Source organism: Somniosus microcephalus, chromosome 25, assembly GCF_052327205.1.
Source record: "Somniosus microcephalus isolate GS21.2 chromosome 25, FLI_Smic_1.0, whole genome shotgun sequence".
NCBI classification, from domain to species: Eukaryota; Metazoa; Chordata; class Chondrichthyes; order Squaliformes; family Somniosidae; genus Somniosus; species Somniosus microcephalus.
The window spans coordinates 41,336,404-41,397,351 of NC_141011.1; the positions used below are offsets into that span (position 1 = coordinate 41,336,404).

General features: G+C 43.9%; 1 protein-coding gene across 1 annotated transcript; it reads left to right on the plus strand.

Annotated features, from left to right (window-relative positions):
• Nucleotides 1–18,251: 18,251 nt before the first annotated feature.
• Nucleotides 18,252–60,619, plus strand: wrap73 (WD repeat containing, antisense to TP73). The gene is made up of 12 exons (XM_085967273.1): nt 18,252–18,427; nt 21,354–21,506; nt 27,941–28,057; nt 45,191–45,263; nt 47,885–47,988; nt 48,808–48,894; nt 49,700–49,834; nt 52,984–53,061; nt 55,088–55,193; nt 56,583–56,708; nt 58,390–58,581; nt 58,742–60,619. The coding sequence occupies exons 1-12, from the start codon at nt 18,359–18,361 to the stop codon at nt 58,849–58,851; spliced, it is 1,350 nt and encodes a 449-aa protein (XP_085823399.1). The 5' UTR covers nt 18,252–18,358; the 3' UTR covers nt 58,852–60,619.
• Nucleotides 60,620–60,948: the final 329 nt, after the last annotated feature.

Sequence of the window (60,948 nt, forward strand, 5' to 3'; positions counted from 1 at the left end):
GGGGTGTAGTAGTTTCTGGTGGTGTAGTAGGTTCTTCTGGCAAGGCTGATTCGGCTTGAAGGCCAGTGTCGGGTTCATCGGGCTCCAGTATCACCGGATCGGAGGTAGATATGGGTATCTCTACTTCATCGTTAGATGTATAGAGTGGTGGTGTAGGTTGTCCCTTTTCGGATGACTTGATGATTTGGTCAGCATGGCGCCTTATTATGCTGTCTCCGATGTCCACGGTATACATCAGTGGTCCTAATCGTGTGCAGATAGTTCCAGGCTGCCATTTCTCGGTACGGTAGTCCCGGGCCAAAACCGGTTGGCCTATCTGGAAGGCCCTAGTTGGCCTTTCATTCATGCCCTGAAACTGCCGGTTCTCCACGTCCCTTCGGATGTTGGGCTTGACCAAATCCAGCCGGCATCTTAGGTTTCTATTGTAGAACATCATGGCGGGAGTTTGGTTAGTAACCATATGCGTTGCATTCCTATATGCAAATAAGAAGTTATCCACCTTGTGCTGAAGTTTTATGTCTTCATTACCCATGGCCTTGATGGCCTTCTTGAAGGTCTGGACAAACCTTTCAGCCAATCCATTGGTGGCGGGATGGTATGGGGCGGACGTGTAGTGCTTTACCCCATTGTTTTTTTAAGAACTTTCTGAATTCTTCGGACACAAATTGCGGTCCATTATCAGAACATATCTGCTCCGGCAGCCCATTCCTGGCAAATATGGTCCTTAATGCTGTGATGGTTTTTTCCGTGGTGGTGGAGGACATCTTTATTACCTCCGGCCACTTGGAGTGTGCATCAACTGCGATTAAGAACATTGAGTCCATAAATGGACCAGCAAAGTCGATGTGCACCCTTTGCCAGGGAGATGAGGGCCACTCCCATGGATGTAGAGGGGCCTGTGGCGGAGCATTTTGGACCTTCTGGCATCCTAGGCAGCTCTTGGTCATGTCTTCGATGTCTCCATCGATACCTGGCCACCATACAAACGCCCTAGCTAGGTTCTTCATTTTCACTCCACCCAGATGCCCCTCGTGAAGCTCCTTTAGCACTTTATCCTGGAGTTTGGGTGGAATCACCACTCTGGATCCACACATCAAGGTTCCTCGGCACACTGACAGCTGTTCTCTTCTTTGCGAGAATGCTGGCAACAGTGGTTCGTCATGTGCTGGCCATCCCTTCACTGTTAAATCGCAGACCCGTGAGAGAGTAGGGTCATTTCTTGTCTCCCTTTCAATGGCAGAATTTGTCACCGGTAGACATTCCACTATGGTAGAGTGGAATATCTCTACTGGGTCTACTGTAGGTGCCTCTTCTATCGTTGGCAACGGTAGGCGTGATAAACCGTCAGCATTCCCATGCTGTTTTGACCCTTTGTATTCAATGTTGTATTGGTGTGCCCCTAGAAAAAGGGACCACCTCTGTAGTCTTTGTGCCATCATAATGGGGACACCTTTTTTAGGGTTGAATATGGAGATGAGGGGTTGATGGTCAGTCAGCAAGGTAAATTTTTGTCCGTGTAGGTAATGGTTGAATTTCTTCACTCCCCATACCAGGCTGAGTGCTTCCCTGTCTATCTGGGCATAGTTACGCTCAGCTGAGTTCAATGAGCGTGACGCAAAAGCTATCGGCCGTTCCGAGCCATCAGGGAATCTATGGGACAATACCGCTCCTATGCCGTAAGGGGATGCATCGCACGCCAGTCTGATTGGTAGTGATGGGTTGTAATGAGCCAAAATTTTCTCGGATGTGATTAAGTCTTTACATTTATGGAAGGCACGTTTACAGTCTTCGTTCCATTTCCAAATCACTCCTGTCTGTAGAAGATCATTAAGAGGGTGTAGAATAGTTGATAAGTTCGGTAAAAATTTATGATAGTAATTTATTAATCCCAGGAATGACCTTAATTGTGAAACATTTTCAGGTGCTGGGGCTTTTATAACTGCTTCAATTTTTTCAGGTGACTTATGCAACCCTTCCTTATTAATTATGTGGCCACAATATGATATCTGATTTTGGAAAAATTCGCACTTGGGGCGATTTGCTCGTAGGCCTCGTTCTTTCAGCCTAGTGAGCACCTGCTCCAAATTGGCAAGGTGTTCGTTGTCGTTTTCTCCTCTTATAAGGATGTCGTCTAGGTAGCATTGAGTCCCCGGAATCCCTTGCAGGACTTGCTCCATAGCTCTTTGCCAGATAGCTGGAGCTGATGCTATTCCAAAAACCAGTCGATTGTACTGGTACAGGCCTTTGTGTGTGTTTATTGTGAGATACTTTTTAGAGGTCTCCTCAACCTCCATCTGTAGATATGCCTGTGCCAAGTCAATTTTTGTGAAACGTTTCCCTCCGGATAGTGAGGCGAAAATATCTTCTATCCTCGGAAGAGGATACTGTACCGTGTGAAGGACTGGGTTTACAGTCACCTTAAAGTCCCCACAGATGCGAATTTTTTTCTGTTCCTCAGAGTTATTTTTCAATGTTTTTTTCATGACTGGAACGATGGGTGTTGCCCATTCGCTCCAATCTATTTTGGATAATACGCCTGCCTTTTCCAAATTCTTCAGCTCTGCCTCGACTGCCGGACGTATTGCGTATGGCACCGGTCTTGCCTTAAAAAATTTTGGAATTGCTGTATCTTCCACTTTTATTGAGGCGGTGATGCCTTTCAAGGTTCCTAGTTTCTCTTGAAACACTTCTTTGGCGTTGGCCAAGATGTCTTTTAATCGTTCAGGTATGATGTCATCATTGTTTTTTTCCTTACTGGTCACCGTCAGTGCCTGAATGGAGTGCCAGTCTAAACGTATCTTCCTTATCCATTCACGTCCCAACAACGGTGGACCACCATCTTGTAGAATGTATAAATACAACTTTTGTATTTCTTTGCCGTTGTATACCACAGGCACCCTTATTTTTCCTTTGGGGTAGACTTTCTGCCCCGTATATGTTTTTAAGATAATGGATGTGTCTTTTAGAGGTATATGCGAAAATAGCCTCTCGTAATCTCGTCGATTTATTACGGTTAGAGCTGATCCTGTATCTAGCTCCATTTTAACTGGGGACCCTGCTATTGTGAGGGTAACCCAAATGGTTTGGTAATCCTCTTTGGCAAGTACATTATGTAATTTGAGACAGCTTAGTCTCTTGTTTCCGGAGTCGCTATTGCTATTCTGGTCTTCGGAGCTATTGTCCGTCATCATTTGTACCTTCCTGTACTTTTCTTTATTGATTTTTTGTTTTCTGTCAGTGGATTTATTTTGTCCAGATTGGCATACCCGTGCAATGTGTCCAATCTTACCACATTGCCTGCATGCTTTGCCCTTGAACCAGCAGTCCCTCTGGTTATGGGTGGATCTGCCACAGCGATAACATCTTCCGAACTCGTGTGTCATTTTATGGGTGCCGAAGTCCTGTGTCTCTTGTTGTATCTCTGCAGCTCCTTTTGCTGCTGCTTCGTATGATACAGCCATACTGAAAGCTTTGTCCAATGTTAAATCTTTTTCAGAAAGCAGTCTTTTTTGTGTTCCTTCACTTAAGAGACCGCAAACAAATTTGTCTCGAAGATAATCCGATAGTCCTGCTCCGAATTGGCAGTACTTTGATAGCTTTCTTAATTCGTTTAGGTAATCAGCGTTACATTCATTCTTGTGTTGATTTCTCTTGAAGAACTTGAATCGTTCCGCTATCAGCAGCGGTGTTGGGTTTAAATGCTCCTGCAGGGTATCAACAATTTCTTTAAAAGTCTTGTCCTTTGGTTTGGCTGGAGTGATTAAATTTCGTAACAGCCCGTATGTCTTCGCGCCCATTAAGTTCAGAAGTACTGAAGCTTTTTTTTCCATCTGTTATTCCATTTGCAGTGCAATAAACCTCTACTCTTTCCACGTATGTGGTCCAATCTTCTATTTCGCCATCAAAAGCCTCAATATTACCAGATTTAGGCATTTCAGAAAAGATATGGCGCTTCCCGCGCTTTTTTTTTTTCTCTCTCTGTAGCAACGATATGGCGCTTCCCGCGCTTTCCCGCCGCTGCTACCGATAACAACGCTGTTTTACTGTGGTTTCCGTTTATTCACTGTTGGAGACTCGTTCCCGACGGAGGTCTAAACGCTGACCTGCTTGCCGCGCCGGCCGTCTCTCGAGTGCACCCTCCCAGTCCGTTATTGCTTGCCTCCGATTTCGCTGCCTGTCTCAGCTGTAGAGCCCGCCGCTGGAGCTCCAGCCTGACGCCCAGGAAGGATTAGCGCAGTACCTGTCACCAGCTTGGCCAGCTGGTGAAACCACAGTTTCTCTTACTTCCTTGAGTCTTCTGGACGCTGGAGGAATCGATGTCCTTGAGGTGCTGCCGAATTGCAGGTAAGTCCGTTTCCACTTCGTCGCCACTGTAGTGTCCGTGTGTAGATAAAGACACTGAAGACAGGAGTTGGTTCATAGGTATTTACTAAGCAAGTCTGGGGGCGGGGGGTTTCTAAAGGATATACACAATACACAGGCTTATATAGCCCAAGTGGCAATTACCGGCATTACGCACACCTGGGGCTCTTAAAGGCACATACACCATAATTGCTCTTAAAGGCACATACACCACAAACGCCAGGGAGATCGTGACATCAGTGGGTGTGCAACGCTCACGGAATGCCCGATTTCCCAAATTGCTTTTAGCCACTTACCTCACCGCCTCGAGTAAACACCAACAGGGAGAGCTGACGTGCAGCACTAGGAAGCCGGCTGCAGTGATGTTATTTAAAGGGATCATCAGTAATCACTCACACCTGTCAGGTTAGTGCAGTTTCAGTGGCTTTTTGTTAGTTTCAGCTACTGCAACAGTTTCATTGAGTAATTTCAAGGTTCTTTTGTATCAGGAGTCTTGTGGCAAGTACAAAGTAGCTACATTTATACTTCAAAGATTCAAACTGCAGCACTTGGTAAGATTAATGGGGACTGTACTGGCATGCCACCTCACCCTCCAGGATCTATGGCGGAATGAGCATAGGCAGCGAGAAAGATGGAAACGTGCGCAGAGGGAGGAGGACGAGGAGGAAGAAGACGAGGAACAGGAGGAAGGGAGGAGGTAGCTGGACAAATCAGGCTTCTGGACGAGCGGTCCGTGATGTGTCACCTCCCTCCACATAGTGCAGCAAACCTGTGGCGAGGGCCTCCTGCCAGTTGGTGGGTACAGGACTGCCCACCTTCTCTCCAGCACTAAAACCAATGCCTCTAAAACTTCATGGGAAAACCTGCGGGCTCTCTCCCTGGAGCGACAATCTGCCATGAGGATTTGTAAATATGTGCTCCTTCTCCTTGTCCTTCTTCTTATGGTTGTTGAGGCAGCTGCACATCCAACAATGCCAAGAATGAGGTGTTGCAGCATCAATGAATCTCCCCTTTAAATAGTGAAAAAAGCCTGCGGCAATCATGAGTCGTGATTAGACTGGACCCTTTAAGTGTAACGCCAATGAGCTTGGGTTTTTAGACTTGATTTAAGACACCAATCATTTTATTGAGCAGTGTGGACGAATTTTGCGTGCAGCCTGGAACATTTTCGCCTGGCACTAATTAACCATCTTTTGTCCTAACACCGCCCATTCCTTGGCTATAATGAATTTCTAGCCCAAAATACTTAAGCATCGCACTTATTAATATTAATTAACAATCCACAGGTTGGGAATCCTACCCATGGACTTTGCCATATCTATACTCATAACACACTTTGAAAAAAAAATGAAAGGCCACAGAATGTGGAGAACAGTGGAATGATGATTCTCATGAAGCTCTGCTGAAAATCATACTGAAAAGAATAAAAAAGAAATAGGTCTGGGAATTAAGCAGAGATCAGGCTGGTTTTAGAAATAAGGAAGGAACATGCAAAGGAATATTTGATTTGAGATGAATTTTTAACAAGGCAATAGAAATACAGATTGAAGTGCATCTGTGTTTTATCAACTTTGAGAAAATGCTTGACAGGATAAATCAAGAAAGATCAATAGATATCCTGCAATGAATTGGAATCGATGGGAAATGCATGAGACTTAGCAATTTCTAAATGAAACATGTGGCAGTAAAAGTTAATGAAACATTGATGATTTATACTAGCCAATTGTTTCAATATATACTGTACTCCAAATTCATTGTTAGATAGTCTAGATAACTTAGAAGTTGGATTCAAGATCAATGAAAGATTGATAAGCAACCTAATTGCACCCTGAGTATACAGTACAAACTGCAGATACAAAAAGAGAGATTATGAGTGATATTTGAGGTAAATGAGTCAAGTTTGGAATATAGATTTAAAATAAATGTATAGAAACAAGTCTATAAAAAAGACAAAGTCAATGGTATTGACAAAGAAACATGGGCTCTCAAAAACTCCTCTTAGAGTAAATAATATGGAAATAGAGCAAGTGGATAAAATTATTTACTGGGCTGGTGTAATGTCAGGTAGCTGAAGCAATAAAGAAACAATGGAGAGTGATTATAAAAGAGATATTTAACAGCATGAAACAGCTTCTGTGTAACTGTAAAATCACACTGGTGATAAGGAAGAATGGGGGAAAAATTCTGTATCGCCCCATTTGGGGCGCCGTTATCGGCCGTGTGCAAAGTTCAGCGCCTGCCACTAATTATCGCTGCCGACAGCAAACTTGGCTTTTATCGCCCCTGGAGGTGATTGGAGCGCTAAATCAGGCGCTTCACACCTGTCTTAAGGCGCAAAGGCCAAGGAGCGAGGCGCTATCTCAGAGCGCTGGCGAAGCAAGGAAGGGCAAATCAAAATAAACCTGCAAAGTGTTGCTCAGTACTCAAAACTCCTTCACACAGCTTTGAATCTCTCCAGAAGTCTCTCTCTCTCTCTCTCTCTCTCTCTGACTGCGTGGTGCAAAAATGTCACCGACAAAAAAAGGCAGGAAGCGGTCGCCTTTAAACAGCGCGCCCCTAGTCCCTTTCTAACAGCATAATGCTCCCCTCAACCTGTCGTTGCTAGTGGCAGGCGGTAAGGCAGGGGGCGCCACTCAATATCCGGTCCGGGGCGCTAACAGGGCATTGCGCACTCGAATGACGTCACAATCTGCCGGCGCAGGAGATCGTGGCGGAAGTGTTTAGCGCCGCCGCAAAATGTCTAGTTAATTTCGTGAGCGGCACAAACATCGCCGTGCCCAGCCTCTAGTTGCTTTGCGCCCCAATTGCGCCCCTCTTAAGGTGCTAACGGGAGGCGCAAACAACTGAATTTTCCCCCCAATAAATCTTATTTGTGGGCAACAGAACTGTACAAAGAAAAATACAACTGAAGCGTAACATCAACCTTTTATACGAATGGAGATATGTAGGGAGATTTTTCATAACGGCATTGCCAGTACACGTCGTTGGGTGGTTGGGGGAGGGGGCACCTATCAGTGTACCCCGGCCCATGATTTTCCACTTGTTAAAATTAATGCAGCAGAAAATCTTCCCTATGGTTTAATTTCTCCTAACTCTTCCAGGGCAACACATCACAAAAAATCTGGTGCCTATTTTTATTTAGTTATATAACTCTGATAGGACCGTCTGTCCTTTTACCATTGGTATAACACGCCTTTTCTGATCCCAAAACTACGCACCAACAATAAACATTGAACCACACCTGATCTCGTCCTTCCTGCCTGATTAACAGGCTGAGTTTGGCATTACCCCATAGATCAATCACTTAAACTACAGATTTCAATTACAATTAATGTGTGTGGAGCATTTAAAAGTTTTGCATCTATATAACAAAGTTATCTGTAACATTTCAATGCATTGCTAAACCTCTCCTAGTACAAGTAAGGTGTGTACTATGCGAGACCTGTCCCAGTACAAGTGCTGCATGTACTCTGACATGAACAAGGAAAGATACTGTATACAATGTGTTAGACCTGTCCTAATATAGGTACTGTGTATACTGTGTTAGTCCTCACCCATACCAGGTACTGTATGAGACTTGCTTACCCTGTATTAGACCTATTCCAGTACAAGTTCTATATCTACTGGACTTGCTGGATTTGAAGGTATAATTTGTGAATAGGCAAAACAAGCATGGATTGACTTCCGAACTTATTACAACAATATTGTGCAATAATTAAAAGTTTTGGATTCTGGTCAATTAATTGGATAGGGTAATTGAACAAAGCCACAGGTCCTACTGCCTGCACTTTGCCCTACCTTCTCCGTATGCTTCTGATAGAACTTATAGATGTAGGGACTGAATAAAGATAGAGAAAAAAATCAGATTAGAGCTAACAATGTTGGGTTAGTATTTGAACCATTACATTTATTTACAGTTGCAAAAAATTTGATTGTCTGCCACCTGTAATCAAATTTGTCTTGATGAAGAGACCAGAACAATACATGTCTTCACTGGCATTTGTGCTTGGAGTTTCCTTAGACAGCGAATCTTCCTTTAGCATTTCTTGAGGGGGAGGGGGAGGGGGAGAATATGGTGAAGTTTCATTCATTGCTGAAGTCTGCTTCCTGACTCGTTGACCATGGAGAGGAATGGTGGTGTCTGGGGAGATGTCCAAAGGCTGCAACCATTCAATAGTATGAATGTGAAGGATTAACTTTGGGAATCATCTTATCCCTTTAGAACCTCAAAGGCCCAGAAATGTATATTGCATCAGGGGGACAAGCTAACTACTTTCAGTATTCTTCTTAAGGAACAAGTTCAATGAATCAGAAAATCAGACATGAAAGAATAACCCAAACCTTTTCAGTGTACAATGACACATAACATTTGATGAGTTATATATAGAACTGTTTGATTTTTATTCTGAATTAGGGACTGTTTCATTTAAACCTTTACTTTAAAGATACCTTTCACATGGAACAATTGTTGACTTCTGGAGATTTTTTTCCCCCCAAATGGTGTTTTATTGTATTCCCCTTTCCTCTCCTGATGGTCTCCCCAAGCCACAAACCATCCACAACCAAGGTCAGGAGACCTGGAATTATAGAATTGTGGAATTTTACAGCACAGGAGGCCATTCAGCCCTTTGCAACGTCACTGGCTCTCTGAAAGAGCTAGTCACTCAATCCCTTTTGCCATACACTGTTAAATTTAATTTTTCAAATATTTAACCACTTTCCTTTAAAAGCTATTATGGATTTTGCTTCTACCACTGTAGGGTGTCCAAATCTGTGGCCTAAGCAATGAGTTGTACAGGTTTCACATTACCTCAGCTTTTACACCTGTACTTAAGCCTCTGCTTATGCCTGGAGTTTCCAAACTATGGTTTGCAGGCTATATGTGACCCATGAACACTGGCAATCCAACCCACCTACCCAGGCAATCCAATTCTATTTGAGCTTACATTTCTGACTTACTGCTTTGTGCTGCAAATTTTATGGGCCTGGAGGTTTGGAAAGGCCTTGTTGGTGGCTAAATCTTAAATCGGAACACCCAGATCTGTCAGTATCTGCAGCTTGAGATTAAAATGAAAGGGAATGAGTATAAATTTTAGAGCCCCGATTTTGTGAAAGTGGCAAAAAAAAAGTCTCGCCCATCGCACAGGCGCACGTGTGCTGGCAGCACAGAGGACGCACTGGACCTAAATTTTCAATGGGAGTCCCTTCTCCTAACGTGAAAGGGTACTGGCATATGAAAAGTTTTCCCAGAGAACTTGGCCTTTAGCACACTTGGCTGGGGAGTGCAAAATCCGGCACGGCAGCAGCTCTCAAAGGGATGCAGATCAAGGGGAAGTCATGGAAGCAAAAGTTGACCAATTATTTTCAATGGCACAGCAGAGACGTATGGGCAACACTGCTTCCTTTGATGCTGAAGAGATGGAAGTCTTGCTGCAGGAGGTGCATCAAAGAAAGGTGGCCCTATTTGGGACTGAAGACAACCCTCCGATAAAAGCAAAGATGCCAGCTGATTGGAGTAATGTCACCAGGTGAGTCAATGCTATAAATGATGTACACATTTGTTGTAAACCAGAGTACGGCGAAGAAGCTCCTCACTTTTGCACACATTTGTTGTGGGACCCATCAATCAAGGGGCAAGTTTAAGTTGGAAACTGCCATTCCCTCTAGGAGGTACAATTTCAATCATTGTACATAACCATTGCCCTTTTGCACGTACTTTTCCGCTGTACATTTTTCTTGAAGGTGCAGTTGACAACTGAAGAACAGCAAACAGATGCCGAGATGTCCAACCCAAAGCTCCTCTGTTGTTCGGGGGTTTCTCAGTGGGGTCAGCCGCTATGCATGCAGAAGATGGTCCTTTTCTCCTAAGATCCATTAACCCAGCATTTCTTCTCCTTCAAATAATGCAGGCACTGGAGACTAATGCACAATGAAGACATTGTGGCTTATGCTAGTCTAGGCCTGTGCATATCTGTTGCTGGGATGTGTGTCAGATAGGCCCAAGATGACTATTTGTATAATTTCCCCTTACTTCTGTGGGAGAAAGCAGTAGGTACTTATTTACAAAGAAGGAGTGTCTGAGATTGAAATCCTGGGATATGGGAAGTTTATTTTATTATAGGAACATAAGAAATAGGAGCAGGAGTAGGCCATACGGCCCCTCAAGCCTGTTCCGCTATTTAATAAGATCATGGCTGATCTTTAACCTCAATTCCACTTTCCCCTTCGATTCCCTTAGAGTCCAAAAATCTATCCATCTCAATGCTGCACTGTCGGAGTGTGCCGTCTTTCAGATGAGACGTTAAACCGAGGCCACGGTTGCCCTTTCAGGTGGACGTAAAAGATCCCATGGCACTATTTCGAAGAGGAGCAGGGAGTTATCCCCGGTGTCTTGGCCAATATTTATCCCTCAACCAACATAACAAAAACAGATTACAGGAAACTTTGTGCTATCCGGCACCGACGGGACCGAGCTGTTGCCGTCCCATCAAAACTGCCGGACAAACCAGCGCTAATGTTGAAACATACGGAGATTTTGAGCTCCGTATCTGGCAACAAACCCTGTTGCTGACAGCTTCTAAACAGTCGGCCGTACCTTGCAAGCGTCTCTGTAGCTTAGCAACAGCTTCAGCGAGACCTTGCAGAGCCTGACTGGTGAAAAAAAACCTAATGAAATGGCTCCTGATTTTTGCTGGTGGATCGAGCATTCTGGACAGTTAACCTCCGGATAAACCAAAGTTTCCTGTATCTGGTCATTATCATATTGCTGTTTGTGGGACCTGGCCGTGTGCAAATTGGCTGCCGCGATTCCCACATTACAACAGTGACTCCACTTCAAAAGTACTTCACAGAATCACAGAAACCCCACAGTGCAGATAGAGGCCACTTCGGCCCATCGAGCCTGCACCGACACATATCCCACCCGATCCCCGTAACCCCTACACCAACACATTTCCCACCCTATCCCTGTAACCCCACGTATTTAATCCCCCTAACACTAAGGGTCAATTTATCATAGCCAAACAACCTACCCTGCACATCTTTGGACTGTGGGAGGAAACCGGAGCACCCGGAGGAAACCCACGCAAACACGGGGAGAATGTGCAAACTCCACACAGACAGTCGCCCGAGGCCGGATTCGAACCCGGGTCTCTGGCGCTGTGAGGCAACAGTGCTAACCACTGTGCCACCGTGCCTGTAAAGCGCTTTGAGACGTCTGGTGGTTGTGAAAGGCGCTATATAAATGCAAGTCTTTCTTTCTTTAAATTGAGCATCCACAGCCCTCTGACTAGAGAATTCCAAAGATTCACAACCCTCTGAGTGAAGAAATCTCTCCTCATCTCAGTCCAAAATGGCCGACTCCTTATCCTGAGACTATGCCCCCTAGTTCTAGACTTTCCAGCCAGGAAAAGCAGCCTTACTTCTGTTGTGAATTTGCTCTGTGTCAATTTTTGTCTGATTATGTTCCTGTGACGCGCCTTTGGATGTTTGCCTACATTAAAAGGTGCCATATAAATGCAAGTTGTTGTTGTTCCCATGATGGTTGTCAATGACAACTTTGTCTATCTCTTTAGGTTTCTTTCCCTCCCACTTTATGCACTAGGCCTTGACCGAGAAAGCAACTCTCCAACCAAGGCTCTGCCAATCTCACTGTCAGAATGGAGCGCCAGTGCACAGAACCAAGGCGTAGTAGGATTATGGGTTCTTTTCCTATGATTTACCACATGCCATTTCACCATGTGGAGGGTCAATACGAGGCTTCCCCCACAGGAAGGAAGCAGGAAGCACAGCATACCCATGTCATTGCTGGGCTGCTATATGAACCTCTTCGTGTCATAGGCAGATGCTTGGGAACAAGTTGTCAATCTGCCCTCTTGGTTAGTGATGGTGTATGGTACAGGGAGCTCCAAGAAAACAAGGAGAAAATACGTTAAAAAGAGAAATTGAGTGTCATCTTCAATAAACGATTTACCGCTCCCCCGAATAGCTACTGAGTAAAAGGAACCAATATACAGACCAGTCGTCCCTGAGCCAATCTGCGGTCTTTGCTGAGTTACTTCCACTCAGCCAGACAGTGCTAGAGGGCTAATAATTGACCTCAATGTCCCTGGGCCAGGGAAGGGAAAAGCAAACCAGGGTTCCTGCTCCTGATCGCTATCCACTGACTACCCACTGGAAAGTGTGCCTTTGTTGACATCAAGCAAGAACAGGATCAGGCTCAGTTATGCTCTTCATCATCAAAATGCATCCCTACGCTCACTGTCTAAGAAAGAACTGACATTTATATAGTGCCTTTCATAGGATAGCGCTTCACAGCCAATGGTTTAATTCTGAATATGGTCACTATACCAATGTCGGCAAATGCAGCAGCCAAAATACACAGAGCGAGGTCCCACAAACAGCAGTGAGATAAATGAGCAGTTAACCGGTTTTGTAGTGTTGGCTGGGGGGTAAATGTTGGCAAGGCCACCAGAATTCCCCTGCTCCCACTCCTGAGACTTTGAGCAATAATTCAGGCTGACAGTGCAGTACTGAGGTTGTGCTGTACCAAATTTCAGATGAGACATTAAACCGAGGCCCCGTCTGCCATTTCAGGTGGACATAAAAGATCACATGGCACTATCGGAGAAGAGCAGGGGAGTTCTCCCCGGTGTCCTGGCCAATATTTATCCCTCAATCAACATCACTAAAACAGATTATCTGGTCATTTAATAAAAACAGAAAATGCTGGAAATACTCAGCAGGTCAGGCAGCATCTGTGGAGAGAGAAACAGAGTTAACGTTTCAGGTCGAAGACCCTTCATCGACCTGAAACGTTAACTCTGTTTCTCTCTCCACAGATGCTGCCTGACCTGCTGAGTATTTCCAGCATTTTCTGTTTTTATTTCAGATTTCCAGCATCCGCAGTATTTTGCTTTTGTTTTATCTGGTCATTTATTGCATTGCTGTTTGTGGGACCTTGCTGTGCACAAATTGGCTGCTGCCTTTCCCTACATTACAACAGTGACAGCACTTCCTTAGCTGTAAAGCACTATGGGGCGTCCGGAGGTCGTGAAAGGAGCTATATTGCAAGTTATTTCTTTCTTCCTTACTCACAAACAAATTTTCCTGTTCACAGGCTCCCCTCCCCCTCCACCCCTATCAACCGCCTCGAACACAAAAAAAAATTCCTACAGCTGGCAATCTTACAAGTGCAAATTGAAAACTAATAAAGAGGAAGTTTACAGCAGCATTAGTAGAAAGAAAATAAAGCCGTTTAGTGACTGTGACAGTTGAAGCCTCCTGCAGACAGCCCTTCGGGAGGCGTCGGCAGACTCGACATCTTTAAAGGGAAACCGTCTTCATGAAAAAAAAACCGTTTGCAAATCTATTTTCCATTGTTGGGGAGTGTGTGAAGCAAGGTGTGCCATTTTATCAAGTTGATGCCATGTTGAAGCGAGGAGGTGATGTGTTTTGACATAATGTATGTCATTGTGCTAAAATGTTTGCAAACACATTTTAAAAAAGGGTTTCTCAGCTACTTTTTTTTTAATGAAGACAATGCCCCTTTAAAAAAAAACTGAAGGTGCAGTCTGCAATTATTGAAGGAATTTGAAGTTATTATTAGTTGGCTGGAAGGAATAGCCATTGCTATTCAGGTACCATTTTCATATTTTAGTAGTACTGTACCTATCATGCTACCACTGTCACTGTTTCAATGCTTTCATACACCATGCTAATTGTCCGCTAACCCCCAGTTTTGTAAGGTAGGGAACGCCATTCTTATGGAGAAGGTACAGGGACGTATGTTCTGTAATAACTGGAATCACGGGGTGCCTTAGCCCAGCCAACCTTTTAATAATACGCGGAATGACATTCTAATAGGATTCACCTATTCCTGACTTTAAAAAAATCTATTCTTAAAATTGTTCTCCAGTGTCTCGTTGAACTCGTCATTTTTGCAACAATGATAGGTCTTGCAGTATTTCTGACACATTTCTATGCAAAATATACATGATGACAATGTATATAGGTACATATATAATCCAAATATGAAAGAATATATTTTCAAATAAGCCGGGGAAACCTTGAATTAAACGAGATTCTATAGGTGAGATTTAGCGTTCAATGCACGAAATATTTGAAACTATGTAGTTATTTTGTAAACGAAAGCTTACATATATATATTAAAATAAAGAAGTATCAACTGACGTGCTACAACTGGACGTACCCGGATAGTACGGCTTATTTAGAATGCTAATAAATATTCAACAATTAATAACCAATATGAAACGATACTTTAATTAGATAAACGTCCTTTGTATTTAAAACAAACTAAACGAAACCGCGTTATTCTATAATCCAACGGAAGCTAAAATTATGCATATAATGTAAACCCTCGAATGGTTTGAAATCGAGCATTTCGACAAAGAAATCAAGCACTTTTTTCTGCCGTCGTCAATATAGCATTATAAATATATACACACAATCCACTCCACATCGGAGGAAATAATTTAGATAGAAATTGTAACTGCATCAAAATACTGAATATTACTATTAAGTATCCTGAACAGCTACAGGGAATCACAGAGGAAAATACAATATTATTAAGTCATTTACTAGAGATCCAACCAACTTTCGAAGTTTAAAAATACCACAGGCTGTTTTAATGTTGCGCATGAAAAACGGGTCAAAGATAAAGAGGAATATTTCACCCCCCCGCCCGCCCGATCTACCGATACCTGGTGCAGAAACCGGGTGGTAAAATCGCCTTTCCTCTCACCTGGAGTTGGACGAGTTGCCGCGGTCGCCCTGCAAATTCAAGCCACCATCTGACTCCCTGCTGGTCGCAGGCGGTGTGTTTGTTGCCCGGGGTTCAATCCACTAACATTGTCCGATTGCAAACGTTGCTGGCGTCTCCGTCGCTTCAGCAACCGGAGGGAGAGTGCCTTTGAGATGGGTTAGTGTTACCTGGGCTGGAAAGAAAGAGGGTAGAGACTGACAGCTCCGCCTGGCTGGGGGCCAGAGGGAGAGTCTCTTGCCGTTTATATATATAGATAATAATATAAGGGCTGATTCATTCAGAGACAGAAGAGAGAGAGAGAGAAAGAGAAAGTGGGAGAGTCCCGTCTGCCAAAGGCACAGCCGCCACTCGGGCTCACACAGGCGGGAAGAAAATACAATCAACAGGGGAAGAGGCTCAGCAAGAGCAGTCGGGGGACAGGAGACACTTTCAGCAGTGAGACTGAAACAAAAGATTAAATATAAAGACCAAATCATGGGGGATCCAAAGGGCATTTGCAGAATCAAATGGGGAGGCACTTTATAATGTGAAACAATAATCCTTAGAAACTCTCGGCTGATTTTTAATAGTCCCAAAGGCAGTTTGCAAAATGGAAGCAAACAAGCAATATTTGCATTTACATAGCACCTTATCACATCGCCCAAAATGTCTGTCTGTGCATCACACAGTGAATTGTTTTTCAAGTGTAGTGATTGTTCTAATGTAGACACATGGGGCAACCATGATGTGTCTGCAACAGTCTGAAAGCGGAAATCAGATAAATAACCAATTAATCTACTTAATGTTAGTGCTGATGGTTCGGGGACGACTGCCGGCCAGGGCAATCCCTGCTCTTCAAATAGTGCCAATAAATCTTTAACTTCCATCGGAACAGGCAGACAGGACCTCAGTTTAATGTCTCATCTTAAGGATTGGTACCTCGACTATATAGCACTCTCTCAGTATTGCACCAGTCAACCTCGATTATAGACAAATCCTGGATAGCAACTGAGCAAAGCTTACACAAAAGACATCACAGACCAGGGAATATTGAAGTACTAAGGCAGTAACATAAACCTGTGCAGAAAAGAGTAATGCAGGAAAAAAGATTGTAAGAGAAAAAACAAAAAATAAATATCGATATATAAAAGTCTTGCACAAAGTGCACACTTCCTGTCAACATTTAGAATGGATAGAAAGTATGTTAACTGTTTTTATAATGGAGGTAGCCTATCTGCCTGTCACAATGTAATCTCAGCACATAGCCTCCTGGTTCCTGCTGGGCCACAGCCCTGCAATGCTCCTCTTTCATTAGGATAGGGCCTGTTGTCTCCTATACTTTTTTTGGTTCATAGGATGTGGGCAATGCTGTATTTATTCCCCAACCAAAGTTATCCTGAGAAGTTGGTGGTGGGTGTTCCCCTTGAACTGCTGCAGTCCTTGTTGTAATGGAACTCCCACAATGGTGTTCGGCTGGGAATTCCAAGATTTTGATCCAGGGATTGATGATGGAACAGTGATATACATCCAAGTCAGGATGGTGAGTGGCCTGAAGGGAACTTGGGAGGGATGGGGTTTCTATGATATTACTGCTCTTGTCGTCTTGGTAATGGAACTCGTGGGGTTGTCAGAATAAGCTTGGTGAGTTGCTGCAATGTATCCACTATTTCCAGAGTCAAATCATTCCTACAAATATTTAAATGACATTGCGAATTGTGCAGTAAGATGTATTTCATACACTGAGGATTTAGGATTTTTCTTTAGAACTTAAATTTTCATCCTGTGTGGTAACATTATTATGGTTTGACATGAATCATGAAAGCCCTGGGTAACAAAATTTCAGACTGAACAAATATTAAGGACACATTGTTGTACAAAGGGGATGGTAGTACAGTGGTTCTGATACCAGACATCAGTTCAAATCTCACCATCAAATTGTGAAATTGGGCAGTCACCAGGGAAAAAAAAGTAACATGCTGTAAGATTCTATTCTATTCAATAAATTTACAATGACTGTTTTCCCTCATACCTTACCTTTGCTGGAGGAATCATAGGAAGGAACACAGGGACAGGAGTAGGCCAGTTAACCCCTCGAGCCTGTTCCGCCATTCAATAAGATCATGGCTGATCTGTGACCTAACTCCATATACCCGCCTTTGCCCCATATCCTTAATACCTTTGGTTAACAAAACTCTATCATTCTCAGGTTAAAATTAACAATTGATCTAGCATCAACTGCTGTTTGTGGAAGAGAGTTACAAACTTCTACCACCCTTTGTGTGTAGAAGTTTTTCCTAATTTCACTCCTGAAAGGTCTGGTTCTAATTTTGAAGGTTATGCCCCCTAGTCCCAGAATCCTCAACCAGCAAATCGTCTCTGTCTACCCTACCTGTTCCCCTTAATATCCTGAAAACTTCGACCAGATCACCCCTTAACCGTCTAAATCCGAGGGAATACAACCCTAATTTGAGTAGTCTCTCCTCCTAATTTAACCCTGAGAGTCCACATTCCCAAATGCAGAAAACCGCTGGAGCTAATAAACCGCCAACCCTGAGAAACAACAACTTCCAGAATGCAACGGCACCAGTTTCCTTTAGTCCCGCGATTCTATAGGTGAGTGTTGCTGTCAATCAGAGCAGGAAGTCTGCGCTTCCGGTGGGATGGCTGAGTTCAGGCCCCGCCCCTTTATTGGCGGTTGAAACCGTTTTCGGAGGCGCGCGGCCCGGATATAGAGTCAGCGAGCGGGGGCAGGCACCCGGGCCAGGCTAAACCAAGCTGGGGGCAGAGTGAGGGGCCCGAACAGGCCAGACTAAACCAAGCTGGGGACAGAGTGAGGGGTCCGGTCAGGCCGGGGGCTGAGTCAAGGGGTCTGGTGTGGACAGGCCGGGGGGCAGAGCGAGGAGCCCGGACAGGCCGGGGGGCAGAGCGAGGAGCCCGGACAGGCCGGGGGGCAGAGTGAGGAGCCCGGACAGGCTGGGAGGCAGAGTGAGGAGGACAGGCCGGGGGGCAGAGTGAGGGGTCTGGTGTGGACAGGCCGGGGGGCAGAGTGAGGGATCTGGTGTGGACAGGCCGGGGGGCAGAGTGAGGAGGATAGGCCGGGGGGCAGAGTGAGGGGTCTGGTGTGGACAGGCCGGGGGGGCAGAGTGAGGAGGACAGGCCGGGGGGCAGAGTGAGGGATCTGGTGTGGACAGGCCGGGGGGCAGAGTGAGGAGGACAGGCCGGGAGCAGAGTGAGATGAATTTCTCGGAGCTGTTCAAACAGTCGAACCAGCTGTGCAGGCTGTCCCCTGACGGGAGATACTCGGTAAGTGCTTTGATCGCCGCACGGTCAGGGATTGTCTGACTGGCGACTCCCGGCCATTCTGCTTCCCTTTAAATAGCACGAATAAGCACACAGTCCTTCCTGTCACCTCATTCATTCAGAGTCCGGCTTATTCAGTTCTGTGGCTAGTAATCCAGTGTACTGCTGGATGTCTGACATCTACTGTGCACATCAACTGTAAAAAAACAGATTTTGTTTTGCCCTTCCAACCAACACTGCCAAAAGTCAGAGTCGTTAGTTATTCATTTCTTCCCTGTTTGTGGGACCTTGCTGTGGTGGCACGTTTGCTTACAGGACAGTGACTACTTTAAAAGTAATTCATTGGCTGTGAAGCGTGGGACTGGAGGGTTGCTAACGCTAAACCATTGTTCAAGAAAGGGGAGAGAGATAAACCAGGAAACTGCAGGCCAGTCAGCCTAACATCAGTGGTGGGGAAATTATTGGAAACTATTATGGGGACAAAATAAACTTTAATTTGGAAAGGTATGGTTAATCAAGGAGAGACAGCATAGATTTGTTAAAGGCAAATCGTGTCTGACTAACTTGATTGAATTCTTTGAGGTTGATCAAGATAGTGCAGTAGATGTATATATGGATTTTGGAAGGTGTTTGACAAAGTGCCACGTAGGAGGCTTATTAAAATGGAAGCCCATGTAATTAAGTGGAAAGTGGCGGTATGGATACAAAATTGACTCAGTGACAGGAAGCAAAGGGTGGTGGTGGATGGATGTTTTTCAGACTGCGAGGTGGCTTGCAGTGGTGTTCTCCAAGGGCCAGTTTTGGTCATTACTCTTTTCCGTTTTTATATGCGACCTAGGCTCGGGTGTAGGGAGCAACATTATAAAGTTTGCAGATGATATAAAACTTGGCAGAGTAGTAGATCATGATGAGGATAGTTACCGGCTTCAGGATGACAGACAGGATGGTGAAATGGGCAGAAGCAGGGCAGATCGAGTTCAATGCGGAGAAGTGATGCACTTTGGGAGGACTAATATGGGAAGACAGTATAAATGGCACAATTTTGAAAAGTGTAGATGAGCAGAGAGACCTTGGTGTCCATGTATACAAATCCTTCAAGGTGGGCGGGCAAGTTATTAAGGTGATTAAAATAGCATATCGGTTACTTGGGTTTATAAATAGAGGAGTAGAATATAAAAGCAAAGAGATCATGCTAGAACTTTATAAATCACTGGTTATAACTTTATTAATCAGCTGGAGTATTGTGGACAATTCTGGGCACCACACTTCAGGAAAGATGTAAAGGCCTTAGACAGGGTACAGAGGAGGTTTACCAGGATGTTACCAGGGATGAGGGACTTCAGTTATGAGAAGAGGTTGGAAAAGTTAGGACTGGTCTCCTTGGAACGGAGAAGGTTAAGAGGTGACCTAATAGAGGATTTCAAGGTGAGAGGCTTTGATAGAGTAGACAGCAAAAACTTATTCCCTCTGGCGAGTGGGTCAATAACTAGAGGTTATAGATTCAAAATCATTGGCAAAAGAGCTAAAGGGGAGATGAGGAGAATTTTTTTTCATTGTGTTGTCGGGCTCTGGAACGCTCTACCTAAAAAAGGTGGTGGACGATGATTCCATAAATAATTTTCAAAGGGAGTTGGACGGGTACTTGAGGATGAGGAACTTGCAGGGTTACGGACAAAAACAGGGATGTGGGACTAAGCATGGCTGCTCTTTCAAAGAGCCACGACGGGCCAAATGGCCTCCTGTGTTGTAAGTTTCTATGATTCCGTGCCCCGAGGATTTAAATGATGCAATATAAATGCCATTTCTTTTATAATGTTGTATATCACTGGTACTGGCAGTAGCAGTGCCAGCAATTTGAGGTGATGGATTAAGAGCATCGCCTGAAGCACATTGAAGAGTATTGGTTTGAGCTGGGCTGTAGTGCCACCAATGCCCTTGATAAGCTGAGTAATAACACTGTTGCTCACTTTAGTTTAAAATGTTGATCTGTTTTGAAACCTCTTGATCCCAAACACTGTTACATTTGTTCAATTTGGTTTGTGTTGTGTCTCCTCTTAAAATCATTAAAACCTAATGTTTGCTTAGCATTGATGGTCCTAATGCCATTGAAGGTAAGTGAGCCAGTGTGGGAGCTGGTATTGATTATCCAATATCTCTGAATATAGCAGCTGAATAAAATATCTATATTCCCTGTTACAATTGTGTATCATATGGGAACTCTGTGCTGTGAGATACGGGTGTGAGTACTTATTTTTACATAGCAAGTCTTGTGTGATTCAGGAAACTCATTGGGTATTCTTTCATTCGATCCCTTTTTGTTGCTCTATTGCTGTTTTCCAAATTAAATTGATGAACCTAGTTTCATTGTTAGAACCCCCACCAACTAATCTGGAGAGATTGCCTGGTTTAAAGCATGAGGATGTCTGAAAGAGTCACAGAGTGCCATCAGATTTCTGTATTTGCTGACTTAATAGCATGTTTTTTTTCTGTTGCTATATACCAATAAAATCTTTTTACAATGAGAGCATGATTTTCCTTTTGAGAAGCTGACAGACTTTTGACAATTAGGACAAGTGTCTGGAACTGTCAACATTTGCAGATGTCAGCTCCACAGACAAGTTTGAAACTTTAGTTACAGGATTTGCTGCATAATTTTAAATAACTTTTTTTTTTAAATAGTTATAGGATTGTACACTCATAAGTTAAAAAATATGGCGTTGCAGTCCTTTTTAACTTAGAAGGGAGGTTATCACCCCCAACCCCTTTAGGTAATAGCCTTTAGTCTAGAGGCAACAAGACTGAATAACCAGTCCAGGTAAAGTGTAAAAAATTTTTGGGGGGCAAAAAATCTAACTATGAATTATTTAAAAAAAAATAAAAAAAATTTAGGTTTTGGCGAGTTAATAATGTATTTAATCTTTTTGTGCAGGCCGTTTGCGTTCAGTACCGACTGGTAATCCGTGATGTGCACACCTTGCAGGTCCTGCACCTGTACACGTGTTTGGACCAGATTCAATATGTCGAATGGTCCGCAGACTCTCTCTTCATCTTGTGTGCCATGTACAAGCGTGGACTCATACAGGTAACGTGTCTCTGTCTGTGTTAGGTTAGCCTAACATCTGTGGTAGGTAACATTTTGGAGTCCATTATTAAGGAGACAGTAACAGGACATTTGGATAATCATAATTTAATAGGACAAAGTCAGCATGGTTTTATGAAGGGGAAGTCATGTTTGACAAATTTGCTGGAGTTCTTTGAGGAAGTAACATATAGGGTGGATAAAGGGGAACCAGTGGACGTAGTGTATTTAGACTTCCAAAAGGCATTTGACAAGGTGCCACACAAAAGATTATTGCTTAAGATAAAAAATCACGGGATTGGGGGTAATATTCTGGCATGGATAGAGGATTGGCTATCTAACAGAAGGCAGAGAGTTGGGATAAATGGTTCATTCTCAGACTGGCAATCAGTAACTAGTGGTGTTCCGCAGGGGTCAGTGCTGGGTCCCCAACTCTTTACAATCTATATTAACGATTTGGAGGAGGGGACCGAGTGTAACATATCAAAGTTTGCAGATGATACAAAGATGGAACGGAAAGTAGTGAGTGAGGAGGACATAAAAAACCTGCAAGGGGACATAGACAGGCTAAGTAAGTGGGCAGAGATTTGGCAGATGGAATACAATACTGGAAAGTGTGAGGCTATGCACTTTGGCAGGAAAAACCGTAGAGCAAGTTATTATCTTAATGGCAAGAAACTGGAAAGTACTGAAGTACAAAGGGATCTGGGGGTCCTGGTGCACGAAACTCAAAAGGTTAGTATGCAGGTGCAGCAAATGATTAAGAAAGCCAATGGAATGTTGGCTTTTATTGCTAGGGGGATAGAATATAAAAATAGGGAGGTATTGCTTCAGTTGTACAAGGTATTGGTGAGACCGCACCTGGAATACTGTGTACAGTTTTGGTGCCCATACTTAAGAAAGGACATACTTGCTCTCGAGTCAGTACAAAGAAGGTTCACTCGGTTAATCCCGGGGATGAGGGGATGGACATATGAGGAGAGGTTGAGTAGATTGGGACTCTACTCATTGGAGTTCAGAAGAATGAGAGGCGATCTTATTGAAACATATAAGATTGTGAAGGGGTTGGATCGGGTGGATGCGGGGAAGATGTTCCCGATGATGGGTGAAACTAGAACTAGGGGGCATAGTCTTAGAATAAGGGGCTGCTCTTTCAAAACTGAGATGAGGAGGAACTACTTCACTCAGAGGGTGGTAGGTCCATGGAATATGCTGCCCCAAAAAGCTGTAGAAGCTACATCATTACATAAATTTAAAACAGAAATAGACAGTTTCCTAGAAGTAAAGGGAATTAAGGGTTACGGGGAGCGGGCAGGAATTTGGACATGAGTCTAGGTTCGGGTCGGTCATGGCCCTGTGGGTAGCGGAGCGGGCCCAGGGGCCATGTAGCTTGATCCTGCTCCTATTTCGTGTGTCTAATTCTGTTAGATTCAGGAGATAGTTCTGTGATAGTGGATTGGCGGTTAGGATCAGATCAGCCATGATCTTATTGAATGGCGGAGCAGGCTCGAGGGGCCAATTGGCCTACTCCTGCTCCTATTTCTTATGTTCTTAAGAATGCCTTTCACGTTCATTCATTTTACTTCAACAGGAAAATTAGTATTGCATGCCATATAGTTTAGCAAGATGTCCACTCCAGTCGATGTCTGCATTTAACTAATGGGAGGCCTGCTGCTGAGCACTGAGAACATGAATGTAGGAGTCAGAAAGGGCCATTCAACCCATTGTGGCCCGTGTGCGTGACCCAGTCTGAATATTTTCCATTTCTTTCCTACTCTGCGGTGTATTTAGTGAACCAGTGGAATGCGACTATTTTAGGCATTACATAGTGGATTAGCTTAAGCCAACACGTAGATGTGAACAATACATTTTAAATACTTTAGAACATTTTTCTACGTTTAAAAATGTATATAAATGCAAGTTTTTGTTGTGTACTCATTTTAGATAAGTTGTATTTCACCATTTTTGCACTGTAAAAAAGGAGTTAGTGAGGGCAAATGGTTAACTTACTGTAAATTAGTTAGGATTGTTGTCAGTCGAATACTTGCAGTAAGGACCCAAATCTGTTAGTTCTCGGCAGCGAGAGGAAGCACCATCTGAAAGCAGTTTCGGGTCTAATAATTTGGGGGAAGGAGCACTTTATTAATTTCTGCCCATTGTTTTATGGTGTTAGCCTTGGTTCAGTGGTAGCACTCTCTCCTCCTGAATCAGAAGGTTGTGTTGTTCAAGTTCCACTCCAGAGACTTGAACCCATAATCTATGCTGACCCTGAGGGGGGTGTTGCACTGTTGGAGCTATCATCTTTTGGATGAGACATTAAACTCAGTAATAGCACTGTCAGAGGGATGTAAAAGATCCCATGGCACTATTCGAAGATTAGGGGAGTTCTCCATGGTTTCCTAGTCCATGTTTATTCCTCAACCAACATCATTAAAACAAATTATCTGGTCATTATCTCATTGTTGTTTGTTGGACCTTGCTGTGTGAAAATTGGCTGCCGCGTTTCCTGCATTACAACAGCGGCTACACTTCAAAATGTACATTATTGGCTGTGAAGCGCTTCGAGTCGTTCTGAGGTTGTGAAAGATGTTATATAAATGCAAGTTCATTTGTTCTTGTTTTATTGACCTAATAGTTAATCCAACTCACTTGAGTCAATCATTGCGCAAGGTGAGCATTACCTGATTGAAGCAATCAGGATCTTCAGCCTTCTCTTAAAATGTGGCAAGCCATTGTGCATGCAGTCTTCTACATGGCTGCACACGCAGAGTGGAGCTTTGAAGGACACTTGAACCCGATGTCTTGGGCGAGCATTGCTTTTCGTACATGCATTATAGCTACCCTACTGGATCTGGATAAAACTATTCGGAAATTCTCACCCTCCCTCCCTTATGTTTCGGAGTGTCTCTAACTCGCACTCCAGCTCAATGACTCTGAGCCGGAGTGACTGAAGGCAGAGACATTTCCTGCCGATGTGAGAATCCGGGATCTCGCTGTCCACAAACTCCCACATAACGCAGTCCCGACACATAGCCTGCCCTGCCATCTCTAGTATTTTTTATTTATTTGTTTATTGATGGCCTGAATTAAAACTAGGTAGATTGCTTTTGTTTTTGAAAAAATAACAAATTACTTATTTATTATTGAGATATGTCAGATTTTAATTTAATGAAAATTCAGAACCCTTTAATGTTTGTATCCTCTAATTAGTTAATTTAAATTTTATCCCCTTAGATCTGATTAATTAATAAATTGTACACTTGACTTGGTTATAAAATAAATTAATCACTTAGCTGTAGTTCCTCGGGCTCCACCACTTTTTCAAATGTAAATTTTTATTTTAGATTCTTCCTTGCATCACAGAGAAATCGCTCCTCTCAGCTGATTCTCCCACTCTACATGTCTGAGGCTGAACCAGACTGTTTGCAACCTTGGTGTCATATTTGACCCCGAGATGAGCTTCTGACCACAATAAGACCGCCTATTTCCACCTCTAACATTGCCCGACTCCGCCCCCGCCTCAGCTCACCTGTTGCTGAAACCCTCATCCATGCCTTTGTTACCTCTAGACTTGACTATTCCAACGCACTCCTGGCTGGCCTCCCATCTTCCAGCCTCCGTAAACTTAAGGTCATCCAAAACTCTGCTGCCCATATCCTAACTCGCACCAAGTCCCGTTTACCCATCACCCCTGTGCTCACTGACCTACACTAGCTCCTGGTTAAGCAACGCATCGATTTTAAAATTCTCATCCTTGTTTTCAAATCCTTCGCCCTTCCTTATCTCTGTAACCTCCTCCAGTCCTACAACTCACTGAGATATCTTTGCTCCTCCAATTCTGGCCTCTAGCGTATCTCCAATTTCAAATCTCCAATTTCAATATTTGAATTGCTGCACCATTGGTGGCCGTGCCTTCAGCTGCCAAGACCCTAAACTCTGGAATTCCCTCCCGAAACCCCTCCGCCTCTCTACCTCTCTTTCCTCCTTAAAACCTTTTGGTCATCTGCCCGAATGTCAAATTTTGTTCGATAACATTCCTGTGAAGCGCCTTGGGATGTTTTACTACGTTACAGGTGCTATTTAAATACAAGTTGTAGCAATGAAAATTAGTAGGGAATATTTCATGCATGGATAAGTGCAAGAAGTAGTTTTACTTCTGATATAAGATTTTTTTTTTTTAAGTATGCATGGAGCCATGCACCTTGAGGGAGTTGACAACCTCGGGTGGGAAGAGTAGAAAACTAGAGTGGCAGCATGTTAGTACTCCAAATGTTAGAAAGTGATCGGACATAAGTTTGTGCCAGTGATGCTAAAGCTCTTAACTGTGTTATCGGGAGAGGTATTTTTTTTAAACCACAGAGTGGGGTGGGAAATGTCTCGGTGGGCCAGTTTTATGCACCTCTTAGTACCGAAAATGGACCGAAACATACTTGCACCCCAGTGTCTCTGGAATTCACTGGCAAAATGTTTTAAGTTACAGTTAGATGGGGAAGGGACCACCTGCTTGTTAATTGCCCAGCTTCCACTTTGTGTCTCCCTGCTATCCATCCACATTGATGTCCACATATGAAATAGAAGCAGGAGTAGGCCATTCGGCCCCTCGAGCCTGCTCTGCCATTCAATAAGATCATGGCTGATCTTTGACCTCAACTCCACTTTCCTGCCCTATCCCCATATCCCTTAATTCGTCTGGAGTCCAAAAATCTATCGATCTCAGCCTTGAATATACTCGACGACTGAGCCTCCACAGCCCTCTGGAGCAGAGAATTCCAAAGATTCACAACCCTCTGAGTGAAGACATTTCTCCTCATCTCCGTCTTAAAAGGCTGGCCCCTTAACCTGAGACTATGCCTTATAGTTCGAGACTCTCCAGCCAGGGGAAACAATCTCTCCGCATCTTCTGCCCACTGACTACAAATGAGCACAAAATCTAGTCCTGTAGTGTCATGTGGAAAATCAAGGTTGCATTCTCGGTAACATTTTATAGTGCATCATCAATACACTTTGCCACTGCTTCACTTAAAATCCCAGCTGAAGAAGTTACGCATGCGCGGATAGTAGTTCGAAAATTTAGTAGTTACTGGATACTCGTAATATAATCAACAGATTAACATGTATCATTTAATGTGTTAAATCGATCTGTTTACATTTTTATTGAGAGTGTGCAATCAGTTCGGCAATGTTCTCATATTAGCATCACTGCAGTTGAGCAGAATTTAAGATGTTTCAGAACAGAGATGTTATGAGAAGTTTTTAAATATAATGTGCATTGTATTAAAATTAAAATTTAGGGAAAAATTGCAGCTTCAAGCCAACCCAAAGAATAACCGTCCTGTTTTAATTTCCAGGAAAAATATAGCATGACCTTTCTAGGAGAGAGTAACTTATTTTTACACGGTGTATCATTTGTCTTTTTCTAAGTGTTAACTTGTACTTTTTTCTTCCCTTTACCACCGCCACCCCCCCCCCCCCCCCCACACCCATCCATCCCTTAAGGCGGTGACCTGTGCTGGGGTACAGTTCCACAGGTACTAGCAACCCTCTGCTGTCTCACTCAAGTGGCCATTCTTTGTGTGTGAGGCTTGACAGTAGTTGTTAGCAGACTATTCGGATAACTCAGTAAAGACAAGCAACCTAACCTGGGGCCTTTGCAGTCATTATGCCACAGCTCTACATCAGATAGTGAATTTATACTCTAGGCAGCTCAATTGTTGTCATTTTCTTAATGGTTACTGCGATACCTAGTGCTGAATATTATAAAATAAAGTGAGAAATGCATACAACACAGGATTTTAAATTTTTTAATAAATTGCAGATATGTGATTTTGTCAGACTTGACTTTTGGAGCAGAGATGCTATCACCCGACAGTCCTCTGCGGGTTACTAGTGTTCTTTGGAACAGCTGCTGTAATGTGGGTTTTACACTTTAAATCGCTGATTTGCAACTTCTGCCCAAAATTGGTTACTGCATAATGGGGGAGAAAATTGACTGTTCACGCTGATCACTTTGTACTCCGCAGTTACCTTGTACGTGCAAAACGTGCATTTCAAGCCACATTTTAGGTATTAATTTAGTTTTTACAGTTTAGACAATTATATCCACAAATGAATGAACCTTATTCATCATTGAGTGAAAACCCCTCTCACAAGTCTATTGCCTGTTGGCTAAAGTGAGCAAAACTTAGAATTATCAACATTCTACTGCAAATCATGATGTGAAGAAAGGCATCATGAGTAAGGATGTCATTACCTTTGCAGAGGTACCCAGCGCCAGTCTTTCATGGTCCAGCTTGTTGTCTTCTAAAATTCTCTACGGTTTAAAATGTTGGTTGAGTAGCTCTTCTCTACCTCTCTCGCACTGACTGAGGGGAGCTGCCTGTTTTATGACCGATTGTTTGCGTAGTCTCGGAGATCATATTTAACTTTTCTAAAAACAGGTCTGGTCCTTGGAGCAACCTGATTGGCACTGCAAGATTGACGAGGGATCGGCTGGGTTAGTGGCCTCGCGCTGGAGTCCAGACGGACGTCACATTCTCAACACTACAGAGTTCCATGTAAGTGAGGTTAACGCCCCCACAGCACAGCATCAACTGTTGCTGTCTGTAGTCTTGTGCTGAAATAGGATTTAAGGCTTAGCAGTTGTTTGACTACCACTTGCTCTGCTTCTGTTACACAATATCATATGGGTACGAGGGAGTTAAAAGGCTGCTGTACAGTGATGGAATTCAGATACCACAATAAACTGATAAAGTAGCTTGAAACTGTCAGGTGTCCTGGATCCTAAAATATGTATGTGACTTTGTAAAGTAAGCTGCTTTCTCAATGGTGTGATAAGTTTTGGAAAAGCATATAAAGTGCAACATGGCAGGATGTGTTTAGTAATATGTACTTTTAAAATATTCTGTTTTATTATAATATCATTGAAATTTGGTCTGAAGTGCAAGACATGTGGTGTAATACCACAGTTTTTTTAAAGTTGTATCATCCAATTGTGGCTACCTGCTGTCGGGGAGCTTGAGTGTTACTTTCATTACCAAATCGAGTGCTGCTTTATATACAGTAAGGAATAATACAAAGTAGAAGTGTGTTTCCAATGCTCTCCTGGCCAGCCTCCCATTCTCCAGTGTTCGTAAACCTCTGCTGCCCGTATCCTATCCAGGACCAAGTCCCACTCGCCCATGACCCCTGTCCTCGCTGACCTACATTGTCTCCTGGTTCCCCAGTGCCTCATTTAAAATTTTCATCCCTTCGTGCCTTTGCCGTTCCCTATCTTTAACTTCCTCCAGCCTATAAACCCCCTTTCCCCCAAGCTCTCCATTCCTCTGTCTCAGTTCCTGTTGTGCACACTCCCTTTGCTCACCATTGGTGGCCGTGCTTTCACTTTGGAATTCCTTCCCGAAGCACATCCACCCCATCTCCTCTCTTTTTTAAGACTGCCCTTAAAACCCACTTCTTTGACCAAGTTTTTGACACCCACCTAATATTTCCTCTTTTGACTTGGCACCCATTTCCCCCTTGCGCCTCTGAAGTGCCTTAGGAGGTTTTGTCGATGTCAAACCTGCAGTATAAATGTGGAAGCTGTCGTAGTTCCGGGAAACTACATATTGAGAAATTAGAAATTTTAAACAAGCAAAGATAGGTTGGAGGTGCCGCCCTGACCCAATCTATATATATAAATCGGTACATCTGTCCCATCTGTCCTTCTGTCTGTCATCACGTGTGCGTCTGGGGGGGTATGCGCTCGAAAGTTACAGGGCGTACCTATGCGCGCGTTACCTCCAAAGAAAGCTTACGCTTCCGAGACGGTTTTAAGCGTATTTACGTTTCGGCCGGGCTAAAATCGCGCCCGCGGTATCCGAAAAACCTTCAACATTCCGCTCATTAGCATCTCATTATCTGCTCATTAGCAACAGAGTGACCTCGAGGTCGACCAATCGTACGGCGGCTTGCTGCCGCGTGCGGCCGGGCCCTCCTACGGTCGAGTGATGGGACGATTGACCAATCCTATGCTTTGGTGACCTGACGGTCGACCAATCGGTGCGTGTGTGGGCGGGCCTTATCGTTCTGAACCGAGGTGAGTCGCCGCCATCTTGCTTCCATTCTTTTTCCTGCTTTCTGCATCTTTCTTTTCAAATATACATTTCCACCAAAATAAAATTGAATTTATTAAATTGTTTTTAAAAAAATCACTCATTTGTAAACCTAACCTGAACATTCTTTTTCCTACCTTTCCCCGTTTTTTTCTTAGGCCTCAAAGCCTGCGCCTTTCTTGCCCAGCCAGGCCCGAGCTAGGTGATTGCGCTTCTGCTAAGCTCCTCACCCACCCACCCGCCCCCGCCGTGTCACGTTACCCAGGGCAACGGCGTCAGCCATGAGGGTCAGGGTGCGCGCGCAGCAGGAGCAGGTGAGACGCGGCGTCTCTGTTCCACGCTCGGCCGGGGGGGGGGGGGGGGGGGGGCTCGGCCGCCGGCCGTCTCTCAGAGCCGCAATCGGGCTCGGCCGCGGGGGGGGGGGCGGGGCTCGGAGAGCGGGGCTCTCGGCCTGGGCCCCCCCTTCCGCCTTCCCCTTCCCTTCCCCCCTCCCTTTCCCCCTCTCCCTTCCCCCCCCTCCCTTTCCCCCCCTCCCTTTCCCCCCCTTCCCCCCTCCTCCCTTCCCTTCCCCCCTCCCTTCCCCCCCCTCCCTCCCCCCCTCCCTTCCCCCCCCCTCCCTTCCCCCCCCCTCCCTTCCCCCCCCTCCCTCCCCCCCCTCCCTTCCCCCCCCCTCCCCCCCTCCCTCTCCCTCTCCCCCCCCTCCCTTTCCCCCCCCTCCCTTTCCCCCCCCTCCCTTTCCCCCCCTCCCTTTCCCCCCCTCCCTTCCCCCCCCTCCCTTCCCCCCCCTCCCTTCCCCCCCCTCCCTTCCCCCCCTCCCTTCCCCCCCCTCCCTTCCCCCCCTCCCTTTCCCCCCCTCCCTTTCCCCCCCCTCCCTTCTCCCCCCTCCCTGTTCCCCCCTCCCTCCCTTCCCCCCCCTCCCTTCCCCCCCCTCCCTTCCCCCCCCTCCCTTCCCCCCCCTCCCTTCCCCCCCCTCCCTTCCCCCCCCTCCCTTCCCCCCCCTCCCTTCCCCCCCCTCCCTTCCCCCCCCTCCCTTTCCCCCCCTCCCTTTCCCCCCCCTCCCTTTCCCCCCCCTCCCTTTCCCCCCCTCCCTTTCCCCCCCTCCCTTTCCCCCCCTCCCTGTTCCCCCCCTCCCTTCCCCCCCCCTCCCTTCCCCCCCCTCCCTTTCCCCCCCCTCCCTTTTCCCCCCCCTCCCTTTTTCTCCCCCCCCCCCCCTCCCCCCGTGGAAGGGAAAATTCAAACGTGCATTTCCCTGTGAGGGCTACGTTGTATCCAGTTACAGTACTGTGTTTTTAAAACGCAGTACACAGTGTTGCTGAATTCCATAGGTCTCTTCCTTCTAATCTGTTTACTGTGTCTAGTCTGAAAAGTACACACAGTACTTTGCGGGTTAAATTCCACCAAACCGTCCTTGTTCCCATCCAATACACTTTGCTAAGTGAAAGAAGGAGGTGGTAGGGTGGAGTATTAATTTTGACCTTTTGATTAAAAAAGTATTAGGAAACTCTGAAACCCTTTTTACAGCTGCTCTGCCTCAGGAACGACAATAGCCCACTTGAACATTTCAAACTCAAATCTGCTATTCACAAATTGCATTCTGTACAGATTTTCAGATCGTTTCTGCTCTAATATATTTATTTATTTGCTTTGGCAATGCTGCTTTTCAGCCAAGCGCTAGGTTGTGTATGATAATTGGGGCAAGGAGTGGGTCTTGCCTTTTTGGATTACCATCCTCTTGTGGAGGAAGAACTTTACCTTCTGTCTGTACCTGAGATTTCCCTGCAAATAATCTTCTTGTATACAAGTAGGGGCTACGTAAGCTTAAAACTTACCCACCGCATCAGTTTTGTATTTTATCTTGCACATTTACAGCTAAGATCAACATCAGTGTAATGAATGGTTTGTTCTGTCACTGACCTCTTGTCTGGCCTGGGTACTACTAATTCCTGATACCAAACTTGGGGCATGTGCACACAAACCCACCCAACACGAATATTGATCATTACTGGAAGAACTTCATTTCAAAATGGTGCAATTGGCATCGTGCTTTCAGGGCATCTGATTTATGATGTCTTTGTAGAGTGTCTTTTAATTATGTTGCAATTGGAGATTTGATCAGCCCCCCCCCCCCCCCCCCCCCGAATAGGTGCGTCATGCGTGTTACTCACTAAATTGTGTTGACCTCAGTCATGTGATGCTTAGAATCTCCTAAGCAAGCTGACAGACTGTTGTATGACTGAGGTTATCATGGTTCACAATGGAGAGGAATCGCTGAGCCTGACTGATTTGAAATGCTTTGAATGAAGTGTGAAGTGAGCTTTCGTTCTTTCCTTATCATTTGTTAATGATGCAGTGTAGCTTTGGGCACATTCCAGCAAATTTTGAACAATGTTTTATGATTATATCGTCCGCTCTGTTACTGTTTGCAGGAATCAAATTGTGCCAGTCCTCAGTGTATGGTGTGCAGGAGTTTTTTTTTTGCGTCTGTCAGACTGTTGAATGGATTTAGGCAGGGTGCCAGGGAAGTCGTATATCTTATGACTTGGAGTAGGCTGAGTTGCAAACAGGTGCTCTTAGCGAGTCTTTAGTGTAACTGTTTTCCGAAAACGCGGGCCGCAGCGTCCTGATGCATGTGGTGTGAAATTCTTCCAGCTGGTAGGGTTTGGAGGCAGTGTGTCTGCTGCAGTCTGAACTTGCCTTGACCTCCCGCATCTAGACTCGCTGAAGTGGCATTGTCATTTATGTAGGAATAAAGCCCTGTGCTTATTTTACCAGACTTTTGCTCCGTTTGGCATGTAGGCAGAGTACAGGGGAACCTAGTGTTTGATAATTTAGGAAGCCCCAGCTTTTTTTTCTTTTGAACCCCCCCCCCCCCCGCTGCCTTTTCTAACATTATTTCAGAGCTATTGGAAACGCTCCACATAAACCCATGCTCGAGGTAGGTTTGTGTGAGGCTCCTGATGGGGCTTGCAGAACTTTGCATGTAGTGCTCATGTACTACTTTTGTACCATGCTTGGCTTCAATAAGTGATTAAATTGGACTTTCTTCAAAATATAAATTGACCTGAAAGTGATCAGTAATGCTGTGCCCCTTGAATTCACACATGTATTCCTGTTATATGGGAAAGGGGTAACTTATCTCTGAAACATTCAGTGGGGCTCCATAGCTAAATTCTCTTGTTTTCCATGCTTGGTTTTCATGCTTTGTTGTTGCAGGAACAAACAGTAGTTAGGAACATTCTTTTCAGACTCTTAAAACATGCAATATTCTCAGTTTATCAGACTCTAGGAAATACCCTGGTCCTCAGGTCTGGTGTGTATAGGGGAGTGGGCTGGAGGTAGATGGTGCTGTTGGTTGTGTTGTAAGCTGTTGGTCCTACAGTGCTGTACTTACAATGGTGTCAAGGGAATAGTTCTCACCTGGCCATTCCTGTGCCATTCACCAATGGACAGTTCAGATAACATTGATGGTGAGGTGAGTGCCTTGGGGAGAACAGAGATAAGAAAGATGGGGACAAGTGGAGGATGTCTTAACTGGAATGCATATACTTCCTGTTTTCTCTGGCCGCACCCCATCCTCACTCTTGCAAGCACATTAAGCATTCTGTGTGGGTACATGTAGATCTTGGAATGTATTCACTGTCCTTTGGATTGGTCACGCACACTCTTGCTGGTCCTTTGGATCTCTCCCACTCACGCTTTCTCATCTTATTTTTGGTTTAGTGGCCTTGTATTCAGAGCCCTGTTCTGACCTTTTCTATAATTGCATCTGAAGCTCTATTCTATTCTATACAAGGGAATATCGAACGCAAACTAGTGATTTGCCCTTTTTCTTTGGTCCTCACGACTTTATAATTTTGGGTGGTATTACTTTTGCTTTGAAATGTTCAGCTTGTATTTTAGCTGTAGTAAGGAGAAATCCTGTTTTAGAATGAGGCAATTCAAAATGGTGATTCATGTCTGAAAATCTGCAGATTGTCCCCTCTCTGTACCGTATTCTAAAACGAGCATCACACAGACAGTATTCCGAGGGTCTTGCATCCAGTTAGCGCCAACTGGTCTGTGACTATCAGTTTATTTTAGTCAACCTCCTAATAATTGTGTGAACTGCTTTGTAGTATGTGTGTGATTTGTCTGACAGACAATTACACATTGTCTAAGAACCCCCCTTCAAGGTTGGATCAATACCTTACAATAAAAACTGTGCACAAAAATCTCAATTCTGAGTTCTCGACTATTCTGTCTTGCCCCCACCATTTGAAAAGCGTGCATGAGGAGTTGAAATGGGGTGATCTTGTAAACCTGGGCAATGAAGCCAGAATTGGTTTTTATTTGAAGATATTTCACTAGATTGAGGGTTTGAGGTCCACAGATGCTCCCTGAAAAGTGTACGAATAATTGTAAAATATGAAATAAAGCCCCCTCGGGTGGATGTAAAAGATCCCACGGCACTATTTGAAGAACAGCAGGGGAGTTCTTCTGGTGTCCTGGCCAACATTTATTCCTCAATCGGCACCAAAAATAGATCTGGTCATTTATTTAATTGCTGTTTGTGGGACCTTGCTGTGTGCAAATTGGCTGCCACAATTCCTACATCACAACTGTGACTACAATTCAGAAAGTGTTTCATTTTCTGTATAGCATTTTGGGATGTCCTGAGGTCATGAAAGGATCTATATAAATGCAAGGTTTTTTTTTCAGAACCTGTAATTTTGTCTCCTTGCTTGGAGTTTCATCACATTTGGTGTAGTCAGTAATGTCCCCTCAATTTTAGCTCGGAATGAATGTACTGGAACCTGTCCCTGTCCCTGCAGACGCACTGTATAGTTTCAGCAGCTGCCTCAATCCACCTTTCGCAACATCTTTCCCATACAAAAACAGCCAAAAGATTCCCATCGAAAAATAACTACCTACCTCACCCATGGCGCTCAAAAGTTTTATTGCAAGTCCCTGCATGTAGAAATACTACACACTTTTTACATTTTTCATGTGTGGCAGGTGAAAGGAGTGAACTTTGAGTTGACTTAATGGAATTATTTTAATTTGTTAAAGTTCAGGCAGTACTATTTCACACAGGCTCATGGAACAGTTGGCTAGGGCAGACCATTGGATGCTGGCGAAAGAGGGGATTGATAGACACTGGGAAGGTGGGGTTGAGCTCAGACAAAGGGGTACCATAACTGCTTTTTCTTAATCCTAAAATTTCCTGTGTTTTTTTAATTAAATTGTCACCGAACTCAGCGAGGGGACATTAATTTGATTTATTTTCTCTCCCCATGCAGAGGAACACCGAGATCGGCTAACTTAGTATGAATCTGGGAAGGAGGTGTGTGTATGGCTGGATGCTGCAATATGTGGTGCATTTACCCAATGAACCTTTATTCTTGTTGCGGGGGCGGTGTGGGGAAGGGGAAATCAGCTGGTTATTTCCTTCTGTCACACAGTTTTCTGGTTATTATAGCCCTTGGCTCTCATACTCCAGGTAAGTAGTGAAGAGATTACGGAAGAACTTCCTGAGTGTAAATTTATTGTGACGGAATTAAGTATAGTTGTGATAGAAACTTCCAGAAGGAGGGAGAACTGGAGCGCAAGTCACCCTGGGATAACCTGACTTCTCTCCCAGGAACTGGCTACAGATGCTCAAGGATGTGGGAAAAGGTTTCTGCTGCCTGTTTGATCAATTTGCAGTGGTGAAAGAGGGGATAGAAAACAATTTTTATGTTCTCCTTATTTGGATGGCTGTGCTCTGTATAAAGTGAGGGACTCTGTGTTAAATATTACATATCTTTTGAAATATATGGCTCTCCTTGCCATTTTATTGACTTTTATTTGTTCCATCCCTCTCGGAAGGTGCATACTCCTGTTAAGGTATGCTTCCAGCGGTGCCAGGCACTCTAGTATTTTACCCCAGTTGCTAATGTTCATTTTTGGACCTAGACAATGAGTGTTTGGCAGGGGGCCGACCATGAACTTTGGGGGCCAGCTAAGCCAAGCCTGATCCTGTCCTCACCATGCATGCATTCATGTTCCAGCAAGCACCTCTACTGTCACCCTGGCTGAGATCTAATTCAGCAAAAGCCAAGGACTGAACCTTGCACCTTCTACGAACAACAAAATTGACGAGCAGGAAAAGACCAGCTGGTCCATCAAGCCTGCCCCACACCATGATGGCTGGAGCATCATGGCTAGACACCTACCTCCTCCTGCAGCTATGTAATAATCTCCAGTCTGTGTTTGCCCAGTTACATACTGACTTTACCAACTGAGCCATCGGAGAAGCCTAGACTGAGATTTTGCTGGCGGGTTGGGTGGGAAAATGTTTTTTTTTTGACCGGGTCGGGAACGCGCCCTTTCCCAATGTTGGGTCTGTCAACGCTGAGCAGACCCGACCGGCAGTGGCGGGCGACCCAATTAAAATCATTAGCATCTAGTTGACAGATGCTTAACAGATTTTTTAACTTGCCTTTTGACTTTAACTGCATGACCACAGGAACCACACTGTCCGGGGACCACAGCTGTCAATCTGAGGCGTGAGTTCAGTGGCCATTGCTCCAGCTAATTACTTGACCGCTTCAAATGTACAGTAAAAGCTCCCACCTGACATCATCACTTTCCTCAGCCACAAGTTGTTTCTCAGTCCATTTCCAGCACAGATTCTGTAGGCTTTCCACTTTCCACTCTCCATCCACTCTCCTCATTGGAAGAACTCTCTCACCATTGACAGAATGCTTCTGTCATCTCTACTTCACCTGCCATCTATTCCATCAAACATGGGTGCCCTTTATACTGTCTCACCTTGGTCCTCCGAATCCGACCACGATCAGCCCCAACACCAGCAGCACCGACAACAACACCAACCTTCTCCGCAATCACCTGATGCTGCACAGGACACAGGGCAGCAGCACCCGAGCATATTGCTGCCAGGGATGACCTCACCATGGCCAGATTTACTTCACCTGACTCTGTACACAGGCTGCCACATGATACGCCAGGTTGGCACCACCCCACACCAACACCATAAAGCATCCCTACAATGTCCAAGCCATTTCTTTTACATTCACTACCATTGTGGGGGGTACCGTTATGTCTCACCATTCACTGCAACTCACTGAGCCACTTCCAAAGGTGCACACAAATCTGTCCAAGAACGGAAAGTGTTGAAAATAAAGATTTCAGTGTAACAGCACATTAACAGAAACTTTACATTAATACTGCGGATGCTGGAAATCAGAAATAAAAACAGATAATGCTGGAAATACTCAGCAGGTCAGGCAGCATCTGTAGAGAGAGAAACAGAGTTAACGTTTCAGGTCGATGACCCTTCGTCAGAACTGGAAAAAGTTGGAGCTGTAACAGGTTTTTAAGCAAGTGTAGGGACAGGGAAAGGGGAGGAAAGAACCAAAGGGAAGGTCTGATAGGATGGAATGCAGGAGAGATTAAGAGACAAAAGGATGATGGTGCGAGGCAAAACCTTTACATGAACATTGGATAAAACACCCAAGTGGCTACCCTTGTGTGTTAGTTGGTATGATTGCACTAAGATGAGTGTGAGGGATGGCTCGTGAGATGGGGATGTGATGATGTAGATAGAGGGAAGGATGGGTGGAGGCGCAAGGTAAGTTGGTGTAAGGATGTGCAGGAGTAGGAAAGGCAGAGTGATGGAGATGTGATGAGAGGCACAGGAGGATGACGGTGAGTGTGGCTTTGCATTAACATTTCGTGATCTAATGAGATCATTGAAAGGTTTGCATCACTGCGGCCAGGTCCTCCTGATGATGTCCCTGCTTGTGACCTCCTCTGCAATGTGCAACCACATGGGAAGGGAAGAGGACCTCCCTCCATAAGCATATGGAGGGAGTCATGGGAGAACCTGGGTGCAGCCCTCGGCCTCTGTGGTGATTGTCAGTGTTTGCAGCACTTCAATGCTGTAGAACATTGACAGCACAAACGTCAAAAGTAAGGTGGCCATGGTCCCTTTAAGGAAACCGGCTCAAGACGCGTCGTGAATGACGCCGTCAGACCCGCTTCTAATAAGGCCGGGAAGTGCGCTGGGTGGGCTGAACAAGCCCCATTGAGGGAAAGTCATTTTCCAGAGCGGGTTGGAGCCAGCAGCGGGGCCGCGACTCGCCACCGACATTGCCTAACCCGGACCCGCCGAGGTGAGGAAAATCTCGGCCCAAATGTTTAATATTGCACAATTAGAGCATTACTTTGAGAATTGCAATGGAACAAAATTAACTTATAGAATACCTTATAATCACGCTGTTAGAATCTCTCAAAATCGAAGTTGAAATGTGATTGATTCCTATCTCCATTCAAATGCTTTCTGCTGTGGAATGTGTACTGAATAATCCTGCAAAATCCCGTGCTGACAGACATGGCTATGAAAAGAGCCCCTCTGACCAAGCAGAGTCTGGTTTACAAATTGAAGGCTATTTGAGCTGGTATTTTTTATTGTTGTTTTGTACAGTGATGGTTACCAACACTGCACCTGTTGGAATGTTTCTCCAACAGTGGCTGGTGCCAACCAGCCCTGGAGTACAATTAGCCATCTGACGTTATTTACAGATGGTACGAAACCAGATTTTTATTTAGAATTTTTAAAAGTTACAAGCTCAAAATGTTTTTGAGCAAGTCTGACTAAATGTGAATGTTTGACTTGGCTAAAGAGGGAGAATTTAGATTTGTGTGCTCCCTGTGCCAGTGTTGATCTAGAGCGAAGTCTGTTGTGTTGTGTATATGACATTGGCAATTTGCATATAGCCTCTATTGAATTTAATAGAGCTGCGCAGGGACACACACAGCTCCTCCCTTTGTCTGAACGGCCTGGCAGCGAGGAGACTTGGTGCGGCTGGTCTCCATTTGACAAAGAAATTAGCCTCATTTCAAAAAGTCATTGTGGCGTTTTATTTTTAACACTTTATTTTAAAATAAAACACCCCCACTTCCAACTTTCTGTTGTGCAGCTGCAGACGCTGTCTGCGTTCCATAGAGCATAGCAGAACTTCGTATATAGGTAGAGCGCTGGTGTACAACTAACGGTTGTTGAACAGTTTGGAGAACTAATAACCACAGGGTAAAAGTTCTGTGTTCCTTCAGTACCCGAGTTCTTCATAGATGTGTAACACTAACCACAGTTTTAGTGGTGTTCTGTAAAAGAGTTTTTTTTTTTTTAATAGTAACTCTTGTCAAAGTTGCCAGTCAGATTTTTAAATCTCCTGTGATCAGGACTGGGGATGGAAGGAAGAGAATGAGTTTGTTATGGCTGTGCTTCTGTCTTTAGGCACTGACTTATGACCTAGGAATAGGAGTAGGCCAGTTAGCCCCTTGAGCCTGTTCTGCAATTCAATGAGATCATGGCTGATCTGTGACCTAACTCCATATACCTGCCTTTGCCCCATATCCCTTGATACCTTTGGTTATCATTCTCTGATTTAAAATTAACAATTGACCTAGAATCAATTGCTGTTTGTGGAAGAGAGTTACAAACTTCTACCACCCTTTGCGTGTAGAAGTGTTTACTAACTTCACTCCTGAAAGGCCTGGCTCTAATCTTTAGGCTATGCCCCCTAGTCCTAGACTCCCCAACCAGCGAAAATAATTTCTATCTACCCTATCAGTTCCCCTTAATATCTTAAACTTCGATCAAATCACCCGTTAACCTTCTAAAATCCAGGGAATACAACCCTAATTTGTGTAATCTCTCTCTTTGTAATTTAAAACTTGGTGTCCAGGTATCAATATGGTAAATCTATGCTACACTCCTAAGGTGTGGTGCACAGAACTGCTCACAGTACTTCAGATGTGGTCTAAGTTATGCTGAATCTATATAAAGCACTGGTTAGGCCACAACTGGAGTATTGTGTTCAGTTCTGGTCACCACACTTTAGGAAGGATGTGAAGGCCCTTGAGAGGGTGCAGAGGAGATTTACCAGAATGGTTCCTGGGATGGGGGATCTTGGCTACAAGGACAGGTTGGAGAAGCTGGATTTGATTTCATTAGAGCAAAGGAGGTTGAGGGGTGATTTGATAGAGGTGTACAAGATTATGACCGGTTTGGAAAGGCTGTTCCCACTAGTTGATGGTACAAGGACTAGGGGGACACAGATTTAAGGTTTTGGGTAAGAGATACAGGGGGATGTGAGGAAAAACTTTTTTATGCAGCGAGTGGTGAGGACCTGGAACTCGCTGCTGACGGAAGTGGTGGAAGCGGAGACACACACACTGTTTTCAAGGGGAGACTGGATAGGCACTTGAGGGAAATAAATTTGCAGGGCTACGGGGATAGAGCGGGGGAATGGGAGTGACTGGATTGCTCCGTAGAGAGCTGGCACGGACTCAATGGGCTGAATGGACTCCTTCTGTGCCGTTATGACTCTATGACTCTAGACTTTGTATAGCTGTAGCATAACTTCTACCCCCTTGTATTCTAGTCCTCTAGATATAAAGGCCAGCATTCCAGTAGCCTTTTTGATTATTTGCTGTACCTGTCCATGACATTTTAATCTATGTACAGGAAACTCTCGTTTAAACGGCACCTAAATATCCGGAATTCTCTATTAACCAGCAAAATTCATACTCCGAAAACACCTCAATAACCGGCAATGTTGCCGAGTCCGAGTCTCCCGCGGTGGCCGAGTTAGTCAGTGGGGCTAGTTCTCCAAACTGACACTACTCGGCTTCTTGGCACTGTCAGAAGTCCGAACACCTCAATAACAGGAGTCTGACTCTTTGCTTGTTAAAAATAGCCTCAGTAGATAACCCTCTCAGTCATCCGGAATTTTTAATCAACCAGCACCATCCCGGTCCCGTCGGTGCCGGATACCAAAGAGTTTCCTGTACATGGACCTCCACCGTTTCTAGCTTGTCACCATTCAGAAAGTACTCTGTTCTATCCTTTTTACGTCCAAAGTGGATGACCTCTCATTTGCCTACATTGAAATCCATTTGCCACAGTTCTGCCCATTCGCCTAATCTATTAATATCTCTTTGTAATTTTATGCTTCCATCTACACTGCTTACGATGCCGCCTATCTGTGTCATTGGCAAACTTGGACCACTAGTCACATCCTACCAATTTGAGCACCTGCCCATTATCCCTATTCTCTGTCTTCTGCCACTCTGCCAGTTTCCCAACTAGTTCAATAATTTGCCTTTAATTCCATGAGCTTCAACTTTAGCTAATGGGGGACTTTATCAAATGCCTTTCAAAGTAAATAACATCCATAGACATTCCCCTGTCCAATACTTCAGTCACCTTTTTAAAAAATTCAATCCGGATCATCAGGCATGACCTACCCATAAGAAATTCATGCTGGCTCTCTGATCAGCTGAACATTTTCAAGGTGTTCAGTCACTCTATCCTTAATTATAGACTCTAGTAATTTCTCGACAACAGATGTTGGGCTAACTTGTCCATAATTCCCTGGTTTCCCCCTCTCTCCTTTCTTAAACAGCGGAGTGACATGCGCAATTTTTCCATTCTAAAGGAACAGTTTCCGAATTGAGAACTTTGAAAAATTATAGTTAGGGCATCTGCAATGTTCTCGCCTACTTCCTTTAAATCCCTGGGATGGAAACCATCCAGTCCTGGGGCTTTGTCACTCTTCAGTGCCATTAATTTCTTCATTACTGTAACTTTGCTTAAAAAACTTTGCCTGTGTTTTTTTTCTTGGTCTAAATTAAAATCGGGGCTAATTTTCCATAGCCTCCTCTTCTTAGGCAGTCCCTCGGAACCGAGGATGACTTGCTTCCACATTAAAAATGAGTTCTCAGGTGATTGATGAGTCCAATGCGGGACCTACAGTCTCTGTCACAGGCGGGGCAGACGGTGGTTGAAGGGGCGGGTGTGTGGGGTGCTTGGGTTGACGTGCGCTCCTTGCGCTGCCTGCGCTTGGCTTCCGCTTGCTCCCGGCGAAGAGACTCGAGGTGTTCGGCGCCTTCCCGGATGCTTCTCCTCCACTTTGTGCGGTCTTGGGCCAGGGATTCCCAGGTGTCGGTGGGGATGTTACACTTTTTCAAGGCGGCTTTGAGGGTGTCCTTGAAGTGTTTCCTCTGCCCACCTGGGACTCTCTTGCCTCCACCTCCACCATGTATCTGAATGTAAAATTCTTTATAATGTAATTTTAAATAAACTTGACTGGCTCCTTTGCTTGTAAAGAGGGAATAAATCTGTGTACGTATGCTCATCTGCACATTCAGAAACCAGTTATTCCTACTGAATCCATGCTTGGCACAGTGAAATGAATGAGCAAGATTATTGTGTATTTTGTAAAGGCAGAGGGAACTACATTAGCATCAAGTTTCATAAGTAATGTTTGATTTATTAATTCCACAAAACAAACTGGGAATTGACTCTATTTCCCATTCATTTGTTCATCGATCCAGACATTTGCCATCAAGTGATTTTTAAATTTAAAAAAGAGGTCCAAAAGTGCTTTTTGTGCCAGAAGTGAAAAGCTTACGGTTTTATTGGGAATTCAGTCAATTCTGAGGTGCAGCAACAAACTTTAATCCTAAATCCTGGTTACTTTTTACTGAGGCCAAGTGTCTGAGGAGGGGAATTCAAGGGGACCTTTATTGTTCGGACACGTGATAGGAATGGTAAATCTGAGATATGTTCACTTAAAAGATATCTTGCTCAAATGGCATTTGCAGGTTTCTTTGCACATGGTGGGAAAGCCAGCATCTGAGGTTAGGAGCGACCATTAGCGCTGCCTCCTAGACACTCATTCCTTCTGTGAATCATTGATTTTTTTTTAAACAATGACTGCAGATGAAACCACTCAGTGTGGCTTATGGAGCAGTTCCACCCATACTTGGGGATATGAGCAACAACTGCAGTGGATTTTATGGGGTTATCCCAATCTGCAGCCACAATGGCAGGCCAGAATGGGCAGCATCCTTTAATTTATGAAGAATCTCAAAAATAAAATGGTAATGGGAACACTGGTTAATGGTGACTGAATAAGTCCAGTTTCATTTAATCAGTTGGGATTCCAATACTTTTACTGATGATTTTGGGTTTACATTCCATGATTCTGTTCATTTTTCTATGAAAATGGAAAACCAGTGACCTTGGTTACTGAATTTAATTAAAATTGAGTCTAAATCTTTCCTTGGTTGTAACAGTCAGAGTTTAGTATCCCTCAAACGGCACCCAGTCTTGCCTTATCGAGTTACCCTGTTTGGAGAGTCTCAGCAACTTGTATTCTATTTTAAAAGTGGCTGTATAGTGGCAGATTTCAGGATCATTTTCTCTTGTAAAACAACAGCTGAGAGATGCCTCTTCTACAGCTGGAACTAAAAGGTTCCTTGTATACTCAGCTTTTTATATATAAAAAAAAATCAGTAAAATCTTTGGGGTCAGGATATCTTGGAATCTTAAAAACTAGACACCTGACAGCTTTTATACACTAGGCATGGTCTTAAGAATTTTTTCTCATTTGAGGTGCTTTGCTAGCAAACTCCAGTACAGGTAGACTATCCTTTATCCGAAAACCTCTAAAAACCGAAAGTTTTTTCGTTCAGCATAAGTCGTGCGCACGACATGACCAGAGTGGCGCACGACTTACGCTGAGCAGGGCAGAGGGTCACAGAGTTCCCTCCTGGGTAGGAGATTGCAGGCCGAGCCGGGCAGTGTGAAGGAGGTACCGGGAGAGTGAACCCAACAATACAGCGGCCCGTCCGATAGCTGCAGCGGCCCGTCCGATATTCTTTTTTTTCCCACCCCCCACCCGACCCGAACCGCGGCCCGTCCGATATTATTTGCCCCCCCCCCCCAACCCGACCTGATTTGCAGGCCAGCTTAGTAGGAGTCAGCCGATATCCGGCTTTCCAGAGAAGCAGGAAGGGGATTGAGACACGGAACAGTCGCAAGAGGTAGCCTGAACTTTTACAATTTATATTAAATACAAATTTCCCAGTCTTATAATAATACCTTCTGAAATCCGAAAAATTCTGAAAACCGAAACTCAGCTGGTCCCAAGGCTTTCGGATAAGGGATAGTGTACCTGTATTACCTGCAGATTTCCCCCCCCCCCTCCCCCCCCCCCCCCCCCTGCCCATTTCTCATGAAGTTGCTGATCCTGCAGGGGAATGGGTTCTATGGGTAGAAGTCACTCAAAGACTGAAACCTTGGCTAAATCGGCATTCTACAAAAATGAGCCTGGGCACTGAACCTCTGAGGAGTTATTCACAGCTTCACCTGATACATTTCACACTTACTTAATTGCAGCAGGCGGATGCTGGACCAGGACCAGGAGCTGTCTGCCCTTTGCCAAGGCCATTTGTGGCAACCCTGGCGGAGATTGGCTAGCTCGACCCATGTCGGGAATCAACTCTGGAATATGTGGTCTGTTTTGATTCACTGCCACCTGTATAGTGTATCTACCTGCTGGAGGGGAGGGGGTGGGGAAGCACCCCTCAGATGTTTAGCAGTTTTATTTTTAATCAATGCTCCTTTGTGTTGCTTGCACTGTCCTGGGACTGAAACATGCTAACTCTTTACTGCAATCACTGCATCAGTATTCTGTGTGTATGCCTATTGTCTGTTCTGGTCATCTTCGTATACCAGTTCAGATAATTAGAAATACTGTGTTGAAAATTAAATCAAAGGAGAACCTTTTTTTATTTAAAGTGTGTGCTACCACTAATCTTTGAAGAAGGTTTAAAAACTGTGTTGAGTGACTCACCAGGTTACTCTACAGGATCCAGCATTCTTTGGTAGCAGTTTTTGCACCTTCACCTAGCATTATTTGTTTTCTGCCTCTTTCTTTCCTGAGTGCACTGATGTATTTGGTCTGTCCATCTTTTGGCAGCTCACCCAAGTGGCCATTCTTCATGGATGAGAGTGCCAACTGTGGAGGGGCACCACAGCCAAATCTGACGCTGTCTTCACCTGATACCCCCACATATACATTTTTCAATGGGGCCACTGGGGTAGTTGTCAGAAGCAGAAACCCTGGCCACTTCCTCTGCTTCTCTTTCCCCTTCCCCATTCCCTGGCCCAAGGTTGCTGAGGTCAAGTGTAGTGTACTTTCTGCTGCTCCAGCTAACTCGGCATGGGTCATACCTGCTACTCTGTGTTTGGCTCAGAACTATACCTTTACCCACTGAACCATTGGGGAAACTTCCTTCCAATTCAAACTCCAGCCCCCTCCCACCCATCCCATTCAAAATCCAGTATGATTTTGTTATCAGACTTGTTGCAAATGATAAGCTTCAAAGACCTGTAACAAATTTCAGAAAGGGACTTAAAAGTTGGAGTGCTTGAGTTAAGAGAAACGCTAGTCATTATAAAAGTCTCGACATAGATAGACATGACTGGTGTATGTCTTTACATTCGTTACTGTAAAAATATGTTGAATTTTTGATCAAACTGTACATTTAAGGTTAATAGTTTAATGGGTTGGGTGCTGCAAATTACATTCTTGTATACAGTTCTTGTAATTTCAGCTGCTAGGAAGGGATTTGTGGGGTGTGGAAGTGTAGCCTGCAGGCTTGCAGATTAATTTCTATGGGGTCACGTTTGGGTCGGAGTTCCGGCGTTCTACGCATGCTGCGGCAACAAAATAAATAAACGTTTATCTCGCCCAACAGCTGAGAATCACCGTCTGGTCGCTGTGCACCAAATCTGTATCTTATATCAAGTATCCCAAGGCCTGTCAGCACGGTAAGTGGATGAGCGATCCTGTTTTGAAGGATGATAAGTATGAATTGAGCAGAATTGAGAAGGACGTGTTGTAAACCGGTTATTGATTCTGCTTATACCTACAATCCTCAATGTGTTCATTATTTGGTCTCTTGCTATCATTTGTACAACAGTTTCTGATTTCTTATCCCATTTTGGTTTTTTTGGCGGGGGGAGGTGGTTTACCAAAAACCTTTGTCCAATGATATCTGCTTGGAAAAAAAGTGAATCTTGAAAGGTAGCATCCCAGAAGGGCACCCTGAATCCTGATGTGCCCACATCACAAAACAATGGGGCACTTTTGTCTGCCTGCACTTTTTTTACTTCTTGCAACTTTGCTGATCTTAACCAGGCTGCTTTTTGAGAAGACTGGTTTCCCATACAGAGGAGAGATTGAGTATGTGCCTGTTCCAGCTGACCTGTGTCTCTCCTAGAGGCTGGTTACATAGTAAAAATTGGCAGGGACGAGGGAAAGAGTAAGAAACAGCCCTGAATGGTTGAAAAGGAGAAAATTATTTAAGAAAACAAATTTTAGATTAATAGAATTCACTAATTGGATTTTGTAATTCTTATACGCTATTACCCTTGTAATCAATTTTCACTTCTCCGAGAAACCAGTCAATCTTAAGTAGGCTTTCATCTTCTGTATTGAGTGACAAAGGAAAGATTGTGCAATACTGACTTTAGCCACTAGGTGTAGTTGGCGCCTTTGAATGCTGTGGATTATGTTTCGGCTTTGAAAGATATGATGAGCAGAAATAACAACAGAAAATGCTGGAAATACTCAGCAGACCAGGCAGCATCTGTGGAGAGAGAAACCGAGTTAACGCTTCAGGTCTGGCCTGCTGAGTATTTCCAGCATTTTCTGTTATTTCAGATTTCCAGCATCCGCATTATTTTGCTATTGTATGATGAGCAGAACTTGATCATAAACAATTATTTAGGGTCTACGGCACAGATACAAGCTATTCAGCCCAATTGGTCTATGCCGCTGTTTATGCTCCACAGGAGCCTCCTCTCGCCCCATTTCATCTAACCATATCCTTCTACTCCTTTCTCCCTCAAGTGTTTATTTAGCTTCCCCTTCAATGTATCTGCTATTTGCCTCAACTACTCCTTGTGGTAGCACATTCCACATTCTTACCACTCTTTAGGGAATTCAGGAGTAACTTCTTTACAGGAAACTTTGTGCTATCCGGCACCCACGGGACCGAGCTACTGCTGTTGCCTCAAAACTTCCGGATAGACCAGCGTCAATGTTATCAGATAGGAGCTTTTCATCTCCGTATCTGACAACAAAGACTGTTGCTTAGCAACAGCTTGTCAGCACTCGGCCCGTGGCTTGGAAGCGTCTCTGAAGCTGTTGCTAAGATACAGAGACGCTTTCTAGAGCCTGCCGTATCTGACCACAAACACTTGCTCAGCAACAGCTTGTAAACACTCGGCCCAGTAGCTTGGAAGCGTCTCTGAAGCTGTTGCTAAGCTACAAAGACGCTTTCCAGAGCCTGCCTGTGAAAAGAATGCTAGGAGAAGAAAAAAAACCTAACCAAAACGGCTGCTGATTTCTGCCGTTAGATCGAAGTTGCTGGACATTCAACCTCCGGATAGCACAGTTTCCTGTACCTAGTGACTATCTTATAATTATGACCTCTAGTTTTGGACTGCCCACAAGTGGAAATGTTTTCTCTGTCTACCCTATCAAAACCTTTCATTATCTTAAAGACCTCCAATAGGTCACCGATCAGCCGCCTTTATTGTAGAGAAAAGAGCTCCAGCCTGTTTAACCTTTCCCGACGACTATATCTTCTCAGTTCTGCTATCATCCTTGTGAATTTTTTTTTTTTTTGCACCTCCACCAATGCCCCTATATCCTTTTTATAATATGGAGACCAGAACTGTGCACAACACTCAAGGGTATGGTCTAACCAAGGTTCTACACAAATTTAAAAATAACGTCTCTGCTTTACAATTCTATCCCTAATTGACTTGAGTTCCCTTGGGCTAGGGAAGAGAGAAATTAGTCAAGGTCCCTAGTGACCTCTGCTTAAAAAGTGCATGTGGGGATGCTGTGTGCAGGCAGAAATGGACTTGGTTCTGATGCTTTCCATGGTTCAATAGCCTGCTGACATTCGGTAGTCGTAACCTAATCTACCTGGCAGGAAACTGATGGGATTGGATTGGCCACCTGCTTTACACTTCCAATGGGGAAAGTAAAATCGGGTAGGGTGTAAAACGGGCGGCCGATCCAATCCCATCCCATCAGCTTCTCGCTGGGAGGATTAGGTTAAAATTACACCCTCAATGTTGAGGCTTATACATTTAGAATGGCCAATTGGGTGAGATATTGGGGTTGCCAGTGCCCATGGAAGTGTAGCTCAGTGCCCTCAGGAAAGAAGGGGATAAAATTGGGGAGGGTACAAATAAGTGTTTGAAAGCTTGTTTTTAAAAGGTTTTATTAGAAGTTTTGACCCTCAAATGGCTTTAGTTTAACTGTAGGTGATTGTGTGGAGGATGGATTTCCCTGTGTAGCTTCTTTTAAAACCCTGTAAGATTTTGGCAGTCTGATAAAATGCCACGCACTAAATGCTTGTTTATGGCCTCAGGGATGGATTTCACCAAGGACGGCCGCTATATGGCACTGGCAGAGAGGCGAGACTGCAAGGATTACATCAGTATCTTTGTGTGCAGCGAGTGGCAGCTGCTGCGGGTAATTAACTTTTATATTTTTAAAAAACACACACACACATTGTTCCTCTTCGAGAGCGGTGTGACCCAGTACTGATCCTTACACTGTGCATGTTGTTCCGGAACCTTTCCATTAAATTCGTGCTCAGTTTCAGGAGCTTCAAAAAGTGCGCTGTGCCCATGGAATACTATTTTTCCAAGCACTACATTGGTGGTATACCAGGAGCAAGGTCTTGTTCATTGAGGTTAAGGGTTTCCAGTGCTAGGGAATGGAACATTTTTCCTCCCCATTTTGCACCCAGTGCTTGTGTCGAGCAGTTTGAATCGTGTACAGAATGGGTTGGATGGCAGGTTAAGCTGCTTTTTATATCGCTCCAAATAAATCGACTCCCTATTACACCAATGGGAAATGTTCAATTTCTTCCCCAGCCAGCCATCTGAGCAGGACTGCCAATCCACGTGGGCTGTGGATCCGTACACTTCAGGAACTGAGCTTAGACTGCAGCCTGTAGAGAGATTTTTATGTCATTATTCTGGACTGGATTTGAACCCGTCCCAGAAGAAAGAGAGATGTACTGTAAGCCATCATGCTGCCCGCTGCATAGTATGATGCAGCATTTTATTTGCATTCCTATAATGCACCTCCCAGCATCTCTGAGTTGCAACGCCCAAAATGCTGGAGTCTATATATAATGTTTGTCGTCTTCTATTACCTTTTTGGAGTGTTCCTGTAAGTGGTCTGAAATAATTATCTGTTGTTTAAAATCGGATGTCAGGCTTTTCTAACATTGATTTGGTAACTGTCTTTTATTCATGATCCTCTTGTGTGTAATTTGTTCAGCATTTTGAGCCTGAGACCCAGGACCTGGCTGGTATTGAGTGGTCACCCAACAGCTGTGTGCTGGCAGTCTGGGATTCCTGTTTGGAGGTGAGTGGCAGCTCTGAAAAGGGATATTGCAGCTTGAAAGATGCCTGTCTTTAAAATATGTAAAACATTTTCAAAGTATCTTTGGAGTCCAAGGTGTTTATTACATAAGAAATAGGAGCAGGAGTCGGCCATTCTGCCCCTCGAGCCTGCTCTGCCATTCAATAAGATCATGGCTGATCTTCTGCCGCAACTCCACTTTCCTGCACTATTCCCATATCCCTTGATTCCCTTAATATCCAATGATTCCCTTAGTATCCAATTGATTGACGAGACACGGTCGTAACTGCAATACTATATGGTGAGTTCTTGGCCTTTTGTTAGAGCAGGGAATTTCAACAGGAGAGTTGTCCTGGCCAACATTTATCCCTCTACCACAGACTGTCTGGTAATTTAGCTCGCTGCTGTTTGTGGGACCTTGCTGTGCGCAAGTTGGCTGCCACGTTTGCTACATTATACCAGTGACTATATCTTTAAAGTACTTCATTGGTTGTGAAATGCTTTGGATATCCTGAAGACGTGGTAAATGCTACATAAATGCAAGATTATTTATTTTTCTTTCAACATTAACTGTGGGCGAAGGGCAGAGGTTAGCAGCACAAGCATACAGGTTACCCAATATCGATCTCCTATAGAGGAAAATCAGAGCTGAGTTTGTGCTGCTCTCAACTCTACATGGAATGCCTCTTATTTCTGCACCTTCTAAACACAAATTAGCCATGTATATTTTGATGTATAAAATTGCTTTGTGGGACTGTTAGTCCCCTTCTCTCCCTCAGTACTGAGTAACCTGTGTTGTTCCTTCCAGTATAAAGTTCTCTTGTATTCACTGGACGGGCGCCTGCTGTCCACCTACAGCGCGTACGAGTGGTCTCTCGGTGTGAAGTCTGTTGCGTGGAGTCCAAGCAGCCAGTTTCTGGCCATTGGGAGTTATGATGAAAAGGTAAGAGATGTGATGCAGGTCAGCGAAATTAATAGCCAACTGGCAGATCTCAGCAGGAATCGGTTAAAACTGGTGAAAGGAAAGTTTAGGACAGATTTCAGAAAGAACTTCTCCACATAACAACTACTTGCATTTATATAGCACCATTAATGTCGGAAAACGTCCCAAGGAGCTTCAGAAGAGCGTAGTCAGATCAAAAATTAACATCGAGCCAAAGAAGGGGATATTAGGAGGGGTGACTAAAAGCTTGGTCAAAGAAGTGGGTTTTAAGCAGGGTTTTGAGGGGCGAGGCGGAGAGGTTTAGGGAGGGAATTCTAGAGCTTGGGGCCTAGACGGCTCATGGTGGGGAAGTATGATCAAAACTTGGAATGGTGTTCTGGGTAGAGGAGTGAGAATTAGACTTGGGTTGAAGACTCAGTTGAGGTGATGGGAGGAATGTACGTGTTTGATTCTAATGGATGAGCTAAAACTGGCCAAATGGCCTCCCTCCACTATATCCAATGTATCCTTCACAGGTGGGGAAGGCTTATGTTTTATAGATGTTGGAACTGGTAGCCATCTGGGAGTTTTGCTTTTAAGCTGGACATGTTTTTAAAGCCTGAATAGCTAAATCTTGTGTACAGAGAGATCTTGATTGTATCCCATATGGAGGGGACCCTGTACTCGGACATCCTTCGATAAGCTGATTTGAGTTATTGGCTTCTGATTAGCCCATTTAAATAATCTAATGCAATTCCCAGCTTGTGCAGATAGACTGGCTGATGAGGGAGTACAGCATCGCTTTCTCAGTATCGCATGTCCTTTGGCCATTCCAGTATTTTAATTAAAACCTGAAGTCGATCTGGAGCTTTAACTGTTCATTTTCCTACCTCTTCCCATTTGTATGTATAAATTAACATGTGGGAGAGTCAAAACTGCATTTTTTTTTTACCCATTCATAAATTAGAGGACCTAGCCTCAAGTTTCTGCTGTTTGAGTTAAATATTTGTGTAATACAGGTATGCTGCCACTTTTGAAATTCTTTATCAGGAACGTTGTGTCATGTGGTGAAAGGGTCTGCTGAGACACATGTAGAAGAACACCCCACACTACCTAAAGTTACAGCAAGTGACATGGCACAGTGTGATATCCTGTGAGAAATGCCACAAATTTCTACACACAAGTTGTGTAGCACACTTTGCTGCTGGAAATTGTGCATCAGAAGTCTCACTGGTCACTGCTCAGATATCGGCCTATCAGTAGCCCTACCTGTCATTGCCATCGTAGTGTAAGCACTAGATTAATGATGCTGATTTGAAACTATTCAAACCATCTATCTACCAGGATCGCTTAGAATCTGTTTCAGAGCTTGGCAGGTTTCACCATGCTGCAAACGCTGACATTGTGCTGGCTAAAATCTGTTCTGAAACAACAACTTGCATCTATATATCGCCGCCAGTAAGTGAACTATTTCAGCAGCAGCTGTGTGTTTGTTGATAGTTACATTGTGACACAAAGTCATTACTAATTGCGTGGACAAACATTTAACTTGTCCGTAGTGCAATATTACGATGCTAACACTTCGTGCATGTATACTGACATGGGAAGTCTACACATGCACGAAATATCGAGCCAGTTTACAGGAAACATGACTCTCTCACCTAATATAGGAGAGTGATGCAGTCTCAAGACCTAGAGTGCACTATAAAGCTGGCAGAGTTGAGCATAGATTTAGTCTGTAGTTTCCTAATCTCCTTGTAGCATCAAACCACAGATACTGACTGCTTTGCCAATTTTCAGTGCACAGGAAGTGGTTTATGATTTGACTTCTTCCTTCCCCCCCATGTTACAATGAGTCCTGCTTTAAGTCATTGTGCAAAAATAGTGTTTTACTCCTTTTCACAATTATTCTAATGAAATGGGCACTTGCCCATCTGATTTGAGAATGGGTAATCCAATGCTCTCATCTGTATTCACTTTCATCAGTTTTTTTACCAAAAAAATTTCATTTATCTATTTGAGCATGAGTCTGTTCCTGGTATTTTGGTTGCACCAAAGTCTTTTTTTTAATAAGGTAATATAGTACCACAAATCCAAGATAATTATGGATGAGGAAAACCATTCTGCCCATCTTTCTTCATCTATCCCAAATGATGCTAAAGTTTCTCCCCCCCCCCCCCCCCAATTGCAGCATCGAATTGGCTTTTAAATGATTCCATGATGCTCCATCTGGGAGACCTTTCCATGTGTTGTTCACTATAGCGGGGATGAAAATTCCTCTGGATATTGGTCCTAAAATTACCTTTTACTAGTTTGAACCTGTATCCCTTTACCCTTCTCTAGCAATTTAATTTAAAGTAATTTTCCAGATTTACTGTTGCTGTACTGTTTGCAGTCTTGTATACCTCTATAAAATCGCCTCTTGGAATCCTCTTCCAATGCTGAAAAGCCTCAGTTTACCTACTGTGCCTGGAATAAAAGAAAGGAGCGTAGACTTTGCCCACACACTTGTTTTCCCTTAACTGAGTGAAGGAAGGTGCCACATTGTGCCCATCTCTGTCATTGGTTGGGAAAATTCCCTGTAGTGTGAAAACATGATTTTCAAATTAGAAGTACAAGTGGTGCAAAAATACTTGCAAGGGTTCAGGCGAGCGCGCATTTGCATGAACAAATTGGATCCATGTGTAACCATTGCTGTCCAAACAGCTAGTGATTATATATTTTTAAAGTAATGCATCTTTTTTTTAAATGTTTAAAATGCAAGCAGATTTGATCAACATCTGAAAGGGAAAGATAACTGCAGTTTGGAGTGGTCACACTGGAAACCATGACCTTTCTCTTTCAGGTGCTCACTGACTGTTTTTCTGTTTTTAATTCAAATTTACTGTTCTCTTCTAAGCCATATTTTAAAGACCCCACGGGTCTGTCACACACACTTTGATAGGTTGTCCAATGCAACTTCTAATGACTTACAGCAGTGGGGTGCTTTGGCGACTTGACTTGCATTACTGCGGTAAACAAATCTCCAGAGGTAAATCCTGCTCTGGATCCACCTTTTTTCTAAGATGTGAGAGCCCCTCTTTTGAAAAGTTTTGGCTCTAATTATTGTGGAATGTTTTGGGTGAAGTGTTTTTTGTTGGAGTAAATTTTAATTGAAATGATCTAACTAGGTAAGAATCATAAACCATGTGACCTGGAAGAAGATTGTGGAATTGGAACATCTCCCAACCATCAGAAACCCCAAAAGTGTAAGTAGGAGTGGTTCTTTTAAATTAAAGGGGAGAGGGGATTGTTTGAACTGGGGAGGTAGCATACCTGCCATTGGGTTAGAAAAGTGTCGGTTTAAGCTGCACATGAAGGCTTGAGCAAATATTCTAGGCAGACACTCTAATGCAGTACTGGGGAATGCCCTGTATCGTAATAGATGCTATTTGGTTGGGCCATTGAACCAAATCCCATCTGCCTCTTTAAGGGGATGTGAAATATCCCAAGGCGCTATCCAAAGGAGAGCAGGGAAGTTCTCCTGTTATATTTTGGCCAAGATTCATTCCACAGCCAATACCACCAAAAAATGACATTCATCTCGTTGCTGTTCATGGATGTTGATGGTATAGAATGGTAATTGTATTTGGTTACTTAATTACTTTTTAGTTCAGCGACTTCTTTATATGAAGCGCTTCAAGATATTTTGACATTATAACATGCTATACAACGGCCCACAATTTGCAGCAGAGGCTTCCCGCGGCGGGCAGATGCCTCCGACCTGTAGGAAAAAAATCTACGAATTTACCTGGTGGTCCGGGAGGTACGGAGATTCGCGCTCCTGGGCCTCACCGGGTACCCGCGGGTAGAGGCCCACATATCCCAGGGGTGCATGTGGTTCGCAAGCGCCCCTGGGATCACGTGGGTCGGCCCAACCAATAAAAGAAGGGAATCCCCATTCATACTTATGGGAGTTCCGTACAAACGGAATCCCCATAAATATGAATGGGGATCGTTTAAAAAATACACGAACACATGAAATAAATAAAAAATTACATATTTAAAATTCATTAAAATGCCATTTAATTAAATATTTTAAACAAAAACTAAATTTTTGGAGACTTTTTATATGTTTTAACAGAGCTAAATAAATTTACCTTATTGGACAGGGTTTTTAAAGTATAAATGAGTGATAAAATTTTATTTTTCTATTTTTAAAACCCTTACGCTGGTAAAAGTGGGCCTTATGCCTTTTACCAGGCGTAAGAATTTTAAGGGCAATCGCTGGGCAGAAGTTGAATTCTTGACATCGCAAGTTCCAGGCTTTCGCGCATGCGCTTCGCACGCCTAAACTCAGAACTTGCGTGGCCCCTACGGGCGCATATGCACCTGTGGGGGGTCGCAAATTACGGCCCAAGGTCTGCCTGCCTTATTGACAATTGTTGTCATTTGTGATGTATGTTAATTAGATTTTAAGGTCTATAACAAATATTACAGCCAAATTGTAATAGAAGTACTTGTGAGCTAGAGTTACATTTCTGTTGCGGTGTACTGACTTTAAAGTAAGGTTTATCCTCTAGCTGGGGATCCGGTTTCTCTAGTGTAGTGTAATCCAGGATGAATGATTGAGGCAAGGTTGGCGATTGAATCAGACTGGCTGAAGAAGTAGAACATGCTATGTGCTGCAGGACTGTTTGGTTCCTTCCCCCTTCAATCGGGATCTGTTTGCTCCCGTTGCTCCCAACGTTCTGCTAGTTTGATGGTTCAGAATAATGAAGGAAAGATGAATAGGATTTGGTTTGTTTTGGTCAGAAGCAGGAGGACGGAATGATTCAGCCATGTTGGAAGACGAGCTATGATCTGACGTATAGTGTGAATATGTAATCTATATTGTGTGTGGAAGGATATCGAACATTATAATCACTAGCTGATCTGCAGAAGTATGAGCGATGCTGGATTTGAATGTCTACTCGGCTAGATCAGACATCTGTTTTGCGATCTAATCCCTGCAAAGTACCAATCTTTGAATTAGCCAAGAACCACCTCAGTCTCCGAACAGACCAGTTCGAATCTTGAAGTAATTGGCTCAGCACCTGAATCCCACATATACTTAAATAAATAAGCATGGCAGCCCCTACTGTTTATGGCCTCCCCAGTTGTCTGGACAGCCTGCGTGTACATTGTATTTTCTCTTGTTTATCTTTAGCTTCATGCAGGGACTGACTAAAGAAAGCCAGCATAAGAAATGTACAAACGACACAGAACCACTAACCCTTCCCTTTTCGCCTACAGGTTATCTATAAGGAGGTAGAAAGCCACCACGGTCTGGGCGGTGATGTCTTGTCCCTTCCTCCACTTGCAACTAGAGGAAGTTCCTTGTTCAGCTCGCAGAGTAAATGTAAGTAATGTGGGGCAGGAATGTTTGATCCGTTTACTCTCTTCATTGGCCTAGGTTAGAGGAAGTGTGAGCCATCTGTTATCCATTTAGTGCTAGCTTTTTTCTCACAGCAGTTGAGTTACTGGTGATATTTGTCTTTTTAAAGTTTTAAGGATTTTAATAGATTTTATTTCCCCCCTGTGTTTTCTGTCAGTTTCCCCACATCCGAAAAGCTGCAGTACAGTTCCACAGATATCGGCAGACCTACAGTACCTCAAAAAAAAAAAAAGTGGCAATTTTTCCTGTGAGCTGAGACAGTGAAGGTTGTTGACGAGGGACATCACAGTCGAGCCTGATCTGTTCCCACCCAGAATTCGTGCTGTTCCGTTTGAAGCAAATAGCCATCCGCAGCAGGAACCCTGCCTCACCTTTCTATTCCCACCTCCTAACCCAGGGTGCTGAGCACCATTGTAGCACTGCTGTGGCTATGGCTAAGGTCAGCTAACTCAGCACAGAGAAGGGATTGAACCAGTGAGGTTCTGGTCACTCTGGTTCAGCTTCCCACTTGCCTTGACTATTTTAGCTTTTAATTAGTTCGGGTTTTTTTTTATTTGTAAATGTAGATATGACATTTTTCACTATGTTCTTATGACTTGAGGACAAGAAGGGAAACTGAAGTAACTTGTGTAAACAATTATTACTTTTCTCTTTTCCCCCCCCATCCCAATTGAATTGTATAAAACTGACTAAATCTAATTTGACTTCCTCTTATAGACTGCTGTCATGCAAAACCACATCTACTGTATGTGAAGGGGGATGCACTCTTGGGAGTGCAGCTGAACAAGGCAGTAGCTACAACCGACTTGCACACTGTTAGTCCGCATAGTTCCCCAGCCACGTCGTTTAGCAGAAGTCTTTTTTAGCAAAGCAGAAGCTTGATGAATTAGCGACTTTGAGTTCTCCTCCTCCTGTTTTGGTATCTGAGCTTGCACTTCAAGCAAATGAACACTTAACGTGAAGCTTCCGACATTGTCATCCTAACCAATCTCCTTCTGATCTGTGATTTCAGCTGAATGATTTTACCTGGAAATGAAAAGGGCTCTTTGAATGTGTGACCCAAGTGGAAGTGACTGTAAAAGGCTGTGGGCTGAATGGCTGGTTTCTGTGCTGTAACATTCTGTACTTCTAGTGGTTTTTTTTGATAGGGGCTGATGCTTTAATTTGTTACTGTTCTTTACTCAAGAAACGGTTAACTTTTTAAATTTGTACATTCAGCAAATCTCCATACTTAACAACTGAAGGACTAAAGGAATTTTACCATTCTAATGCTTTCTTTCCAGTGCAGTCTTTGCAGGGGCCACTAGTTCTAGCACTCTGTCTTTGCCTTACTGATTCTTCTTTCTGTTTCAGATGAGATTTTCCAGCCTCCAGTTCAAGTCCCTATAGTGAAGCCTGATCCGGATCGAGCAAATCCCAAATTGGGTGTTGGGATGTTGGCCTTCAGTCCAGACAACCGTTTCTTAGCAACCAGAAATGGTACGTTAATAGGACCAATATGGTGGGTTAAAGGTAGGGTTGGTAGCTCAATGATTTTAGGCCACAATCCACAATTCAGGGTGGCAGGTTTGAGTGGATGTGTAGACATTTTTGTAGATGGGGGTTTGGGATTAGCACCGATCTTGCAGGCAGTATGGTGTGAACCACACCGAGGGACCAATACATGGAATGGCGTTGTGGTGGAAAATGCACTTTCCCCCTTCTTCCACTCTGCTGTGTTTAAGATTCAGCAGCGTGCAGGAGCCAGATGGAGGCTGGGCACCTCCTGCAGGGAGGGAGGGAAAGACTGAGGCAGAATTATCCTTGGACTGTTCTACTGTGCCTCCTGTCATTTCAGTGCTTGTTCACTACTGTGCAGGAAGCTTCTTGCATAGAGTTTTTGCAAATAGTCTGCAACTTTGTGTGTGTCTGTCTGTGATAAGGTCAAGGTAGTTAATTTTCAGTATATTTTTGTTGGCGACGAGCGACTTGTTTCCCTGCTGCTGTCCTCTTGCCTGGTAGTTATGAACTTGGAGCACTGCAAGTGTCTTGTTTCCTGTGAACAACGCTCGTATACTAAATCATGCAATGCAAAATATATCTCTCTTCACACCTTACCCCCCCCCCCCCCCAATCCAGAGGAAGAGATGCTTTCATGCGATATATAAAAGTTTTCTCTTTTTCTATATTTTATGTTGAACTCTTGAAGTTGAGGGATTATCTGCTAAATGCAGTACTTTCCAACTTTTTGTTGCTCCTTTTCATGTTGATCTTCGCTGCTGCATCAGTCCAATATTTTATCGATGTAGAAATTGTTTTCTTGGGTCACAAACTTTAGTTGAACATCCATTTGCAAAATTTGGGTTACAAATATATATTTTTCTTTTAGGACGCGACTGCTGCCAACGAAGTTGAAGTAGTTGCGTGCGCATTTTGTGTTTTTTCGGTGTTTCGCTAACTGAAAAGAAAATATTGTCGCCATTACAAAGAAAACCTTTCCAGAGAGAAAGGAGGGGAGGGGACGGTGAAGCGATCGCTACTGCCGAACAGAGCCGCATCAGGAAAAGAAAATCTGCGCCAGCAAAACACAGTAAACGTCAATTTTTAAATTAATTTTATTTTTCCCTTCACATGGAGCTCGCGCTCCATACAAATAAATCTCCACAACCCTCCCGTGAAAATATCTCATTAATAATTAAACCAACCCATGCTATTATTATACATTATTAAACCAACCCATAGCTCCATAGATTTAGGCAATATGACTTATTATACATTTGTATTTAAACCACCACCGATTTATGCGCCAAACGCTTCTGCGCAGGTTCTGGTTCGTTGGCAGCAGTCACTCCGTTTCTTTTAAGGGGAAATTAATTAAATACATGCAAGTACCATTACTGTGGCGCTCACCTGTCGGTCCCCTCCCACGACCGTCATTTATGGCCATTTAATAGTTCCTCCTTATTCACCTTGTTGGTGACTAGTACATAGGATTTTTTGGGTGCTTACTTTCTTTCCGAATCTTTACTGACTTTTCTGATGTTTACAGGGTTGTGTGTCGATGAAATCCCAAGAATAGGAAGGAGCTCAATGATCCTTGCCCATAGAAATTGTCTTCCCTATAGATCCACCAAATAAGCAGCAGATTTTATAATCGCTTTCTTTTTTTTTCCTCCACCAGATAACATGCCAAATACTGTGTGGATTTGGGATGCCCAGAAACTGAAGCAGTTTGTGGTTTTGGAGCAAGTGTCTGCTGTCAGATCCTTCCAATGGGACCCACGCAGGGCCCGCCTAGCCATCTGTACTGGCAGCAACAAGGTGTACCTGTGGTCTCCTGCAGGGTGCCTGTCTGTGCAAGTTCCAGCTGAAGGTAAGGGGGGGGGGAAGCTGAGAGGGGCTGAAGACTCGGGGAATGTGTATTTCATATTTTCCTGACTAATGCCGGAAATACTACTGAACTTTGTGAAGAACCTGTGTTGCATTTCTGCTTTCTGTATTTTAACATCTGAATTCCGTTGTCCTTTCTGCAGGTAGTTTCCAGGTTTTATCATTGCACTGGCATCCCAATGGCGACTCTTTAGTGCTGATGAGTAAAGATCAAATGTGTGTGTGTTATTTGGAGACCGCAGATGAAAGTTAACGATGTGCGCTCTGGAGCTGGAGGGTGCAAGCGTGCCCTAGTGTCTGGCTCCAGCTGTGTCTGCCATATCGCAGTGTGTTCCTGCTGAGAGCAAACAAGCATTGTGGACCGACTGCAACAGTACCAACTACTTAGGAATATGGTCTTTTCATCTTATACTGGAAATTTGTGGTTCAAAACAAATGTGAAATTTGCTTTTACAATCATTTTGTGGAGAGATTCAATAGCAAAGCCATTTAAAAAAATAATTGCATTTACAATTTATGTATTCTATAAGATCTTATTTACTGAGTCTTTATTGAAGCCTTTTTTCTTTTTGGGAGTTGATTTTTTTAAATCCTTGTTCTGCCTGATGTTGGACCCCTTGTCAACACTTTCTATAACTGAGACTGAGCTGCTAGGTTATTTGTGGAAAGATGTCCAGTCGCCAATCAATGATGAGCTGAAGTGACCGAACCAGGGGCTCTTGACCAAATCATCATCTCAGATTATCTCTAGATTTGACCTCTGGTGTGTTCATCAACCTGAGCGCTCTCAACTAAATGAAGATTTGGGATCACTTCCGTTAAAAGTCAACCAACGTAACACTTCAAACATACCTCATTGGCTGTAGAGCACTTGCGGAACATCCCAAGGATGTGAAAGGCGCTATATATAAGTGCAAACGAGATTTATCGTGTGCATATAGTTTCTCAAAAGTGCAGACTTTGTTTGAGGTTCTGGGCAACTCCATCAAATGCAAATTACAGGTCATTTATTTCATTGATGTTTATCGTATCTTTGTGTGGAAAATGGCTGGTGCATTTGTCTACATAAGGACCATAGCTGTATTTAAAAGTCAGTGTATGGGAAAAGCTTTTGTGCTGTGATGAGGCATTCTATAAAAGGCGTCTGTTTTTCTATTAATTTCTCCTGACGCCAACTGTCGCAAAGCCTCATTGCACACTTCATTGTAATATTACTGTCCTAATTACTGCTGAGTCTTGCTCATATAAATGATCCTTGACACTCATCAATCCTTTCACAAGTCTCTGTGGTCAGTTCTCTGAACATTGCCGCCCCAATGTCTGAGTTGGTGTTGAGCTATCATAGAATCACACACCACAGAAGGGAGGCCATTTCAGTCCATCGTGCTGAGTAGAGGGAGCAGTCTGCTGCATCTCTTGTATCTTAACTGACTGTGCTTGATACTAACAGTGGGTGGTGCAAAAAGAGATCATGTGTTCCATATGCCAGCAGTGATGCCCCTTGCCTTGTGTACAAATCTTACAAAAGATTTAGTTGAAACTGAAGCCTGTTCTAATAGATGTTTCAGTCCATTGGTTTGCCTGCATAGGGAGGTCAATGTGTTGCTCACTTTAATGCGACATCGTTGGACCCGGACATTGTCCCAGGTCTGTTGATGCTGTGAATGTTTTACTCCATATTGTATATTGTGCAGTTAACAATTTGTTTATTACCTGCACAAACATATTGGTCGGTGTGGATTGTGCATTTATTAGCTGATTCGCAGATAACCTTAAGATGAGGCCCTTGTAATGCATACTTTTGTGGTGAAATAAACGTTTAGCCACATCAAACCTAGATTGGCCGACCTATTGCATAAAACCTATCTTTTTGTTCTTGTACACGTGCAGATGACATTTCTCAACAGTATATGACTGAAACATGACATCACTGAATATTTGATTGTATTATATAAATATTTGTAGCATTGGCTTTATACATAGTTATTTATGGTAACTTTTCTAATAAAATTTATACCAAACTCTTTGTATATTCACTAATTGCTGTATGTTGTATATAAATTATATTGTTGTATAACCTGGGATGGTCACTGAGGTTTGGCATTAAGGGCTATTTTGTTGTTTAGGATTTAGGGTGTAAATGAATGGGAGAATAGATTAAAAAGTAAGCTTTAAGCAGTAAGGCAAATTGTGGGTCAAAATAAATCCAAAATGCACTCTCCATGGAGAAGCTCTTGGTGTTGATGTAGTAGGACAAGGAACAGTGCTACATTGCCTTCCCTGGACTTGATCATCCTTCCTGGGGTGGAGCAGCTGGCTTCTGCCAAATATCTTCCCACAGCAGGATGGC

Coding starts and splice junctions, on each gene's coding strand:
- wrap73 (XM_085967273.1), top strand. CDS start 18,359: ATGAATTTCTCGGAGCTGTTCAAACAGTCGAACCAGCTGTGCAGGCTG. Junction 18,428..21,353: donor CCCCTGACGGGAGATACTCG/GTAAGTGCTTTG, acceptor CTTTTTGTGCAG/GCCGTTTGCGTTCAGTACCG. Junction 48,895..49,699: donor TCTGGGATTCCTGTTTGGAG/GTGAGTGGCAGC, acceptor TGTTCCTTCCAG/TATAAAGTTCTCTTGTATTC.